Raw genomic sequence first — 71,356 nt, forward strand, 5'->3', positions numbered from 1 at the left:
GTTTACCAATAATGACACTAGGACTGTCGAAAGAAATCTTTCACGGAAAAGGGACCCCCACTAGTGCTTGAACAAATTCGGAAGGGAAAGATGAAGTGAACACATCAACCGATAGCGAAATGTCGAGCGCAAAAAAGGTAAGTAAGTTGCCTTTATTGGAAATTGTAGAAATCTGTGTTCCCGCATTGTAGATATCCTTTTCTTAGTAACTTGTAAACGGTAGGGCCAGCCTAGTAACTACAAACCCAGTGATTCGCTGTGTGAATTGCTCAGTGCTGAACTGTGGCCGTCTGATATGCTTGATAATGTGGGGAAGCCAAATGATTCCAGGCCCGTTCATTTGCAGGAAATATGTGTTGCTTCGAAGTCAGTCGATGAGCCAGTCTTGCATTCAACCTCACTCCTTCAAGGGGAGTGTGACGCTCTGAAATGTTTGATAATGTGGGGAAGCCTTGTCACCCCATACCTGGTGATTCGGGATGTGTGTTGCTTGGCAGTGAACGATGAGTCCTTCTTGCGTTCAACCTCACTCCTTCAAGGGAAGTGTGGGGCTCTGATATGCTTGATAATGCCGGGCAGCCGAGTGACTCCATGCCCGGTGATTCGGGTTGTGTGTTGCTTGGCAGTGAACGAGTCGATGAGTCAGTCTTGCATTCAACCTAACTCCTTCAAGGGAAGTGTGGGGCTCTGATATGCTTGACAATGTGGGGAAGCCTTGTCACTCCATACCTGGTGATTCGGGATGTGTGTTGCTTGGCAGTGAACGAGTCGATGAGTCAGTCTTGCATTCAACCTCACTCCTTCAAGGGAAGTGTGGGGCTCTGATATGCTTGATAATGTGTGGAAGCCTTGTCACTCCATACCTGGTGATTCGGGATGTGTGTTTCTTGGCAGTGTACGATGAGTCCGTCTTGCATTCAACCTCACTCTTTCAAGGGAAGTGTGGGGCTCTGATATGCTTGACAATGTGGGGAAGCCTTGTCACTCCATACCTGGTGATTCGGGATGTGTGTTGCTTGGCAGTGAACGAGTCGATGAGTCAGTCTTGCATTCAACCTCACTCCTTCAAGGGAAGTGTGGGGCTCTGATATGCTTGACAATGTGGGGAAGCCTTGTCACCCCATACCTGGTGATTAGGGATGTGTGTTGCTTGGCAGTGTACTATGAGTCCTTCTTCAGTTCAACCTCACTCCTTCAATGGAAGTGTGGGGCTCTGATATGCTTGATAATGAGGGGCAGCCAAGTGACTCCACGCCCGGTAATTCGGTGTGTGCGTTGCTTAGCAGTGAACGAGTCGATGAGTCAGTCTAGCATTCAACCTCACTCCTTCAAGGGAAGTGTGGGGCTCTGATATGCTTGATAATGTGGGGAAGCCTTGTCACTCCATACCTGGTGATTCAGGATGTGTGTTGCTTGGCAGTGTACGATGAGTCCTTCTTGCGTTAAACCCCACTCCTTCAAGGGAAGTGTGGGGCTGTGATATGCTTTATAATGCGAGACAGCCTTGTAACTCTATACCTGGTTATCCGGGATGTGCGTTGCTTGGCAGTGAACTGTGAGTCCGTCTTGAGTTCAACCTCACTCCTTCAAGGGAAGTGTGGGGCTCTGATATTTTTTTTTTTTTTTTTTTTTTTTTACGAGAAACCACGAACCTCGAGAACAGAATACTGCATGGTAGAGGTGGTTGCAGACGCAACTGTGGTGGTGAAAACTGGAGCATCTCCGCCGACCTGAGGTCTCGGCTTCAGCGACACTTCAGAGCACCAAAAACTGGGGAGGAGTAGGCACAGGGGGAGGGGAGGGGGGGGGTACATTTATATAGAGGAAGGAAAAACGGAAAGATGATACATGTGAGAGAGGAAGAAAAATAAAAAAATAGAAATAAAAAATAAATAAAATAATAAAAAAATAAAAAAATAAAAAGGTGGGAGCCAGGGTGCAAGCAGAGAGGGTGTTCAGGGAGTGTTCAGAGGGCATCTGTGGCTGAACGCCAGTCTCGGCTGCGGAGCGACTTGTAGGCGCCTTCCTTGAATGCCTGCATTCCCTTCTGCGTGGGAAGGTTGCGTAGCAGGGCAGATGGGAGACGATTCCAGTCTTGGATCGTGGCATGGGGGAATGATCGGAGAGCACTATTACGGGCTCCGGCGGGCAGTGTCGGTGCTAGTTGGTGCTGGTGCTGGTTCTTTTGCTGGTGGCGAGTGGAGCGCCGGTGCTGGTTTGCAACTGCCCTCGGTGGTGTCATGGTGGTCAGGATTGGGGGACCGTCGATCCAATGCAGCTTGTACAGGAATGTGAGTGCTGCGACTTGACGCCGAACAGTGAGGCTTGGGAGGTATGACCCTGGGCCGATGAGTTTTAGGGCTCGGTGCTGTACCCGGTCCAGCTGGTTCAGGGTAGACTGGGACGCACCCAACCATGAAAGCGGGCAGTATTCAAGTACTGGGCGGACGAAGCCGCGATACACTGCATACTTGGCCTTGCTGTCGAGAATGGGCAGGGCCTTCCTCATGAAGCCAAGACGTTGGTGACCACGGACTGCAACCTGTCGGATGTGGGAGCGAAAGGAGAGGCTCCGATCAAAGAGCACTCCGAGCAACTTCAGCTCCTCCACTTCCTCTATGGCCACCCCATTGAAAGTGGCTGGAGGAATCGGCCAGGGTTGACGGTGATGTGAAATTGTCAAGACTTGCGACTTTGTCGGCTCGAATGCGATCTTCCAGCTCTGGCCCCATTCAGCTAAGGCATCCACAGCATTCTGGAGCTGCGCTAGGCCAACTGGGAGAGCGGTCAGGGATGGGATGCACTGATAAAGCGTGGTGTCATCTGCATATATGGCGAGCTGGGTTGTGGCTGGGAGGTGGTCCTCCATGTCATTGACATATAGGAGGAACAGAGTGGGGCCCAGTATGCTCCCTTGCGGCACACCTGAGCTGATTCGGAATTTAGGTGAGGTTTGTCCACTCACAACGGCCTGGATTCGTCTATCCGCCAGGTAGCTGTGGAGCCACTTGAGGAGGTTCCCGGACACTCCGTAAGCCTTTGCCTTGTGAAGGACACCTGCGTGGGAGACTTTATCGAAGGCCCCCGCAATGTCGACGGCAACAATACGTACAGCACCGCCAGCAGCTGCTATCTTGCTCCATTGGTGGTGTAGTCCTGTTAGGAGATCAGCAGGTCCTAACCCTCGACGAAAACCGAACTGGTGGTTTGAGAGTATATTATTTCGTTCGAGAAAGTTGGTGAGAGCACGGTTAACAACTGCTTCCATTGTCTTGGAGATGAGCGACAGGAGGGAAATGGGCCGATAGTTCGATGGGGCTGACTTTGACCGTTTCTTATGGACTGGGACGACACTTGCCACTTTCCAAGACTGTGGTTGTGTCCCCGACGTCATGCACTGGCGGAAGAGCAAGCATAGTGGCACTGCAAGGTGCTCAGCGTTGGCTTTGAGGACTCTGCCCGGAACTGCATCAGGGCCTGACGCTTTCGAAGGATCAAGGGCCCTCAGCAATTTATGGACCTCAGCAGGGCGGAAGCGAATACTTAGGAGACGGCTTTGGGAGCGAGGCTGGACAAAGGGGAATTCAGATTCCTCATTGAAGTCCTGTGGGCCGAGGCTGCACTTATCGGCGAAGTACTGACCAAGGCACTTGGCCTTCTCCTGACTGGTTGTGTACTCAGTTCCATCAGCAGATCGGAGTGTTGGTATATCAGCGCTGCGGCCCTTGCCACCCGCACACTTGATAGTGGACCACCATTCCTTGTCCCGAAGGCTACCAGTGGTGAGTTTCTGCCGGAGCATGGTAATATGCCGTTCTCTGTTTCGCTGGATGGTACTGCGTGCAGAGGCTGCAGCTGTGCGGTAGTTTGCTTTCTTATCAGCACTGTCGGGATTTGAGCGCATCTGGTGCCACATCTGTCGCTTGGTGTTGACTGCAGCTGTACACTCCGGTGTCCACCAAGGTTCGTCGGAGGGGCGCGATGAGATAACTCTGTTGGGTATGAATTGTGCCATTCCTTCGAGGATCCTCTTGGTGATGTTGTCGCAGCTGAGATCCGGTTCAGGTCCGAGCATGCTCTCCCAGTCTGTTGTTCGGTAGAAGTGGGCAAGCCGCTCCCAGTCTGCGCGGTGGTATCGCCAGACTCTACGCGATGTCTTGGGCTCACGGGTGAGCTTCACAGGAAAGTCAACTTGGAGGACAGCATGATCAGAGAGTCCAATAGGCGGGTGTGCCTTAACAGTTGCTGGTGAAGGGAAATCAGACATCACCAGGTCCAGGGTGTTATCACCTCGGGTGGGTACGTCGACATGTTGACTCAGGCCATGGTAGCAGCAGATATCCTCTGCATACTCTCCAGCTCGGGTGGTCTTGTTGCTGCAGAGCCAGGCAGCGTTATGCACGTTGAAGTCGCCGGTCACAATGACATTTGATCCGTAGGTACGGGATGCCTCCAGCGTGTTGTCCAAGTATTCCAATAGCTGGAGATCTGTCTCCGAACAGGACCCGGGCCGATAGGCTGCACAGATAACAACTTTCTGTCCACTCTGCGTCGTGACACTCAGCCAGATGATCTCGTGATCATGGCACTGGATGTGATCAAGATGTTCATATCCTAGGCCAGCCTTCACCCAGACTGCTACTCCACCACCGTGTGCAGAGCGATCCTTGCGGATGGGGGTGTGATAGCCAGGCATGGCTGCTTCAGATTCGCTGCACTTCTCTGGCGTAAATTTTGTCTCTGTGACTACTGCTATATCTGGCTTCAGGGTCTGGAGGGTGTGGCGGAATTATGCAAGCTTGGACGATAGGCCAAAGGCATTCGTCACCAAGAGTCTGAACATCGTTGGTTGGCTACTGGGCATCGTGCATGCTAGACGATCCCTTGAGGGCACCAGACGATTCATCAGTGTGCTGGAACTCACCAAGTGTGGATTGCAGTCCTAAGGCATTTGTCAGCAGGAGCGTTAGGCTTGGGGGAATCATTTGGATTGCTGCTCAGTGCGTTCCTTAAATCGCCATGGCCTCGCGTACAGGGGCCTTGGCCAGAAATTCTCAGTTGTGACCAGGGTGAGGTCCTTAGCGTCCACAGTTAGGTGGGCAGACACTCTTCCTGCCTCCGTGGTGTGGAGGCTGCAAGTGTGCACCGTTGCCGTACCCCCTGCTGCAACTGCACGCTGGCGGGTGAAGCATTTCAGTCCCTCCTCAGTACAGCTTGAGCTTAAATTGCCTACATACAAAACTGCCCTCCTGGACCTGGGAGGCTCTCCTGACACCAGTTGCCAGCTGTCGTCGTCTAAGACCTCCAGGACTGGCTTGGAGCGATGTTTAGCGCTCCTGCTGTAGGGGCCCTCAATGCCAATGTCAATGATCTCAGAATTACTGTCTTCCTCACCGGACGCCTCAGGGTCACTGCCAGTGTCACCCACGCTACGGGGCTCACCCGTACTACTAGCAGTGCACGCGGCAGCCTGGCCTGTGCGGGTACGGGTACGATTTCTTGACGATTTCGTAGATCTACTCTTCATACGCTGGCTCTGCTGAGGAGCTTGAATATTTGGGAGAACACTTGCCTTGGCAATGGCGGCTTCCTTGAGGGAGACAACTTCCTGAGTCAGGCCTGACACTTGCCGCGACAGATCATTGATTCTTTTGTTGAGGCGATCCTCACGATCGGCCGACTCGGACGCTAAGTTCGCCAGGGTCTTGATAACCTCAATCACAGACGACTCGATACCCGGGAGGGAGCACAACAGTTTTGTCTCTACCTCTGAGAGCCCCTTGAGGGCGGCCTTTGTAGCTGGGGGCATGGCCGCCAGAGGTGGGCCAGCCCTACTACACGATACTAACTAACTAATACTGCTAGTGGTCCTCTTGGCCACGCCGACGGGCTGCCAGAGACTGAAAAACTGCGGAGCTCAAAAATTTGCTTCCACTTCAGAAAAAAAGATTAGATATGCTTGATAATGTGGGGCAGCCAAGTGACTCCATGCCCGGTGATCCGGGATGTGAGTTGCTTGGCAGTGAATGAGTCGATGAGTCAGTCTTGCATTCAACCTCACTCCTTCAAGGGAAGTGTGGGGCTCTGATATGCTTGACAATGTGGGGAAGCCTTGTCACTCCATACCTGGTGATTCGGGATGTGTGTTGCTTGGCAGTGAACGAGTCGATGAGTCAGTCTTGCATTCAACCTCACTCCTTCAAGGGAAGTGCGGGGCTCTGATATGCTTGACAATGTGGTGAAGCCTTGTCACCCCGTACCTGGTGATTCGAGATGTGTGTTGCTTGGCAGTGTACGATGACTCCTTCTTGCGTTCAACTCCACTCCTTCAAGGGTAGCGTGGGGCTCTGATATGCATGATAATGCCGGGCAGCCGAGTGACTTCATGCCCGCTGATTCGGGTTGTGTGTTGCTTGGCAGTGAACGAGTCGATGAGTCAGTCTAGCATTCAACCTCACTCCTTCCAGGAAAGTGTGGGGCTCTGATATGCTTCATAATGTGGGGAAGCATTGTCACTTCATAATGTGGGGAAGCCTTGTCACTCCATACCTGGTGATTCGGGATGTGTGTTGCTTGGCAGTGTACGATGAGTCCTTCTTGCGTTCAACCTCACTCCTTCAAGGGAAGTGTGGGGCTCTTATATGCTTGATAATGAGGGGCAGCCAAGTGACTCCACGCCCGGTAATTCGGTGTGTGCGTTGCTTAGCAGTGAACGAGTCGATGAGTCAGTCTAGCATTCAACCTCACTCCTTCAAGGGAAGTGTGGGGCTCTGATATGCTTGATAATGTGGGGAAGCCTTGTCACATCATACCTGGTGATTCAGGATGTGTGTTGCTTGGCAGTGTACGATGAGTCCTTCTTGCGTTCAACCCCACTCCTTCAAGGGAAGTGTGGGGCTGTGATATGCTTTATAATGCGAGACAGCCTTGTAACTCTATACCTGGTTATCCGGGATGTGTGTTGCTTGGCAGTGAACTGTGAGTCCGTCTTGAGTTCAACCTCACTCCTTCAAGGGAAGTGTGGGGCTCTGATATGCTTGATAATGTGGGGCAGCCAAGTGACTCCATGCCCGGTGATCCGGGATGTGAGTTGCTTGGCAGTGAATGAGTCGATGAGTCAGTCTTGCATTCAACCTCACTCCTTCAAGGGAAGTGTGGGGCTCTGATATGCTTGACAATGTGGGGAGGCCTTGTCACTCCATACCTGGTGATTCGGGATGTGTGTTGCTTGGCAGTGAACGAGTCGATGAGTCAGTCTTGCATTCAACCTCACTCCTTCAAGGGAAGTGTGGGGCTCTGATATGCTTGACAATGTGGGGAAGCCTTGTCACCCCGTACCTGGTGATTCGAGATGTGTGTTGCTTGGCAGTGTACGATGAGTCCTTCTTGCGTTCAACCTCACTCCTTCAAGGGAAGTGTGGGGCTCTGATATGCTTGATAATGCCGGGCAGCCGAGTGACTCCATGCCCGGTGATTCGGGTTGTGTGTTGCTTGGCAGTGAACGAGTCGATGAGTCAGTCTTGCATTCAACCTCACTCCTTCAAGGGAAGTGTGGGGCTCTGATATGCTTGATAATGTGGGGAAGCCTTGTCACTCCATACCTGGTGATTCGGGATGTTTGTTGCTTGGCAGTGTACGATGACTCCTTCTTGCGTTCAACCTCACTCCTTCAATGGAATTGTGGGGCTCTGATATGCTTGATAGTGCGGGGCAGCCAAGTGACTCCATGCCCGGTAATTCGGTGCGTGCGTTGCTTGGCAGTGAACGAGTCGATGAGTCAGTCTTGCATTCAACCTCACTCCTTCAAGGGAAGTGTGGGGCTCTGATATGCTTGATAATGTGGGGCAGCCAAGTGACTCCATGCCCGGTGATCCGGGATGTGAGTTGCTTGGCAGTGAATGAGTCGATGAGTCAGTCTTGCATTCAACCTCACTCCTTCAAGGGAAGTGTGGGGCTCTGATATGCTTGACAATGTGGGGAGGCCTTGTCACTCCATACCTGGTGATTCGGGATGTGTGTTGCTTGGCAGTGAACGAGTCGATGAGTCAGTCTTGCATTCAACCTCACTCCTTCAAGGGAAGTGTGGGGCTCTGATATGCTTGACAATGTGGGGAAGCCTTGTCACCCCGTACCTGGTGATTCGAGATGTGTGTTGCTTGGCAGTGTACGATGAGTCCTTCTTGCGTTCAACCTCACTCCTTCAAGGGAAGTGTGGGGCTCTGATATGCTTGATAATGCCGGGCAGCCGAGTGACTCCATGCCCGGTGATTCGGGTTGTGTGTTGCTTGGCAGTGAACGAGTCGATGAGTCAGTCTTGCATTCAACCTCACTCCTTCAAGGGAAGTGTGGGGCTCTGATATGCTTGATAATGTGGGGAAGCCTTGTCACTCCATACCTGGTGATTCGGGATGTTTGTTGCTTGGCAGTGTACGATGACTCCTTCTTGCGTTCAACCTCACTCCTTCAATGGAATTGTGGGGCTCTGATATGCTTGATAGTGCGGGGCAGCCAAGTGACTCCATGCCCGGTAATTCGGTGCGTGCGTTGCTTGGCAGTGAACGAGTCGATGAGCAGTCTTGCATTCAACCTCACTCCTTCAAGGGAAGTGTGGGGCTCTGATATGCTTGATAATGCGGGGCAGCTGAGTGCCTCCATGCCCGGTAATTCGGTGTGCGCTTTGCTTGGCAGTGAAAGAGTCGATGAGTCAGTCTTGCATTCAACCACAGTCCTTCAAGGGAAATGTGGACTCTGAATTGCTTGATTATGTGGGAAAGCCTTGTCACTCCAAACCTGGTGATTTAGGATGTGTGTTGCTTGGCAGTGTACGATGACTCCTTCCTGCGTTCAACCTCACTCCTTCAATGGAAGTGTGGGGCTCTGATATGCTTGATAATGCCGGGCAGCCGAGTGACTTCATGCCCGCTGATTCGGGTTGTGTGTTGCTTGGCAGTGAACGAGTCGATGAGTCAGTCTAGCATTCAACCTCACTCCTTCCAGGAAAGTGTGGGGCTCTGATATGCTTCATAATGTGGGGAAGCCTTGTCACTCCATACCTGGTGATTCGGGATGTGTGTTGCTTGGCAGTGTACGATGAGTCCTTCTTGCGTTCAACCTCACTCCTTCAAGGGAAGTGTGGGGCTCTTATATGCTTGATAATGAGGGGCAGCCAAGTGACTCCACGCCCGGTAATTCGGTGTGTGCGTTGCTTAGCAGTGAACGAGTCGATGAGTCAGTCTAGCATTCAACCTCACTCCTTCAAGGGAAGTGTGGGGCTCTGATATGCTTGATAATGTGGGGAAGCCTTGTCACTCCATACCTGGTGATTCAGGATGTGTGTTGCTTGGCAGTGTACGATGAGTCCTTCTTGCGTTCAACCCCACTCCTTCAAGGGAAGTGTGGGGCTGTGATATGCTTTATAATGCGAGACAGCCTTGTAACTCTATACCTGGTTATCCGGGATGTGTGTTGCTTGGCAGTGAACTGTGAGTCCGTCTTGAGTTCAACCTCACTCCTTCAAGGGAAGTGTGGGGCTCTGATATGCTTGATAATGTGGGGCAGCCAAGTGACTCCATGCACGGTGATCCGGGATGTGAGTTGCTTGGCAGTGAATGAGTCGATGAGTCAGTCTTGCATTCAACCTCACTCCTTCAAGGGAAGTGTGGGGCTCTGATATGCTTGACAATGTGGGGAAGCCTTGTCACTCCATACCTGGTGATTCGGGATGTGTGTTGCTTGGCAGTGAACGAGTCGATGAGTCAGTCTTGCATTCAACCTCACTCCTTCAAGGGAAGTGTGGGGCTCTGATATGCTTGACAATGTGGGGAAGCCTTGTCACCCCGTACCTGGTGATTCGAGATGTGTGTTGCTTGGCAGTGTACGATGAGTCCTTCTTGCGTTCAACCTCACTCCTTCAAGGGAAGTGTGGGGCTCTGATATGCTTGATAATGCCGGGCAGCCGAGTGACTCCATGCCCGGTGATTCGGGTTGTGTGTTGCTTGGCAGTGAACGAGTCGATGAGTCAGTCTTGCATTCAACCTCACTCCTTCAAGGGAAGTGTGGGGCTCTGATATGCTTGATAATGTGGGGAAGCCTTGTCACTCCATACCTGGTGATTCGGGATGTTTGTTGCTTGGCAGTGTACGATGACTCCTTCTTGCGTTCAACCTCACTCCTTCAATGGAAGTGTGGGGCTCTGATATGCTTGATAGTGCGGGGCAGCCAAGTGACTCCATGCCCGGTAATTCGGTGCGTGCGTTGCTTGGCAGTGAACGAGTCGATGAGTCAGTCTTGCATTCAACCTCACTCCTTCAAGGGAAGTGTGGGGCTCTGATATGCTTGATAATGCGGGGCAGCTAAGTGCCTCCATGCCCGGTAATTCGGTGTGTGCTTTGCTTGGCAGTGAAAGAGTCGATGAGTCAGTCTTGCATTCAACCACACTCCTTCAAGGGAAGTGTGGAGCTCTGAATTTCTTGATTATGTGGGAAAGCCTTGTCACTCCATACCTGGTGATTCGGGATGTGTGTTGCTTGGCAGTGTACGATGACTCCTTCCTGCGTTCAACCTCACTCCTTCAATGGAAGTGTGGGGCTCTGATATGCTTGATAATGCGGGACAGCCAAGTGACTCCATGCCCGGTAATTCGGTGTGTGCGTTGCTTGGCAGTGAACGAGTCGATGAGTCAGTCTTGCATTCAACCTCACTCCTTCAATGGAAGTGTGGGAATCTGATATGCTTGATAATGCGGGGCAGCCAAGTGACTCCATGCCCGGTAATTCGGTGTGTGCTTTGCTTGGCAGTGAACGAGTCGATGAGTCAGTCTTGCATTCAACCTCACTCCTTCAAGGGAAGTGTGGGGCTCTGATATGCTTGATAATGCGGGGCAGCCAAGTGACTCCATGCTTGGTCATTCGGTGTGTGCGTTGCTTGGCAGTGAACGAGTCGATGAGTCAGTCTTGCATTCAACCTCACTCCTTCAAGGGAAGTGTGTGGCTCTCATATGCTTGATGATGTGGGGAAGCCTTGTCAACCCATACCTGGTGATTCGGGATGTGTGTTGCTTGGCAGTGTACGATGACTCCTTCTTGCTTTGAACTCCACTCCTTCAAGGGAAATGTGGGGCTCTGATATGCTTGATAATGCCGGGCAGCCGAGTGACTCCATGCCCGCTTATTCGGGTTGTGTGTTGCTTGGCAGTGTGCGAGTCGATGAGTCAGTCTTGCATTCAACCACACTCCTTCAAGGGAAGTGTGGGGCTCTGATATGGTTGATAATGTGGGGAAGCCTTGTCACTCCATACCTGGTGATTCGGGATGTGTGTTGCTTGGCAGTGTATGATGAGTCCTTCTTGCGTTCAACCTCGCTCCTTCGATGGAAGTGTGGGGCTCTGATATGCTTGATAATGCTGGGAAGCCAAGTGACTCCATGCCCGTAAATTCGGTGTGTGCGTTGCTTGGCAGTGAATGAGTCGATAAGTCAGTCTTGCATACAACCTCACTCCTTCAAGGTAAGTGTGGGGCTCTCAAATGATTGATGATGTGGGGAAGCCTTGTCAACCCATACCTAGTGATTCGGGATGTGTGTTGCTTGGCAGTGTACGATGACTCCTTCTTGCGTTCAACCTCACTCCTTCAAGGGAAGTGTGGGGCTCTGATATGCTTGATAATGCCGGGCAGCCGAGTGACTCCATGCCCGGTGATTCGGGCTGTGTGTTGCATGGCAGTGAACGAGTCGATGAGTCAGTCTTGCATTCAACCGCACTCCTTCAAGGGAAGTGTGGGGCTCTGATATGCTTGACAATGTGGGGAAGCCTTGTCACTCCATACCTGGTGATTCGGGATGTGTGTTGCTTGGCAGTGAACGAGTCGATAAGTCAGTCTTGCATTCAACCTCACTCCTTCAAGGGAAGTGTGGGCCTCTGATATGCTTGACAATGTGGGGAAGCCGGGTCACCCCATACCTGGTGATTCGGGATGTGTGTTGCTTGGCAGTGTACGATGACTCCTTCTTGCGTTCAACCCCACTCCTTCAAGGGAAGTGTGGGGCTCTGATATGCTTGATAATGCTAGGCAGCCGAATGACTCCATGCCCACTGATCCGGGTTGTGTGTTGCTTGGCTGTGAACGAGTCGATGAGTCAGTCTAGCATTCAACCTCAGTCCTTCATGGGAAGTGTGGGGCTCTGATATGCTTGATAATGTGGGGAAGCCTTGTCACTTCATACCTTGTGATTCGGGATGTGTGTTGCTTGGCAGTGTACGATGAGTCCTTCTTGCGTTCAACCTCACTCCTTCAAGGGAAGTGTGGGGCTCTGATATGCTTGATAATGCGGGGCAGGCAAGTGACTCCATGCCCGGTAATTCGGTGCGTGCGTTGCTTGGCAGTGAACGAGTCGATGAGTCAGTCTTGCATTCAACCACACTCCTTCAAGGGAAGTGTGGGGCTCTGATATGCTTGATAATGTGGGGAAGCCTTGTCACTCCATACCTGGTGATTCGGGATGTGTGTTGCTTTGCAGTGTACGATGAGTCCTTCTTCAGTTCAACCTCACTCCTTCAATGGAAGTGTAGGGCTCTGATATGCTAGATAATGCGGGGCAGCCAAGTGACTCCATGCCCGGTAATTCGGTACGTGCGTTGCTTAGCAGTGAACGAGTCGATGAGTCAGTCTTGCATTCAACCTCACTCCTTCAAGGGAAGTGTGGGGCTCTGATATGCTTGATGATGTGGGGAAGCCTTTTCAACCCATACCTAGTGATTCGGGATGTGTGTTGCTTGGCAGTGTACGATGACTCCTTCTTGCGTTCAACCCCACTCCTTCAAGGGAAATGTGGGGCTCTGATATGCTTGATAATGCGGGGCAGCCAAGTGAATCCATGCCCGGTGATCCGGGTTGTGTGTTGCTTGGCAGTGAACGAGTCGATGAGTCAGTCTAGCATTCAACCTCACTCCTTCAAGGGAAGTGTGGGGCTCTGATATGCTTGATAATGTGGGGAAGCCTTGTCACTCCATACCTGGTGATTCGGGATGTGTGTTGCTTGGCAGTGTACGATGACTCCTTCTTGCGTTCAACCTCACTCCTTATATGGAAATGTGGGGCTCTGATATGCTTGACAATGTGCGGAAGCCTTGTCACCCCATACCTGGTGATTCGGGATGTGTGTTGCTTAGCAGTGTACGATGACTCCTTCTTGCGTTCAACTCCACTCCTTCAATGGAAGTGTGGGGCTCTGATATGCTTGAAAATGCCGGGCAGCCAAGTGACTCCATGCCCGCTGATCCGGGTTGTGTGTTGCTTGGCAGTGAACGAGTCGATGAGTCAGTCTAGCATTCAACCTCACTCCTTCAATGGAAGTGTGGGCTCTGATATGCTTGATAATGCGGGGCAGCCAAGTGACTCCATGCCCGGTAATTCGGTATGTGCGTTGCTTGGCAGTGAACGAGTCGATGAGTCAGTCTAGCATTCAAGCTCACTCCTTCAAGGGAAGTGTGGGGCTCTGATATGCTTGACAATGTGGGGAAGCCTTGTCACCCCATACCTGGTGATTCGGGATGTGTGTTGCTTGGCAGTGTACGATGACTCCTTCTTGCGTTCAACTCCACTCCTTCAAGGGAAGTGTGGGGCTCTGATATGCTTGATAATGCCGGGCAGCCGAGTGACTCCATACCCGCTGATCCGGGTTGTGTGTTGCTTGGCAGTGAACGAGTCGAAGAGTCAGTCTAGCATTCAACCTCACTCCTTCAAGGGAAGTGTGGGGCTCTGATATGCTTGATAATGTGGAAAACCTTGTCACTCCATACCTGGTGATTCGGGATGTGTGTTGCTTGGCAGTGTACGATGAGTCCTTCTTGCGTTGAACCTCACTCCTTCAATGGAAGTGTGGGGCTCTGATTTGCTTGACAATGTGCGGAAGCCTTTTCCCCCCTTACCTGGTGATTCGGGATGTGTGTTGCTTGGCAGTGTACGATGACTCCTTCTTGCGTTCAACTCCACTCCTTCAAGGGAAGTTGGGGCTCTGATATGCTTGAAAATGCCGGCAGCCAAGTGACTCCATGCCCGCTGATCCGGGTTGTGTGTTGCTTGGCAGTGAACGAGTCGATGAGTCAGTCTAGCATTCAACCTCACTCCTTCAAGGGAAGTGTGGGGCTCTTATATGCTTGATAATGCGGGGCAGCCAAGTGACTCCATGCCCGGTAATTCGGTGTGTGCGTTGCTTGGCAGTGAACGAGTCGATGAGTCAGTCTAGCATTCAACCTCACTCCATCAAGGGAAGTGTTGGGCTCTGATATGCTGGATAATGTGGGGAAGCCTTGTCACTCCATACCTCGTGATTCGGGATGTGTGTTGCTTGGCAGTGTACGATGAGTCCTTCTTGCGTTGAACCTCACTCTTTCAATGGAAGTGTGGGGCTCTGATTTGCTTGACAACGTGCGGAAGCCTTGTCCCCCCTTACCTGGTGATTCGGGATGTGTGTTGCTTGGCAGTGTACTATGACTCCTTCTTGCGTTCACCCTCACATCTTCAATGGAAGTGTGGGGCTCTGATATGCTTGACAATGTGGGGAGACCTTGTCACTCCATACCTGGTGATTCGGGATGTGTGTTGCTTGGCAGTGTACGATGAGTCCTTCTTGCGTTGAACCTCACTCCTTCAATGGAAGTGTGGGGCTCTGATTTGCTTGACAATGTGGGAAAGCCTTGTCACCCCATACCTGGTGATTCGGGTTGTGTGTTCCTTGGCAGTGTACGATGACTCCTTCTTGCGTTCAACTCCACTCCTTCAAGGGAAGTGTTGGGCTCTGATATGCTTGATAATGCCGGGCAGCCGAGTGACTCCATGCCCGCTGATCCGGGTTGTGTTGTGCTTGGCAGTGAACGAGTCGAAGAGTCAGTCTAGCATTCAACCTCACTCCTTCAAGGGAAGTGTGGGGCTCTGATATGCTTGATAATGTGGGGAAGCCTTGTCACTCCATACCTGGTGATTCGGGATGTGTGTTGCTTGGCAGTGTACGATGAGTCCTTCTTCAGTTCAACCTCACTCCTTCAATGGAAGTGTGGGGCTCTGATATGCTTGATAATGAGGGGCAGCCAAGTGACTCCATGCCCGGTAATTCGGTATGTGCGTTGCTTTGCGGTGAACGTGTCGATGAATCAGTCTTGCATTCAACCTCACTCCTTCAAGGAAAGTGTGGGGCTCTGATATGCTTGATGATGTGGGGAAGCCTTGTCAACCCATACCTGGTGATTCGGGATGTGTGTTGCTTGGCAGTGTACGATGACTCCTTCTTGCGTTCAACTACACTCCTTCAAGGGAAGTGTGGGGCTCTGATATGCTTGAAAATGCCGGGCAGCCAAGGGACTCCATGCCCGCTGATCCGGGTTGTGTGTTGCTTGGCAGTGAACGAGTCGATGAGTCAGTCTAGCATTCAACCTCACTCCTTCAATGGAAGTGTGGGGCTCTGATATGCTTGATAATGCGGGGCAGCCAAGTGACTCCATGCCCGGTAATTCGGTGTGTGCGTTGTTTGGCAGTGAACGAGTCGATGGGTCAGTCTAGCATTCAACCTCACTCCTTCAAGGGAAGTGTGGGGCTCTGATATGCTTGACAATGTGGGAAAGCCTTGTCACCCCATACCTGGTGATTCGGGATGTGTGTTGCTTGGCAGTGTACGATGACTCCTTCTTGCGTTCAACTCCACTCCTTCAAGGGAAGTGTGGGGCTCTGATATGCTTGATAATGCCGGGCAGCCGAGTGACTCCATGCCCGCTGATCCGGGTTGTGTTTTGCTTGGCAGTGAACGAGTCGAAGAGTCAATCTAGCATTCAACCTCACTCCTTCAAGGGAATTGTGGGGCTCTGATATGCTTGATAATGTGGCGAAGCCTTGTCACTCCATACCTGGTGATTCGGGATGTGTGTTGCTTGGCAGTGTACGATGAGTCCTTCTTGCGTTCAACCCCACTCCTTCAAGGGAAGTGTGGGGCTCTGATATGCTTGATAATGCGGGGCAGCCAAGTGACTCCATGCCCGGTGATCCGGGTTGTGTGTTGCTTGGCAATGAACGAGTCGATGAGTCAGTCTAGCATTCAACCTCACTCCTTCAAGGGAAGTGTGGGGCTCTGATATGTGTGTAGCTTGGCAGTGTACGATGACTCCTTCTTGCGTTCAACTCCACTCCTTCAAGGGAAGTGCGGGGCTCTGATATGCTTGATAATGCCGGGCAGCCGAGTGACTCCATGCCCGTTGATCCGGGTTGTGTTTTGCTTGGCAGTGAATGAGTCGATGAGTCAGTCTAGCATTCAACCTCACTCCTTCAATGGAAGTGTGGGCTCTGATATGCTTGATAATGCGGGGCAGCCAAGTGACTCCATGCCCGGTAATTCGGTATGTGCGTTGCTTGGCAGTGAACGAGTCGATGAGTCAGTCTAGCATTCAACCTCACTCCTTCAAGGGAAGTGTGGGGCTCTGATATGCTTGACAATGTGGGGAAGCCTCGTCACCCCATACCTGGTGATTCGGGATGTGTGTTGCTTGGCAGTGTACGATGACTTCTTCTTGCGTTCAACTCCACTCCTTCAAGGGAAGTGTGGGGCTCTGATATGCTTGCTGGTGATTCGGGATGTGTGTTGCTTGGCAGTGTACGATGAGTCCTTCTTGCGTTCAACCCCACTCCTTCAAGGGAAGTGTGGGGCTCTGATATGCTTGATAATGCGGGGCAGCCAAGTGACTCCATGCCCGGTGATCCGGGTTGTGTGTTGCTTGGCAATGAACGAGTCGATGAGTCAGTCTAGCATTCAACCTCACTCCTTCAAGGGAAGTGTGGGGCTCTGATATGTGTGTAGCTTGGCAGTGTACGATGACTCCTTCTTGCGTTCAACTCCACTCCTTCAAGGGAAGTGCGGGGCTCTGATATGCTTGATAATGCCGGGCAGCCGAGTGACTCCATGCCCGTTGATCCGGGTTGTGTTTTGCTTGGCAGTGAATGAGTCGATGAGTCAGTCTAGCATTCAACCTCACTCCTTCAATGGAAGTGTGGGCTCTGATATGCTTGATAATGCGGGGCAGCCAAGTGACTCCATGCCCGGTAATTCGGTATGTGCGTTGCTTGGCAGTGAACGAGTCGATGAGTCAGTCTAGCATTCAACCTCACTCCTTCAAGGGAAGTGTGGGGCTCTGATATGCTTGACAATGTGGGGAAGCCTTGTCACCCCATACCTGGTGATTCGGGATGTGTGTTGCTTGGCAGTGTACGATGACTCCTTCTTGCGTTCAACTCCACTCCTTCAAGGGAAGTGTGGGGCTCTGATATGCTTGATAATGCCGGGCAGCCGAGTGACTCCATGCCCGCTGATCCGGGTTGTGTTTTGCTTGGCAGTGAACGAGTCGAAGAGTCAGTCTAGCATTCAACCTCACTCCTTCAAGGGAATTGAGGGGCTCTGATATGCTTGATAATGTGGGGAAGCCTTGTCACTCCATACCTGGTGATTCGGGATGTGTGTTGCTTGGCAGTGTACGATGAGTCCTTCTTGCGTTCAACCCCACTCCTTCAAGGGAAGTGTGGGGCTCTGATATGCTTGATAATGCGGGGCAGCCAAGTGACTCCATGCCCGGTGATCCGGGTTGTGTGTTGCTTGGCAATGAACGAGTCGATGAGTCAGTCTAGCATTCAACCTCACTCCTTCAAGGGAAGTGTGGGGCTCTGATATGTGTGTAGCTTGGCAGTGTACGATGACTCCTTCTTGCGTTCAACCCCACTCCTTCAAGGGAAGTGCGGGGCTCTGATATGCTTGATAATGCCGGGCAGCCGAGTGACTCCATGCCCGTTGATCCGGGTTGTGTTTTGCTTGGCAGTGAATGAGTCGATGAGTCAGTCTAGCATTCAACCTCACTCCTTCAATGGAAGTGTGGGCTCTGATATGCTTGATATTGCGGGGCAGCCAAGTGACTCCATGCCCGGTAATTCGGTATGTGCGTTGCTTGGCAGTGAACGAGTCGATGAGTCAGTCTAGCATTCAACCTCACTCCTTCAAGGGAAGTGTGGGGCTCTGATATGCTTGACAATGTGGGGAAGCCTTGTCACCCCATACCTGGTGATTCGGGATTTGTGTTGCTTGGCAGTGTACGATGACTCCTTCTTGCGTTCAACTCCACTCCTTCAAAGGAAGTGTGGGGCTCTGATATGCTTGATAATGCCGGGCAGCCGAGTGACTCCATGCCCGCTGATCCGGGTTGTGTGTTGCTTGGCAGTGAACGAGTCGAAGAGTCAGTCTAGCATTCAACCTCACTCCTTCAAGGGAAGTGTGGGGCTCTGATATGCTTGATAATGTGGGGAAGCCTTGTCACTCCATACCTGGTGATTCGGGATGTGTGTTGCTTGGCAGTGTACGATGAGTCCTTCTTGCGTTGAACCTCACTCCTTCAATGGAAGTGTGGGGCTCTGATTTGCTTGACAATGTGCGGAAGCCTTTTCCCCCCTTATCTGGTGATTCGGGATGTGTGTTGCTTGGCAGTGTACGATGACTCCTTCTTGCGTTCAACTCCACTCCTTCAAGGGAAGTTGGGGCTCTGGTATGCTTGAAAATGCCGGGCAGCCAAGTGACTCCATGCCCGCTGATCCGGGATGTGTGTTGCTTGGCAGTGTACTATGACTCCTTCTTGCGTTCACCCTCACTCCTTCAATGGAAGTGTGGGGCTCTGATATGCTTGACAATGTGGGGAGACCTTGTCACCCCATACCTGGTGATTCGGGATGTGTGTTGCTTGGCAGTGTACGATGACTCCTTCTTGCGTTCAACTCCACTCCTTCAAGGGAAGTGTGGGGCTCTGATATGCTTGATAATGCTGGGCAGCCGAGTGACTCCATGCCCGCTGATCCGGGTTGTGTGTTGCTTGGCAGTGAACGAGTCGAAGAGTCAGTCTACCATTCAACCTCACTCCTTCAAGGGAAGTGTGGGGCTCTGATATGCTTGATAATGTGGGGAAGCCTTGTCACTCCATACCTGGTGATTCGGGATGTGTGTTGCTTGGCAGTGTACGATGAGTCCTTCTTCAGTTCCACCTCACTCCTTCAAGGGAAGTGTGGGGCTCTGATATGCTTGATAATGAGGGGCAGCCAAGTGACTCCATGCCCGGTAATTCGGTATGTGCGTTGCTTTGCGGTGAACGAGTCGATGAGTCAGTCTTGCATTCAACCTCACTCTTTCAAGGGAAGTGTGGGGCTCTGATATGCTTGATGATGTGGGGAAGCCTTGTCAACCCATACCTGGTGATTCGGGATGTGTGTTGCTTGGCAGTGTACGATGACTCCTTCTTGCGTTCAACTCCACTCCTTCAAGGGAAGTGTGGGGCTCTGATATGCTTGAAAATGCCGGGCAGCCAAGGGACTCCATGCCCGCTGATCCGGGTTGTGTGTTGCTTGGCAGTGAACGAGTCGATGAGTCAGTCTAGCATTCAACCTCACTCCTTCAATGGAAGTGTGGGGCTCTGATATGCTTGATAATGCGGGGCAGCCAAGTGACTCCATGCCCGGTAATTCGGTGTGTGCGTTGTTTGGCAGTGAACGAGTCGATGAGTCAGTCTAGCATTCAACCTTACTCCTTCAAGGGAAGTGTGGGGCTCTGATATGCTTGACAATGTGGGAAAGCCTTGTCACCCCATACCTGGTGATTCGGGATGTGTGTTGCTTGGCAGTGTACGATGACTCCTTCTTGCGTTCAACTCCACTCCTTCAAGGGAAGTGTTGGGCTCTGATATGCTTGATAATGCCGGGCAGCCGAGTGACTCCATGCCCGTTGATTTGGGTTGTGTTTTGCTTGGCAGTGAATGAGTCGAAGAGTCAGTCTAGCATTCAACCTCACTCCTTCCAGGGAAGTGTGGGGCTCTGATATGCTTGACAATGTGGGGAAGCCTTGTCACTCCATACCTGGTGATTCGGGATGTGTGTTGCTTGGCAGTGTACGATGAGTCCTTCTTGCGTTCAACCCCACTCCTTCAAGGGAAGTGTGGGGCTCTGATATACTTGATAATGCTGGGCAGCCGAGTGACTCCATGCCCGCTGATCCGGGTTGTGTGTTGCTTGGCAGTGAACGAGTCGAAGAGTCAGTCTAGCATTCAACCTCACTCCTTCAAAGGAAGTGTGGGGCTCTGATATGCTTGATAATGTGGGGAAGCCTTGTCACTCCATACCTGGTGATTCGGGATGTGTGTTGCTTGGCAGTGTACGATGAGTCCTTCTTGCGTTCAACCTCACTCCTTCAAGGGAAGTGTGGGACTCTGATATGCTTGATAATGCGGGGCAGCCAAGTGACTCCATGCCCGTTAATTCGGTGCGTGCGTTGCTTGGCAGTGAACGAGTCGATGAGTCAGTCTTGCATTCAACCACACTCCTTCAAGGGAAGTGTGGGGCTCTGATATGCTTGATAATGTGGGGAAGCCTTGCCACTCCATACCTGGTGATTCGGGATGTGTGTTGCTTGGCAGTGTACGATGAGTCCTTCTTCAGTTCAACCTCACTCCTTCAATGGAAGTGTGGGGCTCTGATATGCTTGATAATGAGGGGCAGCCAAGTGACTCCATGCCCGGTAATTCGGTATGTGCGTTGCTTTGCAGTGAACGTGTCGATGAGTCAGTCTTGCATTCAACCTCACTCCTTCAAGGGAAGTGTGGGGCTCTGATATGCTTGATGATGTGGGGAAGCCTTGTCAACCCACACCTGGTGATTCGGGATGTGTGTTGCTTGGCAGTGTACGATGACTCCTTCTTGCGTTCAACTCCACTCCTTCAAGGGAAGTGTGGGGCTCTGATATGCTTGAAAATGCCGGGCAGCCAAGGGACTCCATGCCCGCTGATCCGGGTTGTGTGTTGCTTGGCAGTGAACGAGTCGATGAGTCAGTCTAGCATTCAACCTCACTCCTTCAATGGAAGTGTGGGGCTCTGATATGCTTGATAATGCGGGGCAGCCAAGTGACTCCATGCCCGGTAATTCGGTGTGTGCGTTGTTTGGCAGTGAACGAGTCGATGAGTCAGTCTAGCATTCAACCTCACTCCTTCAAGGGAAGTGTGGGGCTCTGATATGCTTGACAATGTGGGAAAGCCTTGTCACCCCATACCTGGTGATTCGGGATGTGTGTTGCTTGGCAGTGTACGATGACTCCTTCTTGCGTTCAACTCCACTCCTTCAAGGGAAGTGTGGGGCTCTGATATGCTTGATAATGCCGGGCAGCCGAGTGACTCCATGCCCGCTGATCCGGGTTGTGTTTTGCTTGGCAGTGAACGAGTCGAAGAGTCAGTCTAGCATTCAACCTCACTCGTTCAAGGGAAGTGTGGGGCTCTGATATGCTTGATAATGTGGGGAAGCCTTGTCACTCCATACCTGGTGATTCGGGATGTGTGTTGCTTGGCAGTGTACGATGAGTCCTTCTTGCGTTCAACCCCACTCCTTCAAGGGAAGTGTGGGGCTCTGATATGCTTGATAATGCGGGGCAGCCAAGTGACTCCATGCCCGGTGATCCGGGTTGTGTGTTGCTTGGCAATGAACGAGTCGATGAGTCAGTCTAGCATTCAACCTCACTCCTTCAAGGGAAGTGTGGGGCTCTGATATGTGTGTAGCTTGGCAGTGTACGATGACTCCTTCTTGCGTTCAACTCCACTCCTTCAAGGGAAGTGCGGGGCTCTGATATGCTTGATAATGCCGGGCAGCCGAGTGACTCCATGCCCGTTGATCCGGGTTGTGTTTTGCTTGGCAGTGAATGAGTCGAAGAGTCAGTCTAGCATTCAACCTCACTCCTTCCAGGGAAGTGTGGGGCTCTGATATGCTTGACAATGTGGGGAAGCCTTGTCACTCCATACCTGGTGATTCGGGATGTGTGTTGCTTGGCAGTGTACGATGAGTCCTTCTTGCGTTCAACCCCACTCCTTCAAGGGAAGTGTGGGGCTCTGATATGCTTGATAATGCCGGGCAGCCAAGTGACTCCATGCCCGGTGATCCGGGTTGTGTGTTGCTTGGCAGTGAACGAGTCGATGAGTTAGTCTAGCATTCAACCTCACTCCTTCAAGGGAAGTGCGGGGCTCTGATATGCTTGATAATGTGGGGAAGCCTTGTCACTCCTGGTGATTCGGGATGTGTGTTGCTTGGCAGTGTACGACGAGTCCTTCTTGCGTTAAACCTCACTCCTTCAATGGAAGTGTGGGGCTCTGATTTGCTTGACAATGTGCGGAAGCCTTGTCCCCCCTTACCTGGTGATTCGGGATGTGTGTTGCTTGGCAGTGTACGATGACTCCTTCTTGCGTTCAACTCCACTCCTTCAAGGGAAGTGTGGGGCTCTGATATGCTTGAAAATGCCGGGCAGCCAAGTGACTCCATGCCCGCTGATCCGGGTTGTGTGTTGCTTGGCAGTGAACGAGTCGATGAGTCAGTCTAGCATTCAACCTCACTCCTTCAAGGGAAGTGTGGGGCTCTGATATGCTTGATAATGCGGGGCAGCCAAGTGACTCCATGCCCGGTAATTCGGTGTGTGCGTTGCTTGGCAGTGAACGAGTCGATGAGTCAGTCTAGCATTCAACCTCACTCCTTCAAGGGAAGTGTGGGGCTCTGATATGCTGGATAATGTGGGGAAGCCTTGTCACTCCATACCTGGTGATTCGGGGTGTGTGTTGCTTGGCAGTGTAATATGACTCCTTCTTGCGTTCACCCTCACTCCTTCAAGGGAAGTGTGGGGCTCTGATATGCTTGACAATGTGGGGAAGCCTTGTCACCCCATACCTGGTGATTCGGGATGTGTGTTGCTTGGCAGTGTACGATGACTCCTTCTTGCGTTCAACTCCACTCCTTCAAGGGAAGTGTGGGGCTCTGATATGCTTGATAATGCCGGGCAGCCGAGTGACTCCATGCCCGCTGATGCGGGTTGTGTGTTGCTTGGCAGTGAACGAGTCGAAGAGTCAGTCTAGCATTCAACCTCACTCTTTCAAGGGAAGTGTGGGGCTCTGATATGCTTGATAATGTGGGAAAGCCTTGTCACTCCATACCTGGTTATTCGGGATGTGTGTTGCTTGGCAGTGTACGATGAGTCTTTCTTGCGTTCAACGTCACTCCTTCAAGGGAAGTGTGGGGCTCTGATATGCTTGATAATGCGAGACAGCCGAGTGACTCCATGCCCGGTGATTCGGGTTGTGTGTTGCTTGGCATTGAACGAGTTGATCAGTCAGTCTTGCATTCAACCTCACTCCTTCAAGGGAAGTGTGGGGCTCTGATAGGCTTGATAATCTTCGGCAGCCAAATGGCTTCATGCTCAGTGACTCGGGATGTGTGTTGATAGGCAGTGACCAAGTCGATGAGTGAGTAATGCATTTAACCTCACTCCTTCAAGGGAAGTGTGAGGCCCTGATATGCTTGACAATGAGGGAAGCCTTGTAACTCCATACCTGGTGATTCAGGATGCGTGTTCCTTAGCAGTGAACGATGAGTCCTTCTTCCGTTCATCCTAACTCTTTCAAGGGAAGTGTGGGGCTCTGACTTGCTTGATAATGCGGGGCAGCCAAGTGACTTCATCCCCGTGATCCGGGTTGTGTGTTGCTTGGCTGTGAACGAGTCTATGAGTCAGTCTAACATCAAATATCTGGCGATACTTTGTCTAAATAGGCAAAACACTTAGGGTCCAGCAATTCGATTGTGGAGTCTGATCCTCTGTGTGCCTGTCTCTCCCTCTCTCTCTGTCTCTGTCCCTGTCTCTCTCTCCCTGTCTCTCCCTTTCTGTCTCTCTTTGTCTGTCTGTCTCTCTCTCTGTCCCCTCTCTCTCTCACTCTCTCTCTCTCTCTCTTTTACGGCGTCACCGAGGTCTGCTGCGGCGTGATCTTGATCTGCTACAGCGTCATGGAGGTCGGCTACAGCGTCATGGAGGTCGGCTACAGCGTCATGGAGGTCGGCTACAGCGTCATGGAGGTCGGCTACAGCGTCATGAAGGTCCGCTGCAGCGTCATGGAGGTCTGCTACAGCGTCATGAAGGTCTGCTGCAGCGTCATCGAGGTCTGCTACAGCTTCATGGAGGTCTGCTACAGTGTCAACAAAATCTGCTGCAGAAGCATCGAAGATGCCATCCACACGTGATGCTGGCTTCCGTTGCTCATCGGACTGGTAAGTTAGCTCGCAATATGTTTGCTTTAAAAATGTTTGAAATGCTTACAGGGCACTGGTAGCCTGTCACAACCGTTTACGCACGTGTACATCAAATATCTGCAACACAATATGTCTTAATAAGCAAACCACTTAGGGCCCAGCAATTCTAGTTTGGAGTCTGATCCTCTGTCTGCCTGATTCTCTCTCTCTCTCTCTCTCTCTCTCTCTCTCTCGCTTTCTCTCTCTTTCTCTCTCTCTCTCTCTCTCTCTCTCTCTCTCGCTCTGTCTCGCTGTCTCTTTCTCTCCCTCTTTCTCTCTCTCTGTGTCTCTCTCTGTCTCTCTCTCTGTCTCTCTCTCTGTCTCTCCCTCTGTCTCGCTGTCTCTCTCTTTCTCTCTCTCTCTGTCTCTCTCTCTCTGTCTCTCTCTCTCTCTCTCTCTCTCTCTCTCTCTCTCTCTCTCTCTCTCTCTCTCTCTCTCTCTCTCTCTCTCTCTCTCTGTGTCTCTCTCTGTCTCTCTCTCTCTCTCTCTCTCTCTCTCTCTGTCTCTCTCTCTCTGTCTCTCTCTCTCTCTCTCCCGCTCGCTCTCATTTTCGCTTTCTCTCTTCCTCTCTCTCTCTCTCTCTCTCTCTCTCTCTCTCTCTCTCTCTCTCTCTCTCTCTCTCTCTCTCTCTCTCTCTCTCTCTCTCTCTCTCTCTCTCTCTCTCTCTTACTCTTACTCTCTCTCTTACCCTCTCTCTCTCTCTCTCTCTCTCTCTCTCTCTCTCTCTCTCTCTCTCTCTCTCTCTCTCTCTCTCTCTCACACACACACACACACTTCGGTGATGTGGCTGGACCCCTCGTGGAAATCCCTTTTGTTTGGTGGTACTGGTAACGATTTGAAATTTCTTCTTCCGTCAACCCTTGACGTACTACCTTCTCCGACGAACCTTCACCGTTGGGGAAACACGGTAGTTGATCCGTACTGTAGTTTGTGCCATGCATGGGCCTGTACCACGCACCACATGCTTGGCACATGCCGCGTAGCACTGGACCAGGGACGTTACACCTGGAGGCACGACAACGTACTCTGGGTCATCGTCAGGAACATGCGTGAGGAGATTCGAATCCGCACTGCTGCAAACACCGTACAAACCGAAATTCTAATGAGCTTGACTTTATCTCGTTTTGAAATGCGGGAGAGAAGCCAGTTCGCGTTCAGCCAGACGAAAGTTGGTTACGACTGATCTGCTGTCAGCGGCCTCAGACTGGAAACATCTTGTCGACTCAGTGCAACGATTTCTTTCCCTAGCTGTGTTGCACTTACCACCCTAAGACCAGATATAGTTCTGTACTCTACGAGTCGTAGGATTGTATTCTGGATGGAGTTGACAGTTTGTGCTGAGGACAGATTCAGTGTTAGTAACCAGGACAGGCGGCATGCAGATCTGGCCGATCAATGCCGAGCAAATGGGTGGCAGGTTGTTTGTTTTTTGGTTGAGGTAGGTGTGCGTGCTTTCAATGAACTTCAATGTCCACAACAGTAGTTTTCAGCAACAAAAAAAAAACAGAAAAGAAAATGTGTATGAGCAGAGCTGTGAAGCCAAGACATCACTGATGGCATCAAGAAAAAATAAACAAAGACAAGAAGACGCAGCCGAAAAGGTGTGAAACACTTCTTGTCTACTCGCATTTTTTGAAATGCACTCTCTCCAGGACGGCGATTGGGAGGCCACAAGAATATGCTGAATTCACGCTGTTTATGTCTTCATTTTCAACTTCCTCCGCAGACGTGCATCAAACTGGACAGTGGACAAGTGCAACACACCATCGCTATTCCAACCACCGACTGTGATGCAGTGGGCATCGGCATTCAGCTGGGGATCGGACACAGAGCAGAGTTGCGGACATGCAAGCCCAGTGCACACATACTGCGTGGAGGAGACAAACTTCACTTTGGTTGCCCTTCATGGAGCGTTGGAAGAGTAAGTCGTAAGATGGCTTTGACGTGATCTTCTAGTCTTGTAGATGACATTCAGCTAGTACATATCCTGCTAAGTGTAGTTGTGATACTTCCAATGCTGTCAATAGTCAGTGTGTTTACTGCAGTTGCGCTCGGTGAAATCCGACATGAAATGTATATTTGGCGCCCCGTACCGATGAGGCCCTCGACCATGTTGACACAATGTTAAGCGCGATGCACATTATCGTTTCTGCGACGTGATGAGCGACGAGCAATGTGATCGACAGTCATTTTCTGCAAAACTTTGCATTGAAGGCTGTCGCAGCTCCGCCGGGGAAATGAGCCAAGTTCAACTTCTGCGACGAGCGATGCGCAACACTTTCTACACGGCAGGCGCACGTGACACATGTTTTGCGGCTCGCGTACGGTTTTGGACTGAGCGTGCCCTCCTGGATTTCGCTGGAATGTGCCGTGCATTGTGCATCGAAGATTCTTTGCACGATATGAAAAGGCTGTCACTCGACGCTCATCGCCTCGGAGAAGTGATATAGTGCATCGCGCTTTAGTTGTACAAGTACTGGTGTGCATGTCCAGCTGTACATTCATGCATATACTGTAATGCTGTGTGAGGCTTATCCTGTAAAACATGCAGGAAGTCGCAAAAGTTGCACTTTGGTCAACTACTGTGGCAATGGCCTTGCGACTGCATGTGACTGTACGCAATGAGCATTTCCTTTTCTCGAGTATCACATGTCACATGTCACTTCACAAAATATTCATAGTGATAGTGTCAATGGTGCTTCAAACGAGGTTCTCGAGAATAACGCGGCCATTTCATTCTGTGTGAGCCTGGCGAATGCCATACTAGTAATATGCTGTGGAAGTGCTGACATCACGCTGCTTGAACACTCATACTTACACAAAACACGAAAAAAGTGAAGTAGGTCCAGTTTGGATTTGTCGTAACTCAAAGTTTCATGCCACTGCAATCATCAGACAACTGATACTAAAAACCTAAGACTAGTCATTATGAATCAAATCATGCGTGATACTTAGCACTTAGATTGACATTACTCTACTCGATTCAACGAGTGAAGGCCAATATCATACAGATGTTATGGATGATGTGAGCGATAAGTAATGGGATCATGTTGGCACTGACATATGTCAAACTAGTCATGGTTGTGATGGGTAAATATAAATATTAGCACTGATGTATGCCAAAACCAGTCATGACTGTGCCAGGTACTGTCCTTGCGTGGCAGCTACGACTGGCTGCTACTTGATCGACTATGTCACTCTAGGTGTGAAGTTTTTTTATCTACTTCCTCCACGTCATTAAAATTGTTGCTTCCCAGAGCGATTTTTCGAATCTATTCTGTCCACTCGAAGGGCAAAGAAATCAGCTAGAAATTGAGGCAGAGTATTGTCGACGGACGGGCTTTAGTTTGCGGCCTGCGCATAAGACATGCTAGCCAGTTCAGACCGTAATACTGGTGATACTGGTGGTACTGGTGGTACTGGTGATACTGGTGATACTGGTGGTACTGGTGGGTGGAACTGTACATAATCAGTCCAGTATGGCCGCACTCTCCGAACAGGTGTTGATCTTCTGCATTCGATTGTATAGTATACCGTACTGCAGATGAGTAGTAACTCAATCTAAACTCCCACATCACACATGCTGTGATGTGGGAGCTGTGAGTCCCTGACACAGCAGCAGCAGCAGGGATGGTGATGGTGATTTATTCACTGTACTTTACGGTAGAACAGGGTTGCCGGGGTTGCCACGCTACAAGAACATGTCAAATTCTCATTTTGTAGTATAGCGTCAATCATATCCCAACCCTTCTGGGCAGACATTGTTCAGAAGGAGCTCAGATGGGGAAAATGTTCGTATAATAAGAGAGTGACATCGGGCTCATACAAGGACTATGTACATGTACATGCATGCCATACAGTTTCATCATCGAAAATGCATACCACCATACATTGACGACGGGCATTCTAGCAGCACACACTAACCTGGTATATCTACAGACTACACGACTGCACTGGTGAACTCAAGTACTGCATTGTGCATCTTTTTATTGCTTATATTTTCGAAACTTTGGAGGAACTGCCGTTCCGGGTAATCGGCCTTCCGGCTGCCATTCCGATACTTGATCTTGCGGATAGATGATGTGGGGATAATTTATGTTCCACTGTATTCGTGTGATATTTTTCTTTGCCTTCAGACGTGCATCGGACTGAACTGTTCACGCTATTGCTGCTGCAAACATCTACAGTGATGCAGTGGACATCAACGATCAACCTTTAATTTTGCATGTGTCTAAAAAAATATGTTTTCCAAGTGTGCCGCTTGTTGCCGCTTGTTGCCGCTATCTTGGTTGTTGTGTGTGGATCATGGCCGTCGTTATGTAATAGCAGTGGGCTTGTGCGTATGTGTGTGTGTGTGCTGAGGAGATGCTCCCCGCATGAAACTAACGGTTGCCAGCATGACTGCTTGTACACCACGGCCTTACAAGAAGCGCAACATGTATGCTTCCCCTATCGTCAACCACTCCGCAGTTTACAGCTTGTTAAATTATAATGCCGGGAGAGCTGCGTGATTGGATGTGACATTGTAGCTTGTAAGGTGCAGTGTACCTTGCTTCGGCGGCATTGTACTGTGCAGGGCCACGGGGGCCTTCCTGCCGCTTGGAATGTACACCCTATGCTACTGTCATATTCGTGTAGTCGTGCGGTACAATTCTATTGTTAGCAGTAAGGTGTGTCTGTGTGTGTGTGTGTGTGTGAGAGCGATGGGAGAAAGGAGATATTTGGATGTAACGGCATTCAGTGTCTGATTTGAATGCTGCTTGAAGTAGGGTTGTGATTGGGTACTAGGGTATCCATACTGGTATGGTTGCCTCCACGGAATTGCAGCCTTTAGCAGAGTGTGCTTGTGTGTGTGGGGGGGGGGGGCTATGCATCCCTGTAGAGTTGGAGAGTTGCTCAATGAAATCCTTTCCCTTGAGTCAAGTAGACGCTGCCCTATTCGCAGCCTGGTGATCACAGGTCTAGGGCAACATACTTTTTAAGTGACTCGTTTGTGGGATTTAACTACACGGTAAAGGAGGTAGGACTTCATCCCTCAGCAATCCTTCTTAGCGTGCTGGTGACCGAAGTCCCTACTCGTACTGAACTCTGATTGATTGATTGAATTTTAGAATTCTCCAAGCCGACAAAGAGAATTCTAATGCCGGGAGAGCTGGGTGATTGGATGTGCCATCGTAGCTTGTAAGGTGCAGTGTACCATGCTTCTGCGGCATTGTACTGTGCAGGGCCTCGGGGGCTTTCCTGCCGCTTGGAATGTACACCCTATGCTACTGTCATATTCGTGTAGTTGTGCGGTACAATTCTATTGTTAGCAGTCAGGTGTGTCTGTGGGTGTGTGCGTGTGAGTGAGAGCGATGGCAGAAATTAGATATTTGGGTATCTGGCTCGAGTGCTGTTTGAAATAGGGTTGTGATTGGGTACTAGGGTATGCGTCCCTGCTTCAGGCAGAGTGTTGCTCAAAACCATGCCAGCTAGAGACACTGAGACACCGAAAACAGTCCTTCCTACTTCCTCATACTGAACTCTGATTGACTGAATTTTAGAATTCTCTAAGCCGGCGGAGAGAATTCTGAAATGATTGGTCAACCGCCCTCAGCCAATCAGAGTTCAGCAAGTGTTTTCTTCTTGGCCTGCTGATGTCTGAACTCTTGTTGTTTCTGCATGAGGGAAGAATGGCTGAACTCTTGTTGTTTCTGCATGAGCAAGGAGAAACAAGCCCGGAGAAAAAATCTAAAATTCTGGCACTGCACTTCACACCTGAAATGACTGGCCAACCGCCCTCGGCCAATCAGAGAGCAGCAAGTGTTCTCACGAAGAAACAACAAGAGTTCAGCCATCAGCAGGCCAAGAAGCAAACACTTGCTGCCCTCTGATTGGTGGCTGAACTCTTGTTGTTTCTTCGTGAGGAAGGAGAAAAAGGCCTGGAGAAAAAAAATCTAAAATTCTGGCCATCCCAAACCCCGACCACCATCCCCTCCCGGAATGATTACTTTTATAGCCTATCCTGGCACTGCACTTCACACCTGAAATGACTGGCCAACCGCCCTCGGCCAATCAGAGAGCAGCAAGTGTTTGCTTCTTGGCCTGCTGATGGCTGAACTCTTGTTGTTTCTTCGTGAGGAAGGAGAAACAGGCCTGGAGAAAAAAATCTAAAACCCCGACCACCACCCCCTCCCGAATGATTACTTTTATAGCCTATCCTGGCACTGCACTTCACACCTGAAATGACTGGCCAACCGCCCTCGGCCAATCAGAGAGCAGCAAGTGTTTGCTTCTTGGCCTGCTGATTTTCTGCAGGCCTGTTTCTCCTTCCTCAAACTCTTGTTGTTTCTTCGTGAGGAAGGAGAAACAGGCCTGCAGAAAAAAATCTAAAATTCTGGCCATCCCAAACCCCGACCACCATCCCCTCCTGGAATGATTACTTTTATAGCCCATCCTGGCACTGCACTTCACACCTGAAATGACTGGCCAGCCGCCCTCGGCCAATCAGAGAGCAGCAAGTGTTTGCTTCTTGGCCTCACTTATCCATCTCACCGTGCTGGACATGGCAATCTTGGCTGAGGTATCAAAAAGTTGGAAACTCAAGTTTACAAGGTTTTGTCTAGACCAAGTAGGAGTTTTGCCCGTTGGCAACAGTAAATTCAAGTTTACAAGGTTTTGTCTAGACCGAGTAGGAGTTTTTCCCGTGAGCAACAGTAAATAACGTATACCAAGGTCATCACAAATCTCCATACATAAAGTCTACTACATTGGCACCAGCAATGCAATACAGTTTATAATCCGGTTGAGTGCGGGCCAGCGGATTTTGTCCCGAGACCAAAGCAGTCGAGTGTGCACATCCTTGACAGCCTGGCAGTATCTTATTCATAGGAGTGAAGTACAAGTTCCATTATAATCCAAAAGGCCACTCATCACAATACAATCAAGTGCTTGTCATATTTCGCTATACCAGACACTATGTATCTGCACAGTAACACAAGGCATATGTATACAGTCAACTTCGTGTATAACGATACTCGGCGGGGCATCAGAAAAGTGTCCTTATTCGCGAAGTGTCGTTATACCCGAAGTCCCATTATATGTATTACAGTTGGATGTGACTTTGCTCTGGGCATAGAAATTCTGTCGTTATTCGCGAATTGTCGTTATATCCGCAGTCGTTATTAGCGAAGTTGACTGTATTCTAAAACGCCAAGCAGTGTGCGGGCTAACAAGCACAAAAAAACCGTATGCATGTGCGTGCATGCGGAGTGTTCTTGTAATGTCCAGGTACCTTGTCCACTCTTCCTTACAGAAACATGTTCAGATGTAATTGAAGCTGGTCGAGATCCTGTTCATTTGGCTCCCGGTCTGCAGGGTTGTGGTTGGAAATTCTTTGCACAGCCTTTTGCTTGTATTCATCATTGCCCAACTTTCATCACCACAACTAGAGTGTCTCAGCTGGCCTCCTCCTGAGAAAAACGAGAGTAAAGAACAAGAAAAATACACCCGTGCATAAACACGCGCATGCACAAGTGCACACATTTATACACACACGCACGCACACACACATACATACACACACACACACACATACACACACACACATACACACACACATGATACACACATACATGTACACACACGTTTGTAATTGTAGTTGCTCACTTCCATAACTGGTCACATGGGTCTCCCCAGGAGAGAGAGGAGAGAGACGAAAAAGGAATCTTTGAAAGATGACTCAATTGGCTATTAAACCGCTTAACGACCGACACTAAGTGAATTCGTCAAACTCTTGGTGAACTTGACTTGGACTGGGTGGAAAATATCCCACTTCTGGGCTCGCCACACCTCAGTGTGTGGGTGGGGACAAGGTGCAGAAACAGGGTTGACGGCATTAGGGCATCCGTCCCGGGATTCACGGTGACGGTAATACTTAAGAGAGCATGTCTGAGAATACCAAAGTATGTGTGCAAGTGGATCTCTCCGATTTCGCTCAAAATTTGGTTTCTTTTGGGGTGTGGATCGATTGTGCAAAGCCCTTGACAAAGTTTCTGAAGGGAACCTTGAAATTTGCATACCCTCAAAATGGCCGAAATATCACATTATTTATGGGTCTAGAAACGAGTCATGCCACAGCGTACACGAACAAGCTATGAACAAAACTCCATCAAGCCAACATTGCCTCACCTTAGAAGAGTTCCTGGAGCAGTACCGCTTAGCCACGCCAGGATCCCAGAAGACGAGGTCCATCACCCCCTGACGCCACAAATGATCGTCTTGAAAATAGTCAATTTACAAGCGCTGGCAAAATAGCCACCTACATCCTCAATTGGCCAGAGCTATACACCGGCAGATAGTAGAACACCTCTTCTAGCGCTGAGGACATGTCCCCCATCTTCCTTTTGGGGTTTTCTTGAAATACACGTTTTTGAATTTTTCCACTCGACCAAGCTGAAATACGGCCAAAGTCATACCTGCGCAGGAAAGCTCGCCCCTCCGCGACGTCTCCTCAGCAATTTCTACTCCGACACTACTCCCAAGGCTGAAGAACAAAGTGTATTGTTGGCTCTGACAAGGAAAAGCAGCGGTGATCAATTGTCCCTCCAAACAACAAGCTTCTCCTTGCGCCACCAATATTTTTTGTGCGATTGTTGATGCAAAAGTGACTGAAGTCCTGAACGCAGTTTTTGAATTATTTTATTGCAAGATGCACGGTGAGAGCGCGTGCTTTGTGACGTCACTCTGTGACGTAGGATGACGCTTCCTGGATCACGACACGCGGCCATCAATCGCGAACGTGCCTGGAACGCTACTCGGAACAAACCATGATGGCAGAGGTAAGATGAGTTGCATTTCCTGCTTGATCTCCTGAGAACCCCCACCAACTGTCCTAGGAGTGTTGCAATGGCAGCAAGCCGTTGAAATATGCCCCCGACAGCCGTACAGCATGGAGAGTTATTCATCTTTCACACTTACCTCCTGCAATTCCGAACATAGTCCAACAGTAAAAGTCCCTTGTTTTCATGTCGATGCTCGACAAAAGCTGCTAGCTCGGTAGGTAGCTTTGTGTTGACTGGCACGCAAGCAGCACTGGCTGCACGGACTTGTTGCGTGAACTGCATGAGAGATTTCTTACGTCATAAAGAATGTGATTTCATCATCATTTCACTGGTCTTCGACCTACATGGTCAGGGAAAGTCCCAGTTCGTAGGCCTACAAGTACAAGGCTACAACACGGTCAGCGTGTTCTGGAACGAAGTAACAACACAAAATGTGATCACTTCCAGATAGGCCCCCGTGTAATATGCCGGCATTTTTTGGAGCATTTTCGGTACAATCCACGAACCCAGCACTTTGGGCTCGTGATGCAGCATTTTGGGGGAAACAGAGCACTTAGCCGTTGTGTATCAAGAAAAACTTCCCAAAGAAGAACGTCACTTCCGCATTCCGTGGGTAAGCTTCTTGTTGAGTAGTTTATGAATTGTTTACCATGGCAGACTCGAGCAAGTCTCATATTGAGTATTTTCTGACTCCCTGGTTTTGACGGCGTGTGCCGAGGGTGACAAAAAACGTGAGCATTTTCCGAGCATTTTCGGCAAGGTTTGGGAGCATTTTCGGCAAGGTTTACGAGAATTTCCCAAAAGCATTTTCGGCAAAGTTTCGGGCATATTACACCGGGGCCTACTTCCAGACCAACGGGCGTTCAAGGCGAGTAACAAGACTTATTGCACTTGACGAAGGTGACTCTGAAATCTCGTGAGCCGTGATCCACGCGACTTGGCATTCTTGCGTCACAAGGCACGTGATTTCACTGTGCCTCTTGTAGTAAAATAAATAATTAATTCACGAATTGCGCTCATGCCTTCAGTCACTTTTGCATCAACAGTCGCACAGATAATTATTGGTGGCGCAAGCTAGCAGAAGCTTGTCCGAGCCAAAAATACACTTTGTTCTGCGGCCTTGGGAGTAGTGTTGGAGTATAAATTGCTGAGGAGACGTCGCGGAGGGGCGAGCTTTCCTGCGCAGGTATGACTTTGGCCGCATTTCAGGATGGTGGAGTGGAAAAATTCAAAAAAGTTTATTTCAAGAAAACCCCAAAAGGAAGATGGGGGACATGTCCTCAGCGCTAGAAGAGGTGTTCTACTATCTGCCGGTGTATAGTTCTGGCCAATTGAGGACGTAGCTGGCTGTTTTGCCAGCGCTTGTAAATTGGCTATTTTCAAGACGATCATTTGTGGCGTCAGGGGTGATGGACCTCGTCTTCTGGGATCCTGGCGTGGCTAAGCGGTACTGCTCCAGGAACTCTTCTAATGTGAGGCAATGTTGGCTTGATGGAGTTTTCTTCGTAACTTGTTCGTATACTCTGTGTCGTGACTCCTATCTAGACCCATAAATAATGTGATATTTCGGCCATTTTGAGGGTATGCAAATTTCAAGGTTCCCTTCAGAGACTTTTTCAAGGGCTTTGCACAATCGATCCACACCCCAAAGGGAACCTACCTGCACATTTTGAGCGAAATCGGAGAGATCCACTTGCACACATACTTTGGTATTCTCAGACATGCTCACTTACTTACTTACACATCCACACACACACACAAACACCATGCACCATGTACCATGTATACGCCCGTCGCAAGAGAAGCACCCAAATCTGCAAATGCACTGGATGTGCACCCACAGATGTTCTCTTATAGCAACGATAGCGAACAAGACACACACACACACACACACACACACACACACACACACACACACACACAAACACACAAACACACACACACACACACACACACACAAACACACAAACACACACACACACACACACACACATCGCACATGGCAATGAGCTACATATATCTTCCTATTACAGAAGAGTCGCGCGTCCAAGAACGTTGTTTCCAAGGGGTTGGTCCGGGCGTTCTTATTTTGTTAGGCAATCTGGCTGCGTTCTTATACCACGTTCTAGGAAACAATTCGTACTGGATCATATCTACCCGAAAAGGCGCCGGAAAACCAACACCGCAATTCTTATCTTTAGGCTGTGGCGTTCTCAGCATTTCATGCAGGACGTTCTTGGGCTCGACGTTCTTCGTCGCGCGACTCTACTGTACTCTACTGTACTAAAATTACCTAATGCCCAAATCGATGCGATCACTCACATCACAGGCGGGTCATGTTATAGAGAGGTACGTTGAAAGTGACACGTGGGCACAAATGGGCAAAAAGCGACAATTTCTCACCTTTCTGCCCGTTCCAAGCTGACCGACATACCATCGCCACCCTGACCTTGTTGTATAGCTGGACAAAGGGAAGTGTAACAAAGAAAAATGCCACATTTCAATAAACAACTCGTTCATGGCTGCTGAATACTGAAAAGAACCAATCTCCCAGTTTTGGGCCTTTTTGCCCGTGATTCTTCACTTTTCGACTAAACTATTCACAGCAGTGCCAAATTTTAGGCGGCACCGACTGAAGGTGCCAGCAGCCTACAAGAAAACCAAAAATCAAATCAATGCGATCACTCACATCACAGCCGGGTCATGTTATAGAGAGCTACGTTGAAAGTGACACGTGGGCACAAATGGTCAAAAAGCGACAATTTCTACATTTCTGCCCGTTCGAAGCTCAAGAACTGACAATCGCCACCCTGATCTTATTGTAAACCTGAACATAGGGAAGTGCACCAAGAAAAAATGCCACATTTCAATAAACAACTCGCCCAGGGCTGCTGAAACTGAAATCAAACTCTCGAAGTTTTGGGCCTTTTGCCCGTGATTCTTCACTTTGCGACTAAACTATTCGCAGCAGTGCCAAATTTTCGGCGCCACTCAATGCGGGTCTCAGCGCTTACAAGCCAACCAAAAATCAAATCAATGCGACCACTCACATCACAACTGGGTCATGTTATAGAGAGGTACGTTGAAAGTGACACGGGGGCACAAATAGGCAAAAAGCGACAATTTCTCACCTTTCTGCCCATTCGAAGCTCAAGAACTGACCATCGCCACCCTCATCTTGTTGTTTAGCTGGACATAGGGAAGTGAACCAAGAAAAAATTCCACATTTCAATAAACACTTCGCCCAGGGCTTCTCAAAGGGGAAATCAAATTATCTCGAAGTTTTGGGCCTTTTTGCCCGTGATTCTTCACTTTGGCACTAAACTATTCACAGCAGTGCCAAATTTTCGGCGCCACCCAATGCGGGTGCCAGCGGCCTACAAGCAAACCAAAAATCAAATCAATGCGATCACTCACATTACAGCCGGGTCATGTTATAGAGAGGTACGTTGAAAGTGACACGTGGGCACAAATGGTCAAAAAGCCACAATTTCTCACCTTTCTGCCCGTTTGAAGTTCAAGAACTGACTATCGCCACCCTGATCTTGTTGTGTAGGTGGACATGGGGAACTGCACCAAGAAAAAATTCCACATTTCTATAAACACTTCGCCCAGGGCTGCTCAAAGCTGAAATCAAACTATCTCGAAGTTTTGGGCCTTTTTGCCCGTGATTGAAAGTGACACGTGGGCACAAATGGGCAAAAAGCGACAATTTCTCACCTTTCTGCCCGTTCGAAGCTCAAGAACTAACCATCGCCACCCTAATCTTGTTGTTTAGCTGGACATAGGGAAGTGCACCAAGAAAAAATTCCACATTTCAATAAACAACTCGCCGAGGGGTACTCAAAGCTGATATCAAACTATCTCGAAGTTTTGGGCCTTTTTGCTCGTGATTCTTCACTTTCAGATTTTTATTTTTGGCGTGCTGGGCCAAGCACAAGGAAGCCATCTGCAAAAAAACTGCAGAAAATGGTTGTTGTTTGATCCTTTGGTGTAATCTTTGTTTCTAGTCGAAGCTAGTTGCTGTTTGGAGCAGAAACGCTGAAATTGACTATTTTCTGCATGTACTCATACATGTACCCATGTACTCAGGCATGCAGTCTCACTCGTATTTTAGCTCTTTTTCTGGAATGGATGCTGCTCTGCGCCCCTTGGTGAACATTTCCTGCGCTCGTGGAGCAGTTGAAAAGGACCACTGGTATGTCTGGTTCCTGGCTTGAAAGTGGAGAGTCGACTTTTGTGCCTTGAAAAAGGAGTAGAGAGCGATAAAGGTACGTCTGTGGCTTATTTTTGAGAGCTCCTCGTACATTTTTGATCGTGATAAAAATTCTGAGACCAAAGTCTGATGGCCGTACAGTTTTCTTGTGGATTTTTTAGTTGTTTCATCTCGTATCTATGTCAGTATCGTGATGGTGAAGTGGAGAGGGTGATTTTCTTCCTCTAGGCTTCGTTCGGCCGACTTTGCTTCGTCCTCGTTGAAAAGTGATCCTGAAAAAAAGGTCGATTCGCAAAATTATGTTGATTTTCAATGAACGTGATGACATGCGATTGCTGGCTATGGTGACTAAACTATTCACAGCAGTGCCAAATTTTCGCCGTCACTGAATCTGGGTGGCAGCGGCCTACAAGCAAACCAAAAATCAAATCAATGCGACCACTCATATCACAGCTGGGTCATGTTATAGAGAGGTATGTTGAAAGTGACACGTGGGCACAAATGGGCAAAAAGCGACAATTTCTCACCTTTCTGCCCGTTCGAAGCTCAAGAACTGACCATCCCCACCCTCATCTGGTTGTTTAGCTGGACAAAGGGAAGTGCACCAGGAAAAAATTCCACATTTCAATAAACACTTCGCCCAGGGCTGCTCAAAGCTGAAATGAAAGTATCTCGACGTTTTGGGCCTTTTTGCCCGTGATTCTTCACTTTGCCACTAAACTATTCCCAGCAGTGCCAACATTTCAGCGTAACTGAATGCGGGTGCCAGCGGCCTACAAGCAAACCAAAAATCAAATCAATGCGACCACTCAAATCACAGCTAGGTCATGTTATAGAGAGGTATGTTGAAAGTGACACTTGGCCACAAATGTGCAAAAAGCGACAATTTCTCACCTTTATGCCCGTTCGAAGCTCAAGAACTGACCATCGCCACCCTCATCTTGTTGTTTAGCTGGACATAGGGAAGTGCACCAAGAAAAATTCCACATTTCAATAAACACTTTGCCCAGGGCTGCTCAAAGCTGAAATAGAACTATCTCGAAGTTTTGGGCCTTTTTGCCCGTGATTCTTCACTTTGCGACTAAACTATTCCCAGCAGTGCCAAAATTTCAGCGTTACTGAATGCGGGTGCCAGCGGCCTACAAGCAAACCAAAAATCAAATCAATGCGAACACTCAAATCACAGCTGGGTCATGTTATAGAGAGATATGTTGAAAGTGACACGTGGGCACAAATGGGCAAAAAGCGACAATTTCTCACCTTTCTGCCCGTTCAAAGCTCAAGAACTGACCATCGCCACCCTCATCTTGTTGTTTAGCTGGACATAGGGAAGTGCACCAAGAAAATTTCCACATTTCAATAAACACTTCGCCCAGGGCTGCTCAAAGCTGAAATAAAACTATCTCGAAGTTTTGGGCCTTTTTGCCGGTGATTCTTCACTTCTCAACTAAACTATTCCCAGTAGTGCCAAAATTTCAGCGTTACTGAATGCGGGTGCCAGCGGCCTACAAGCAAACCAGAAATAAAATCAATGCGACCACTCATATCACAGCTGGGTCATGTTATAGAGAGGTATGTTGAAAGTGACACGTGGGCACAAATGTGCAAAAAGCGACAATTTCTCACCTTTATGCCCGTTCGAAGCTCAAGAACTGACCATCGCCACCCTCAGCTTGTTGTTTAGCTGGACATAGGGAAGTGCACCAAGAAAAAATTCCACATTTCAATAAACACTTCGCCCAGGGCTACTCAAAGCTGAAATATAACTATCTCCAAGTTTTGGGTCTTTTGCCCGTGATTCTTCACTTTGCGACTAAACTATTCACAGCACTGCCAAAATTTCGGCGCCAGTGAATGCGGGAGCCAGCGGCCTACAAGCAAACCAAAAATCAAATCAATGCGACCACTGACATCACAGCTGGGTCATGGTATAGAGAGGTATGTTGAAAGTGACACGTGGGCACAAATGTGCAAAAAGCGACAATTTCTCACCTTTCTGCCCGTTCGAAGTTCAAGAACTGACCATCGCCACCCTCATCTGGTTGTTTAGCTGGACATAGGGAAGTGCACCAAGAAAAAATTCCATATTTCAATAAACACTTCGCCCAGGGCTGCTCAAAGCTGAAATCAAGCTACCTCGAAGTTTCGGCCTTTTTGCCCGTGATTCTTCACTTTGCGACTAAACTATTCACAACTGTGCCAAATTTCCGGCGTTACTGAATGCGGGTGCCAGCGGCCTACAAGCAAACCAAAAATCATATCAATGCGACCACTCAAATCACAGCTAGGTCATGTTATAGAGAGGTATGTTGAAAGTGACACGTGGGCACAAATGGGCAAAAAGGGACAATTTCTCACCTTTCTGCCCGTTCCAAGCTCAAAAACTGACCATCGCCACCCTCTTCTTGTTGTTTAGCTGGACATAGGGAAGTGCACCAAGAAAAAATTCCACATTTCAATAAACACTTCGCCCAGGGCTGCTCAAAGCTGAAATCAAGCTACCTCGAAGTTTTGGGCCTTTTTGCACGTGATTCGTCACTTTGCGACTAAACTATTCACAACAGTGCCAAATTTCCAGCATTACTGAATGCGGGTGCCAGCGGCCTACAAGCAAACTGAAAATCAAATCAATGCGACCACTCACATCACAGCTGGGTCATGTTATAGAGAGGTATGTTGAAAGTGACACGTGGGCACAAATGGGCAAAAAGTGACAATTTCTCACCTTTATGCCCGTTCCAAGCTCAAGAACTGACCATCGCCACCCTCATCTTGTTGTTTAGCTGGACATAGGGAATTGCACCAAGAAAAAATTCCACATTTCAATAAAACTTCGCCCAGGGCTGCTCAAAGCTGAAAAAAAACTATCTCGAAGTTTTGGGCCTTTTTGCCCGTGATTCTTCACTTTGCGACTAAACTATTCCCAGCAGTGCCAAACTTTCAGCGTTACTGAATGCGGGTGCCAGCGGCCTACAAGCAAACCAAAAATCATATCAATGCGACCACTCACATCACAGCTGGGTCATGTTATAGAGAGGTATGTTGAAAGTGACACGTGGGAACAAATGGGCAAAAAGCGACAATTTCTCACCTTTTTGCCCGTTCGAAGCTCAAGAACTGACCATCGCCACCCTCATCTTGTTGTTTAGCTGGACATAGGGAAGTGCACCAAGAAAAATTCCACATTTCAATAAACACTTCGCCCAGGGCTGCTCAAAGCTGAAATAAAACTATCTCGAAGTTTTGGGCCTTTTTGCCCGTGATTCTTCACTTTGCGACTAAACTAATCAAAGCAGTGCCAAAATTTCGGCGTTACTGAATGCGGGTGCCAGCGGCCTACAAGCAAACCAAAAATAAAATCAATGCGACCACTCACATCACAGCTGGGTCATGTTATAGAGAGGTATGTTGAAAGTGACACGTGGGCACAAATAGGCAAAAAGCGACAATTTCTCACCTTTCTGCTTGTTCGAAGCTCAAGAACTGACCATCGCCACCCTCATCTTGTTGTTTAGCTGGACATAGGGAAGTGCACCAAGAAAAATTCCACATCTCAATAAACACTTCGCCCAGGGCTGCTCAAAGCTGAAATAAAACTATCTCGACGTTTTGGGCCTTTTTGCCCGTGATTCTTCACTTTGCGACTAAACTATTCAAAGCAGTGCCAAAATTTCGGCGTTACTGAATGCGGGTGCCAGCGGCCTACAAGCAAACGAAAAATCAAATCAATGCGACCACTCACATCACAGCGGGGTCATGTTATAGAGAGGTATGTTGAAAGTGACACGTGGGCACAAATGGGCAAAAAGCGACAATTTCTCACCTTTTTGCTCGTTTGAAGTTCAAGAACTGACCATCGCCACCCTCATCTTGATTTTTAGCTGGACATAGGGAAGTGCACCAAGAAAAATTTCCACATTTCAATAAACACTTCGCCCAGGGCTGGTCAAAGCTGAAATAAAACTATCTCGACGTATTGGGCCTTTTTGCCCGTGATTCTTCACTTTGCGACTAAACTATTCACAACAGTGCAAAATTTCCGGCATTACTGAATGCAGGTGCCAGAGGCCTACAAGCAAACCAAAAATCAAATCAATGGGCCACTGACATCACAGCTGGGTCATGTTATAGAGAGGTATGTTGAAAGTGACACGTGGGCACAAATGGGCAAAAAGCGACAATTTCTCACCTTTATGCCCGTTCGAAGCTCAAGAACTGTGCATCGCCACCCTCATCTTGTTGTTTAGCTGGACGTAGGGAATTGCACCAAGAAAAAATTCCACATTTCAATAAACACTTCGCCCAGGGCTGCTCAAAGCTGAAATAAAACTATCTCGAAGTTTTGGGCCTTTTTGCCCGTGATTCTTCACTTTGCGACTAAACTATTCCCAGCAGTGCCAAACTTTCGGCGTTACTGAATGCGGGTGCCAGCAGCCTACAAGCAAACCAAAAATCATAGCAATGCGGCCACTCACATCACAGCTGGGTCATTTATAGAGAGGTATGTTGAAAGTGACACGTGGGCACAAATGGGCAAAAAGCGACAATTTCTCACCTTTATGCCCGTTCGAAGCTCAAGAACTGACCATCGCCACCCTCCACTTGTTGTTTAGCTGGACATAGGGAAGTGCACCAAGAAAAAATTCCACATTTAAATAAACACTTCGCCCAGGGCTGCTCAAAGCTGAAATAAAACTATCTCGAAGTTTTGGGCCTTTTGCCCGTGATTCTTCACTTTGCGACTAAACTAATCAAAGCAGTGCCAAAATTTCGGCGTTACTGAATGCGGGTGCCAGCGGCCTACAAGCAAACCAAAAATCAAATCAATGCGACCACTCACATCACAGCTGGGTCATGTTATAGAGAGGTATGTTGAAAGTGACACGTGGGCACAAATGGCAAAAAGCGACAATTTCTCACCTTTCTGCTTGTTCCAAGCTCAAGAACTGACCATCGCCACCCTCATTCTTTTGTTTAGCTGGACATAGGGAAGTGCACCAAGAAAAATTCCACATCTGAATAAACACTTCGCCCAGGGCTGCTCAAAGCTGAAATAAAACTATCTCGACGTTTTGGGCCTTTTTGCCCGTAATTCTTCACTTTGCGACTAAACTATTCAAAGCAGTGCCAAAATTACGGCGTTACTGAATGCGGGTACCAGCGGCCTACAAGCAAACCAAAAATCAAATCAATGCGACCACTCACATCACAGCTGGGTCATGTTATAGAGAGGTATGTTGAAAGTGACACGTGGGCACAAATGGGCAAAAAGCGACAATTTCTCACCTTTTTGCTCGTTTGAAGCTCAAGAACTGACCATCGCCACCCTCATCTTGTTGTTTAGCTGTACATAGGGAAGTGCACCAAGAAAAAATTCCACATTTCAATAAACACTTCGCCCAGGGCTGGTCAAAGCTGAAATAAAACTATCTCGACGTATTGGGCCTTTTTGCCCGTGATTCTTCACTTTGCGACTAAACTATTCACAACAGTGCCAAATTTCCGGCATTACTGAATGCAGGTGCCAGAGGCCTACAAGCAAACCAAAAATCAAATCAATTCGACCACTGACATCACAGCTGGGTCATGTTATAGAGAGGTATGTTGAAAGTGACACGTGGGCACAAATGGGCAAAAAGCGACAATTTCTCACCTTTATGCCCGTTCGAAGCTCAAGAACTGACCATCGCCACCCTCATCTTGTTGTTTAGCTTGACATAGGGAATTGCACCAAGAAAAAATTCCACATTTCAATAAACACTTCGCCCAGGGCTGCTCAAAGCTGAAATAAAACTATCTCGAAGTTTTGGGCCTTTTTGCCCGTGATTCTTCACTTTGCGACTAAACTATTCCCAGCAGTGCCAAACTTTCGGCGTTACTGAATGCGGGTGCCAGCAGCCTACAAGCAAACCAAAAATCATAGCAATGCGACCACTCACATCACAGCTGGGTCATTTATAGAGAGGTATGTTGAAAGTGACACGTGGGCACAAATGGGCAAAAAGCGACAATTTCTCACCTTTATGCCCGTTCGAAGCTCAAGAACTGACCATCGCCACCCTCCACTTGTTGTTTAGCTGGACATAGGGAAGTGCACCAAGAAAAAATTCCACATTTAAATAAACACTTCGCCCAGGGCTGCTCAAAGCTGAAATAAAACTATCTCGAAGTTTTGGGCCTTTTGCCCGTGATTCTTCACTTTGCGACTAAACTAATCAAAGCAGTGCCAAAATTTCAGCGTTACTGAATGCGGGTGCCAGCGGCCTACAAGCAAACCAAAAATCAAATCAATGCGACCACTCACATCACAGCTGGGTCATGTTATAGAGAGGTATGTTGAAAGTGACACGTGGGCACAAATGGGCAAAAAGCGACAATTTCTCACCTTTTTGCTCGTTTGAAGCTCAAGAACTGACCATCGCCACCCTCATCTTGTTGTTTAGCTGGACATAGGGAAGTGCACCAAGAAAAAATTCCACATTTCAATAAACACTTCGCCCAGGGCTGGTCAAAGCTGAAATAAAACTATCTCGACGTATTGGGCCTTTTTGCCCGTGATTCTTCACTTTGCGACTAAACTATTCACAACAGTGCCAAATTTCCGGCATTACTGAATGCAGGTGCCAGAGGCCTACAAGCAAACCAAAAATCAAATCAATTCGACCACTGACATCACAGCTGGGTCATGTTATAGAGAGGTATGTTGAAAGTGACACGTGGGCACAAATGGGCAAAAAGCGACAATTTCTCACCTTTTTGCCCGTTCGAAGCTCAAGAACTGACCATCGCCACCCTCATCTTGTTGTTTAGCTGGACATAGGGAATTGCACCAAGAAAAAATTCCACATTTCAATAAACACTTCGCCCAGGGCTGCTCAAAGCTGAAATAAAACTATCTCGAAGTTTTGGGCCTTTTTGCCCGTGATTCTTCACTTTGCGACTAAACTATTCCCAGCAGTGCCAAACTTTCGGCGTTACTGAATGCGGGTGCCAGCAGCCTACAAGCAAACCAAAAATCATAGCAATGCGACCACTCACATCACAGCTGGGTCATGTTATAGAGAGGTATGTTGAAAGTGACACGTGGGCACAAATGGGCAAAAAGCGACAATTTCTCACCTTTATGCCCGTTCGAAGCTCAAGAACTGACCATCGCCACCCTCATCTTGTTGTTTAGCTGGACATAGGGAAGTGCACCAAGAAAAAATTCCACATTTCAATAAACACTTCGCCCAGGGCTGCTCAAAGCTGAAATAAAACTATCTCGAAGTTTTGGGCCTTTTTGCCCGTGATTCTTCATTTTGCGACTAAACTAATCAAAGCAGTGCCAAAATTTCGGCGTTACTGAATGCGGGTGCCAGCGGCCTACAAGCAAACCAAAAATAAAATCAATGCGACCACTCACATCACAGCTGGGTCATGTTATAGAGAGGTATGTTGAAAGTGACACGTGGGCACAAATGGCAAAAAGCGACAATTTCTCACCTTTCTGCTTGTTCGAAGCTCAAGAACTGACCATCGCCACCCTCATCTTGTTGTTTAGCTGGACATAGGGAAGTGCACCAAGAAAAATTCCACATCTCAATAAACACTTCGCCCAGGGCTGCTCAAAGCTGAAATAAAACTATCTCGACGTTTTGGGCCTTTTTGCCCGTGATTCTTCACTTTGCGACTAAACTATTCAAAGCAGTGCCAAAATTTCGGCGTTACTGAATGCGGGTGCCAGCGGCCTACAAGCAAACCAAAAATCAAATCAATGCGACCACTCACATCACAGCTGGGTCATGTTATAGAGAGGTATGTTGAAAGTGACACGTGGGCACAAATGGGCAAAAAGCGACAATTTCTCACCTTTTTGCTCGTTTGAAGCTCAAGAACTGACCATCGCCACCCTCATCTTGTTGTTTAGCTGGACATAGGGAAGTGCACCAAGAAAAAATTCCACATTTCAATAAACACTTCGCCCAGGGCTGGTCAAAGCTGAAATAAAACTATCTCGACGTATTGGGCCTTTTTGCCCGTGATTCTTCACTTTGCGACTAAACTATTCACAACAGTGCCAAATTTCCGGCATTACTGAATGCAGGTGCCAGAGGCCTACAAGCAAACCGAAAATAAAATCAATGCGACCACTGACATCACAGCTGGGTCATGTTATAGAGAGGTATGTTGAAAGTGACACGTGGGCACAAATGGGCAAAAACCGACAATTTCTCACCTTTATGCCCGTTCGAAGCTCAAGAACTGACCATCGCCACCCTCATCTTGTTGTTTAGCTGGACATAGGGAATTGCACCAAGAAAAAATTCCACATTTCAATAAACACTTCGCCCAGGGCTGCTCAAAGCTGAAATAAAACTATCTCGAAGTTTTGGGCCTTTTTGCCCGTGATTCTTCACTTTGCGACTAAACTAATCAAAGCAGTGCCAAAATTTCGGCGTTACTGAATGCGGGTGCCAGCAGCCTACAAGCAAACCAAAAATCAAATCAATGCGACCACTCACATCACAGCTGGGTCATGTTATAGAGAGGTATGTTGAAAGTGACACGTGGGCACAAATGGGCAAAAAGCGACAATTTCTCACCTTTTTGCTCGTTTGAAGCTCAAGAACTGACCATCGCCACCCTCATCTTGTTGTTTAGCTGGACATAGGGAAGTGCACCAAGAAAAAATTCCACATTTCAATAAACACTTCCCCCAGGGCTGGTCAAAGCTGAAATAAAACTATCTCGACGTATTGGGCCTTTTTGCCCGTGATTCTTCACTTTGCGACTAAACTATTCACAACAGTGCCAAATTTCCGGCATTACTGAATGCAGGTGCCAGAGGCCTACAAGCAAACCGAAAATCAAATCAATGCGACCACTGACATCACAGCTGGGTCATGTTATAGAGAGGTATGTTGAAAGTGACACGTGGGCACAAATGGGCAAAAAGCGACAGTTTCTCACCTTTATGCCCGTTCTAAGCTCAAGAACTGACCATCGCCACCCTCATCTTGTTGTTTAGCTGGACATAGGGAATTGCACCAAGAAAAAATTCCACATGAGCCCCAGCCAGCAGAAACCTGAACATGTGTAATTTTTCAAAAATTATTTTTTCGCTCGAAATTGATTCTACACTATTAAAGGGGAAGTTAAGGCAAAAATCAAAATTTCACCAGTTGTAGTCTTCGGGGTGCTGAGTCGAATGGTCTTGGTCCGAAAAAGCTGAGACGCTCCCTTCCTACTTGAATCCCAATCGAACTCGCGCACTTCCACCGAAACTGGGTGACTGCGCCCTACGAGATGGGGATTTGTATGCAAAATCTCACTAAAAGCGCCATTTCGCTCTTATAAAAGCACGGATGACCGCGATTGGCCCATATGTTGTAGTCTTTTGGACGCTGAGTCGACTGGTTTTGGTCCGAAAAGGCTGCGATGTAGCGTTCCTCCTTTATTCCCAATCGAACATGGTTGAAGAAGTGGTCACGTGCTCCTGGGTGCCAAAATCACCTGGTCACCACGCCAGCAGGCGACAACTTTCACACCAAGGTTCAACTCGAGTGACAGGACTGCACCCAAAAAAGGTCAAAACAGGCTGTAAGTTGTACCCTGCAGGCACGGTGACCAGATGACTGGTGTACGCAGGAGCACGTGACCGCTTGTTCAACCATGTTCGATTGGGAATAAAGGCGGAACGCTGCATCGCAGCCTTTTCGGACCAAAACCAGTCGACTCAGCGTCCAAAAGACTACAACATATGGGCCAATCGCGGTCATCCGTGCTTTTATAAGAACGAAATGGCGCTTTTAGTGACATTTTGCATACAAATCCCCATCTCGTAGGGCGCAGTCACCCAGTTTCGGTGGAAGTGCGCGAGTTCGATTGGGATTCAAGTAGGAAGGGAGCGTCTCAGCTTTCTCGGACCAAGACCATTCGACTCAGCACCCCGAAGACTACAACTGGTGAAATTTTAATTTTTGCCTTAACTTCCCCTTTAATCATTCAAGTTATCAAGTTTGGTGACAATCTGATGAGCGAAAGCATGGAAAATAGAGTTTGAAGTCACACAGGTCAAGATTCGGTACAGTTGGCGCAGCATCCATGCCCAGTAACTCCATGCAAGTTGATCCTACAGTTTCTGATTGTGATGTGGAACAGGTACATGTAAGTAAATAGAATGCAAGTCAGGCTTGCCCTCTTGGTGCTGCAGGCATGAGTAGTTCAGAAGTGTGACGATATTCCGTATACACCACTACCTTCTTTACAACACCAGAGTGCAAAACGATGATTGGTGGCTGGCCTTCCAAATTGTGTTCAGGGACCTCTGTGCTGGCAGCTTGAGCGTTGTCCCAAAGCTTGCCATACTGATAGATGTACTGACCAATACCACTGACATCCACTCCCTTGCACACTTTCACTCAGACCATGATTTCAGCATAATTGTATTTCAATGATATGAGCGAATATTCGCGTTTTGTAGCACGTGAAGATGTTGCCCCAAAGCGTTCAGCCGGTTTGACTTTTTAGGGATCGCCTTTCTCAGCACAGGCAGCAGCCAGCTTGGCGTCGTCTGGCAAGGTAGAGTACTGATAATACTACGCTCTGTTTTGCGCCGTGAGAAGCCCTCCATCAGTGTCTGGAACATCATTGTTGTCGATGTAGAAATACGGATCGCTCAGCGGGTCGACATTCAGCTTCTCCCCGCAGTCGCTATTACTCCAGCACTGACTATCGTCGCCATCAGTATCCAGTGTCGATTTTATGAGGGCTCTTCATTGCTATGCATATGAGACTTGCCACTGCTGGACAAACTCAGCGAGGTCGCCACCAAAGAAATAATTCCGATCGCGACCTAACTTTCAGCACCGCTTCGTACAGGGAGTCTCATGCTGACAACTCTGGACCTAAGTCCTTGTCGCGACACCTGTCGCCATCGCTGTGTCTAAACTCAACCTCCGTGTGACGAGCTCTCACCTAGCGCTAAAATCAATTGACCAGAGACATTTGAAGACACTTGAAACTCCTTTGACAACAAAGACACCCACTCGATCGAAAAAGAATCTTCAAAAGCCAGCTCACTGCGCGTCCCAAACTTTGACGTCACATTTTGATGATTGATATCAAGTACACAAGTGCTGGTTTTCGCTGGCCGGGGCTCACATTTCAATAAACACTTCGCCCAGGGCTGCTCAAAGCTGAAATAAAACTATCTCGAAGTTTTGGGCCTTTTTGCCCGTGATTCTTCACTTTGCGACTAAACTATTCCCAGCAGTGCCAAACTTTCGGGGTTACTGAATGCGGGTGCCAGCAGCCTACAAGCAAACCAAAAATCATATCAATGCGACCACTCACATCACAGCTGGGTCATTTATAGAGAGGTATGTTGAAAGTGACACGTGGGCACAAATGGGCAAAAAGCGACAATTTCTGACCTTTATGCCCGTTCGAAGCTCAAGAACTGACCATCGCCACCCTCATCTTGTTGTTTAGCTGGACATAGGGAAGTGCACCAAGAAAAAATTCCACATTTCAATAAACACTTCGCCCAGGGCTGCTCAAAGCTGAAATAAAACTATCTCGAAGTTTTGGGCCTTTTTGCCCGTGACTCTTCGCTTTGCGACTAAACTATTCAAAGCAGTGCCAAAATTTCGGCGTCACTAAATGCGGGTGCCAGCGGCCTACAAGCAAACCAAAAATAAAATCAATGTGACCACTCACATCACAGCTGGGTCATGTTATAGAGAGGTATGTTGAAAGTGACACGTGGGCACAAATGGGCAAAAAGCGACAATTTCTCACCTTTATGCCCGTTCTAAGCTCAAGAACTGACCATCGCCACCCTCATCTTGTTGTTTAGCTGGACATAGGGAAGTGCACCAAGAAAAAATTCCACATTTCAATAAACACTTCGCCCAGGGCTGGTCAAAGCTGAAATAAAACTATCTCGACGTATTGGGCCTTTTTGCCCGTGATTCTTCACTTTGCGACTAAACTATTCACAACAGTGCCAAATTTCCGGCATTACTGAATGCAGGTGCCAGAGGCCTACAAGCAAACCGAAAATCAAATCAATGCGACCACTCACATCACAGCTGGGTCATGTTATAGAGAGGTATGTTGAAAGTGACATGTGGGCACAAATGGGCAAAAACTGACAATTTCTCACCTTTATGCCCGTTCGAAGCTCAAGAACTGACCATCGCCACCCTCATCTTGTTGTTTAGCTGGACATAGGGAATTGCACCAAGAAAAAATTCCACATTTCAATAAACACTTCGTCCAGGGCTGCTCAAAGCTGAAATAAAACTATCTCGAAGTTTTGGGCCTTTTTGCCCGTGATTCTTCACTTTGTGACTAAACTATTCCCAGCAGTGCCAAACTTTCACCGTTACTGAATGCGGGTGCCAGCAGCCTACAAGCAAACCAAAAATCATATCAATGCGACCACTCACATCACAGCTGGGTCATTTATAGAGAGGTATGTTGAAAGTGACACGTGGGCACAAATGGGCAAAAAGCGACAATTTCTCACCTTTATGCCCGTTCGAAGCTCAAGAACTGACCATCGCCACCCTCATCTTGTTGTTTAGGCCCCGGTCACACATGCACTTTTTTTGGCGGTTCCGCCAAAGCGTAACTTACGCTTCCGCCGTTGCCTCGGCAACGGCGGAGGCGTAAGTTACGCTTTGGCGGAAAGTTTGGATTTCGCTACGCCAAAAAAATGCGAGCGGAGCCTCCGCTTTCGCGGATCCACTTTGGCGGAACCTGCATGGTGATGGCTTTGGAGTTTGGTGTGCTACTTCTGCACTGAGTTCTGGTGTTGTTTGGTTGCTGTTTGGTTTTCAGTTTTCATATTGTTCTTCTTTGCCAATGAACTATACGTTCTGGAGATCTCGCAAACAATACTGCATCGTTATGAGTGGATAATTGGTGAAGGAATCCGTCTCCCAACTCATTGGCCCCGATCGCGGACGATCTCCAACTCTCTCCTTCTCTCTCCAAGCAATACGTCCACCAGAGTATGCAACACTAGGACTGCAACTAGGGAGTAGTAGAGTAGTCTGCCACACCCTCACTGCAACTGCAGGCATCCACGCAGTCGCCGGGTCGATGATGGATCATGGAGGAGGCAACGACTGCTATAAAACTATTTGAATTTGATATTGATGTAAACTAACCTAAATAAATATTCAAATACACCCGTGCTGGGCCGCAGTGAATGTGCCCCAAATCCACGAATGTACTTGACAGGAAACATTCGGCAGCCTGTCAGCGATCCACGATAGCTCTACTTGTACAAGCGAACGTCGCTTCAACTCGGACAAGAAGGAGGCAACGACACCCTGCTATACAACTATTTGAATTTGATATTGATGTAAACCAAACTAGTAATATTCAAATACACCTGTACTGGGCGCAGTGAATGCGCCCCAAATCCACGAGTGTACTTGACAGGAGACATTCAGCAGCCTGTCAGCGATCCACGATAGCTCCACTTGTACAAGCGAAGGTCGCTTCAATTCGGACAAGAACATCTAAAATTTCATAGGACGTGCTGCATTTGCATTCTCTCCGCCAAAGCGGACCGTTGAGGAGCACAGTAGTCTACATGTATGTGTGACCGCTGCATCGTGTGTTCGCCAAAGCGGCTGCGGTAGTTCCGCTTTCCGCCTCCGCAAAAGCGGTGCAAGCTTTTCATGTGTGACCGCGGCCTAAGCTGGACATAGGGAAGTGCACCAAGAAAAAATTCCACATTTCAATAAACACTTCGCCCAGGGCTGCTCAAAGCTGAAATAAAACTATCTCGACGTTTTGGGCCTTTTTGCCCGTGATTCTTCACTTTGCGATTAAACTATTCCCAGCAGTGCCAAAATTTCGACGTTACTGAATGCGGGTGCCAGCGGCCTACAAGCAAACCAAAAATCAAATCAATGCGACAACTCACATCACAGCTGGGTCATGTTATAGAGAGGTATGTTGAAAGTGACACGTGGGCACAAATGGGCAAAAAGCGACAATTTCTCACCTTTTTGTTCGTTTGAAGCTCAAGAACTGACCATCGCCACCCTCATCTTGTTGTTTAGCTGGACATAGGAAAGTGCACCAAGAAAAAATTCCACATTTCAATAAACACTTCGCCCAGGGCTGCTCAAAGCTGAAATAAAACTATCTCGAAGTTTTGGGCCTTTTTGCCCGTGATTCTTCACTTGGCGACTAAACTATTCAAAGCAGTGCCAAAACTTCGGCGTTACTGAATGCGGGTGCCAGCGGCCTACAAGCAAACCAAAAAAAAAAGTCAATGCGACCACTCACATCACAGCTGGGTCATGTTATAGAGAGGTATGTTGAAAGTGACACGTGGGCACAAATGGGCAAAAAGCGACAATTTCTCACCTTTCTGCTTGTTCGAAGCTCAAGAACTGACCATCGCCACCCTCATCTTGTTGTTTAGCTGGACATAGGGAAGTGCACCAAGAAAAATTCCACATTTCAATAAACACTTCGCCCAGGGCTGCTCAAAGCTGAAATAAAACTATCTCGACGTTTTGGGCCTTTTTGCCCGTGATTCTTCACTTTGCGACTAAACTATTCAAAGCAGTGCCAAAATTTCGGCGTTACTGAATGCGGGTGCCAGCGGCCTACAAGCAAACCAAAAATCAAATCAATGCGACCACTCACATCACAGCTGGGTCATGTTATAGAGAGGTATGTTGAAAGTGACACGTGGGCACAAATGGGCAAAAAGCGACAATTTCTCACCTTTTTGCTCGTTTGAAGCTCAAGAACTGACCATCGCCACCCTAATCTTGTTGTTTAGCTGGACATAGGGAAGTGCACCAAGAAAAAATTCCACATTTCAATAAACACTTCGCCCAGGGCTGCTCAAAGCTGAAATAAAATTATCTCGAAGTTTTGGGCCTTTTTGCCCGTGATTCTTCACTTTGCGACTAAACTATTCCCAGCAGTGCCAAACTTTCGGCGTTACTGAATGCGGGTGCCAGCAGCCTACAAGCAAACCAAAAATCATATCAATGCGACCACTCACATCACAGCTGGGTCATTTATAGAGAGGTATGTTGAAAGTGACACGTGGGCACAAATGGGCAAAAAGTGACAATTTCTCACCTTTATGCCCGTTCGAAGCTCAAGAACTGACCATCGCCACCCTCATCTTGTTGTTAAGCTGGACATAGGGAAGTGCACCAAGAAAAAATTCCACATTTCAATAAACACTTCGCCCAGGGCTGCTCAAAGCTGAAATAAAACTATCTCGAAGTTTTGGGCCTTTTTGCCCGTGATTCTTCACCTGGCGACTAAACTATTCAAAGCAGTGCCAAAATTTCGGCGTCACTAAATGCGGGTGCCAGCGGCCTACAAGCAAACCAAAAATAAAATCAATGTGACCACTCACATCACAGCTGGGTCATGTTATAGAGAGGTATGTTGAAAGTGACACGTGGGCACAAATGGGCAAAAAGCGACAATTTCTCACCTTTATGCCCGTTCTAAGCTCAAGAACTGACCATCGCCACCCTCATCTTGTTGTTTAGCTAGACATAGGGAAGTGCACCAAGAAAAAATTCCACATTTCAATAAACAATTCGCCCAGGGCTGCTCAAAGCTGAAATAAAACTATCTCGAAGTTTTGGGCCTTTTTGCCCGTGATTCTTCACTTGGCGACTAAACTATTCAAAGCAGTGCCAAAACTTCGGCGTTACTGAATGCGGGTGCCAGCGGCCTACAAGCAAACCAAAAATAAAATCAATGCGACCACTCACATCACAGCTGGGTCATGTTATAGAGAGGTATGTTGAAAGTGACACGTGGGCACAAATGGGCAAAAAGCGACAATTTCTCACCTTTTTGCTCGTTTGAAGCTCAAGAACTGACCATCGCCACCCTCATCTTGTTGTTTAGCTGGACATAGGGAAGTGCACCAAGAAAAAATTCCACATTTCAATAAACACTTCGCCCAGGGCTGCTCAAAGCTGAAATAAAACTATCTCGAAGTTTTGGGCCTTTTTGCCCGTGATTCTTCACCTGGCGACTAAACTATTCAAAGCAGTGCCAAAATTTCGGCGTCACTAAATGCGGGTGCCAGCGGCCTACAAGCAAACCAAAAATAAAATCAATGTGACCACTCACATCACAGCTGGGTCATGTTATAGAGAGGTATGTTGAAAGTGACACGTGGGCACAAATGGGCAAAAAGCGACAATTTCTCACCTTTATGCCCGTTCTAAGCTCAAGAACTGACCATCGCCACCCTCATCTTGTTGTTTAGCTAGACATAGGGAAGTGCACCAAGAAAAAATTCCACATTTCAATAAACAATTCGCCCAGGGCTGCTCAAAGCTGAAATAAAACTATCTCGAAGTTTTGGGCCTTTTTGCCCGTGATTCTTCACTTGGCGACTAAACTATTCAAAGCAGTGCCAAAACTTCGGCGTTACTGAATGCGGGTGCCAGCGGCCTACAAGCAAACCAAAAATAAAATCAATGCGACCACTCACATCACAGCTGGGTCATGTTATAGAGAGGTATGTTGAAAGTGACACGTGGGCACAAATGGGCAAAAAGCGACAATTTCTCACCTTTTTGCTCGTTTGAAGCTCAAGAACTGACCATCGCCACCCTCATCTTGTTGTTTAGCTGGACATAGGGAAGTGCACCAAGAAAAAATTCCACATTTCAATAAACACTTCGCCCAGGGCTGGTCAAAGCTGAAATAAAACTATCTCGAAGTTTTGGGCCTTTTTGCCCGTGATTCTTACCTTTCCGACTAAACTGTTCAAAGCAGTGCCAAAATTTTGGCGTCACTAAATGCGGGTGCCAGCGGCCTACAAGCAAACCAAAATCAAATCAATGCGACCACTCACATCACAGCTGGGTCATGTTATAGAGAGGTATGTTGAAAGTGACACGTGGGCACAAATGGGCAAAAAGCGACAATTTCTCACCTTTCTGCCCGTTCAAAGCTCAAGAACTGACCATCGCCACCCTCATCTTATTGTTTAGTTGGACATAGGGAAGTGCACCAAGAAAAATTCCACATTTCAATAAACACTTCGCCCAGGGCTGCTCAAAGCTGAAATAAAACTATCTCGACGTTTTGGGCCTTTTTGCCCGTGATTCTTCACTTTGCGACTAAACTATTCACAACAGTGCCAAATTACCGGCACTACTGAATGCAGGTGCCAGCGGCCTACAAGCAAACCGAAAATCAAATCAATGCGACCACTGACATCACAGCTGGGTCATGTTATAGAGAGGTATGTTGAAAGTGACACGTGGGCACAAATGGGCAAAAACCGACAATTTCTCACCTTTATGCCCGTTCGAAGCTCAAGAACTGACCATCGCCACCCTCATCTTGTTGTTTAGCTGGACATAGGGAATTGCACCAAGAAAAAATTCCACATTTCAATAAACACTTCGCCCAGGGCTGCTCAAAGCTGAAATAAAACCATCTCGAAGTTTTGGGCCTTTTTGCCCGTGATTCTTCACTTTGCGACTAAACTATTCCCAGCAGTGCCAAACTTTCGGCGTTACTGAATGCGGGTGCCAGCAGCCTACAAGCAAACCAAAAATCATATCAATGCGACCACTCACATCACAGCTGGGTCATTTATAGAGAGGTATGTTGAAAGTGACACGTGGGCACAAATGGCCAAAAAGCGACAATTTCTCACCTTTATGCCCGTTCTAATCTCAAGAACTGACCATCGCCACCCTCATCTTGTTGTGTAGCTGGACATAGGGAAGTGCACCAAGAAAAAATTCCACATTTCAATAAACACTTCGCCCAGGGCTGCTCAAAGCTTAAATAAAACTATCTCCAAGTTTTGGGCCTTTTTGCCCGTGATTCTTCACTTGGCGACTAAACTATTCAAAGCAGTGCCAAAATTTCGGCGTTACTGAATGCGAGTCCCAGCGGCCTACAAGCAAACCAAAAATAAAATCAATGCGACCACTCACATCACAGCTGGGTCATGTTATAGAGAGGTATGTTGAAAGTGACACGTGGGCACAAATGGGCAAAAAGCGACAATTTCTCACCTTTCTGCTTGTTCGAAGCTCAAGAACTGACCATCGCCACCCTCATCTTGTTGTTTAGCTGGACATAGGGAAGTGCACCAAGAAAAAATCCACATCTCAATAAACACTTCGCCCAGGGCTGCTCAAAGCTGAAATAAAACTATCTCGACGTTTTGGGCCTTTTTGCCCGTGATTCTTCACTTTGCGACTTAACTATTCCCAGCAGTGCCAAAATTTCGGCGTTACTGAATGCGGGTGCCAGCGGCCTACAAGCAAACCAAAAATCAAATCAATGCGACCACTCACATCACAGCTGGGTCATGTTATAGAGAGGTATGTTGAAAGTGACACGTGGGCACAAATGGGCAAAAAGCGACAATTTCTCACCTTTATGCCCGTTCTAAGCTCAAGAACTGACCATCGCCACCCTCATCTTGTTGTTTAGCTGGACATAGGGAAGTGCACCAAGAAAAAATTCCACATTTCAATAAACACTTCGCCCAGGGCTGCTCAAAGCTGAAATAAAACTATCTCGACGTTTTGGGCCTTTTTGCCCGTGATTCTTCACTTTGCGACTAAACTATTCCCAGCAGTGCCAACATTTCGGCGTTTCTCAATGCGGGTGCAAGCGGCCTACAAGCAAACCAAAAATCAAATCAATGCGACCACTCACATCACAGCTGGGTCATGTTATAGAGAGGTATGTTGAAAGTGACACGTGGCCACAAATGGGCAAAAAGCGACAATTTCTCACCTTTATGCCCGTTCGAAGATCAAGAACTGACCATCGCCACCCTCACCTTGTTGTTTAGCTGGACATAGGGAAGTGCACCAAGAAAAAATTCCACATTTCAATAAACACTTCGCCCAGGGCTGCTCAAAGCTGATATAAAATTATCTCGAAGTTTTGGGCCGTTTTGCCCGTGATTCTTCACTTTGAGACTAAACTATTCACAGCAGCGCCAAAATTTCAACGTCACTGAATGCGAGTGCCAGGGGCCTACAAGTAAACCAAAAATCAAATCAATGCGACCACTCACATCACAGCTGGGTCATGTTATAGAGAGGTATGTTGAAAGTGACACGTGGGCACAAATGGGCAAAAAGCGACAATTTCTCACCTTTCTGCCCGTTCGAAGCTCAAGAACTGACCATCGCCACCCTCATCTTGTTGTTTAGCTGGACATAGGGAACTGCACCAAGAAAAGATTCCACATTTCAATAAACACTTCGCCCAGGGCTGGTCAAAGCTGAAATAAAACTATCTCGAAGTTTTGGGCCTTTTTGCCCGTGATTCTTCACTTTGCGACTAAACTATTCCTAGCAGTACCAAAATTTTGGCGTTACTGAATGCGGGTGCCAGCGGCCCACAAGCAAACCAAAAATCAAATCAATGGGACCACTCACATCACAGCTGGGTCATGTTATAGAGAGGTATGTTGAAAGTGACACGTGGGCACAAATGGGCAAAAAGCGACAATTTCTCAACTTTCTGCCCGTTCGAAGCTCAAGAACTGACCATCAACACCCTCATCTTGTTGTTAAGCTGGACATAGGGAAGTGCACCCAGAAAAAATTCCACATTTCAATAAACACTTCGCCCAGGGCTGCTCAAAGCTGAAATAAAACTATCTCGACGTTTTGGGCCTTTTTGCCCGTGATTCTTCACTTTGCGACTAAACTATTCAAAGCAGTGCCAAAATTTCGGCGTTACTGAATGCGGGTACCAGCGGCCTACAAGCAAACCAAAAATAAAATCAATGCGACCACTCACATCACAGCTGGGTCATGTTATAGGGAGGTATGTTGAAAGTGACACGTGGGCACAAATGGGCAAAAAGCGACAATTTCTCACCTTTCTGCTTGTTCGAAGCTCAAGAACTGACCATCGCCACCCTCATCTTGTTGTTTAGCTGGACATAGGGAAGTGCACCAAGAAAAAATCCACATCTCAATAAACACTTCGCCCAGGGCTGCTCAAAGCTGAAACAAAACTATCTCGACGTTTTGGGCCTTTTTGCCCGTGATTCTTCCCTTTGCGACTTAACTATTCCCAGCAGTGCCAAAATTTCGGCGTTACTGAATGCGGGTGCCAGCGGCCTACAAGCAAACCAAAAATCAAATCAATGCGACCACTCACATCACAGCTGGGTCATGTTATAGAGAGGTATGTTGAAAGTGACACGTGGGCACAAATGGGCAAAAAGCGACAATTTCTCACCTTTATGCCCGTTCTAAGCTCAAGAACTGACCATCGCCACCCTCATCTTGTTGTTTAGCTGGACATAGGGAAGTGCACCAAGGAAAAATTCCACATTTCAATAAACACTTCGCCCAGGGCTGCTCAAAGCTGAAATAAAACTATCTCGACGTTTTGGGCCTTTTTGCCCGTGATTCTTCACTTTGCGACTAAACTATTCCCAGCAGTGCCAAAATTTCGGCGTTACTGAATGCGGGTGCCAGCGGCCTACAAGCAAACCAAAAATCAAATCAATGCGACCACTCACATCACAGCTGGGTCATGTTATAGAGAGGTATGTTGAAAGTGACACGTGGCCACAAATGGGCAAAAAGCGACAATTTCTCACCTTTATGCCCGTTCGAAGCTCAAGAACTGACCATCGCCACCCTCACCTTGTTGTTTAGCTGGACATAGGGAAGTGCACCAAGAAAAATTCCACATTCAATAAACACTTCGCCCAGGGCTGCTCAAAGCTGATATAAAATTATCTCGAAGTTTTGGGCCGTTTTGCCCGTGATTCTTCACTTTGAGACTAAACTATTCACAGCAGCGCCAAAATTTCAACGTCACTGAATGCGAGTGCCAGGGGCCTACAAGTAAACCAAAAATCAAATCAATGCGACCACTCACATCACAGCTGGGTCATGTTATAGAGAGGTATGTTGAAAGTGACACGTGGGCACAAATGGGCAAAAAGCGACAATTTCTCACCTTTCTGCCCGTTCGAAGCTCAAGAACTGACCATCGCCACCCTCATCTTGTTGTTTAGCTGGACATAGGGAAGTGCACCAAGAAAAATTCCACATTTCAATAATCACTTCGCCCAGGGCTGCTCAAAGCTGAAATAAAACTATCTCGAAGTTTTGGGCCTTTTTGCCCGTGATTCTTCACTTTGCGACTAAACTATTCCCAGCAGTACCAAAATTTTGGCGTTACTGAATGCGGGTGCCAGCGGCCCACAAGCAAACGAAAAATCAAATCAATGGGACCACTCACATCACAGCTGGGTCATGTTATAGAGAGGTATGTTGAAAGTGACACGTGGGCACAAATGGGCAAAAAGCGACAATTTCTCATCTTTCTGCCCGTTCGAAGCTCAAGAACTGACCATCAACACCCTCATCTTGTTGTTAAGCTGGACATAGGGAAGTGCACCAAGAAAAAATTCCACATTTCAATAAACACTTCGCCCAGGGCTGCTCAAAGCTGAAATAAAACTATCTCGACGTTTTGGGCCTTTTTGCCCGTGATTCTTCACTTTGCGACTAAACTATTCACAGCAGTGCCAACATTTAGGCGTTACTGAATGCGGGTGCCAGCGGCCTACAAGCAAACCAAAAATCGAATCAATACGACCACTCACATCACAGCTGGGTCATGTTATAGAGAGGTATGTTGAAAGTGACACGTGGGCACAAATGGGCAAAAAGCGACAATTTCTCACCTTTCTGCCCGTTCGAAGCTCAAGAACTGACCATCGCCACCCTCATGTTGTTGTTTAGCTGGACATAGGGAAGCGCACCAAGAAAAAAATCCACATTTCAATAAACACTTCGCCCAGGCTGCTCAAAGCTGAAATAAAACTATCTCCAAGTTTTGGGCCTTTTTGCCCGTGATTCTTCACTTTGTGACTAAACTATTCCCAGCAGTGCCAACATTTAGGCGTTACTGAATGCGGGTGCCAGCGGCCTACAAGCAAACCAAAAATCAAATCAATGCGACCACTCACATCACAGCTGGGTCATGTTATAGAGAGGTATGTTGAAAGTGACACGTGGGCACAAAAGGGCAAAAAGCGACAATTTCTCACCTTTATGCCCGTTCGAAGCTCAAGAACTGACCATCGCCACCCTCATCTTGTTGTTTAGCTGGACATAGGGAAGTGCACCAAGAAAACAAGCAAACCAAAAATCATATCAATGCGACCACTCACATCACAGCTGGGTCATGTTATAGAGAGGTATGTTGAAAGTGACACGTTGGCACAAATGGGCAAAAAGCGACAATTTCTCACCTTTCTGCTTGTTCGAAGCTCAAGAACTGACCATCGCCACCCTCATCTTGTTGTTTAGCTGGACATAGGGAAGTGCACCAAGAAAAAATTCCACATTTCAATAAACACTTTGCCCAGGGCTGCTCAAAGCTGAAATAAAACTATCTCGAAGTTTTGGGCCTTTTTGCCCGTGATTCTTCACTTTGCGACTAAACTATTCCCAGCAGTGCCAACATTTCGGGGTTACTGAATGCGGGTGCCAGCGGCCTAAAAGCGAACCAAAAATTATATCAATGCGATTACTCACATCACAGCTGGGTCATGGTATAGAGAGGTATGTTGAAAGTTACACGTGGGCACAAATGTGCAAAAAGCCACAATTTCTCACCTTTCTGCCCGTTCCAAGCTCAAGAACTGACCATCGCCACCCTCATCTTGTTGTTTAGCTGGACATAGGGAAGTGCACGAAGAAAAAATTCCACATTTCAATAAACACGCCCAGGGCTGCTCAAAGCTGAAATAAAACTATCTCTAAGTTTTGGGCCTTTTTGCCCGTGATTCTTCACTTTGCGACTAAACTATTCACAGCAGTACCAAAATTTTGGCGTTACTGAATGCGGGTGCCAGCGGCCTACAAGCAAACCAAACATCAAATCAATGCGACCACTCAGATCACAGCTGGGTCATGTTATAGAGAGGTATGTTGAAAGTGACACGTGGGCACAAATGGGCAAAAAGCGACAATTTCTCACCTTTATGCCAGTTCGAAGCTCAAGAACTGACCATCAACACCCTCATCTTGTTGTTTAGCTGGACATAGGGAAGTGCAGCAAGAAAAAATTCCACATTTCAATAAACACTTCGCCCAGGGCTGCTCAAAGGTGAAATAAAACTATCTCCAAGTTTTGGGCCTTTTTGCCCGTGATTCTTCACTTTGCGACTAAACTATTCCCAGCAGTGCCAACATTTAGGCGTTACTGAATGCGGGTGCCAGCGGCCTACAAGCAAACCAAAAATCGAATCAATACGACCACTCACATCACAGCTGGGTCATGTTATAGAGAGGTATGTTGAAAGTGACACGTGGGCACAAATGGGCAAAAAGCGACAATTTCTCACCTTACTGCCCGTTCGAAGCTCAAGAACTGACCATCGCCACCCTCATCTTGTTGTTTAGCTGGACATAGGGAAGTGCACCAAGAAAACAAGCAAACCAAAAATCATATCAATGCGACCACTCACATCACAGCTGGGTCATGTTATAGAGAGGTATGTTGAAAGTGACACGTTGGCACAAATGGGCAAAAAGCGACAATTTCTCACCTTTCTGCTTGTTCGAAGCTCAAGAACTGACCATCGCCACCCTCATCTTGTTGTTTAGCTGGACATAGGGAAGTGCACCAAGAAAAAATTCCACATTTCAATAAACACTTTGCCCAGGGCTGCTCAAAGCTGAAATAAAACTATCTCGAAGTTTTGGGCCTTTTTGCCCGTGATTCTTCACTTTGCGACTAAACTATTCCCAGCAGTGCCAACATTTCGGGGTTACTGAATGCGGGTGCCAGCGGCCTAAAAGCGAACCAAAAATTATATCAATGCGATTACTCACATCACAGCTGGGTCATGGTATAGAGAGGTATGTTGAAAGTTACACGTGGGCACAAATGTGCAAAAAGCCACAATTTCTCACCTTTCTGCCCGTTCCAAGCTCAAGAACTGACCATCGCCACCCTCATCTTGTTGTTTAGCTGGACATAGGGAAGTGCACGAAGAAAAAATTCCACATTTCAATAAACACGCCCAGGGCTGCTCAAAGCTGAAATAAAACTATCTCTAAGTTTTGGGCCTTTTTGCCCGTGATTCTTCACTTTGCGACTAAACTATTCACAGCAGTACCAAAATTTTGGCGTTACTGAATGCGGGTGCCAGCGGCCTACAAGCAAACCAAACATCAAATCAATGCGACCACTCAGATCACAGCTGGGTCATGTTATAGAGAGGTATGTTGAAAGTGACACGTGGGCACAAATGGGCAAAAAGCGACAATTTCTCACCTTTATGCCAGTTCGAAGCTCAAGAACTGACCATCAACACCCTCATCTTGTTGTTTAGCTGGACATAGGGAAGTGCAGCAAGAAAAAATTCCACATTTCAATAAACACTTCGCCCAGGGCTGCTCAAAGGTGAAATAAAACTATCTCCAAGTTTTGGGCCTTTTTGCCCGTGATTCTTCACTTTGTGACTAAACTATTCCCAGCAGTGCCAACATTTAGGCGTTACTGAATGCGGGTGCCAGCGGCCTACAAGCAAACCAAAAATCGAATCAATACGACCACTCACATCACAGCTGGGTCATGTTATAGAGAGGTATGTTGAAAGTGACACGTGGGCACAAATGGGCAAAAAGCGACAATTTCTCACCTTACTGCCCGTTCGAAGCTCAAGAACTGACCATGGCCACCCTCATGTTGTTGTTTAGCTGGACATAGGGAAGTGCACCAAGAAAAATTCCACATTTCAATAAACACTTCGCCCAGGCTGCTCAAAGCTGAAATAAAACTATCTCCAAGTTTTGGGCCTTTTTGCCCGTGATTCTTCACTTTGCGACTAAACTATTCCCAGCAGTGCCAAAATTTCGGCGTTACTGAATGCGGGTGCCAGCGGCCTACAAGCAAACCAAAAATCAAATCAATGCGACCACTCACATCACAGCTGGGTCATGTTATAGAGAGGTATGTTGAAAGTGATACGTGGCCACAAATGGGCAAAAAGCGACAATTTCTCACCTTTATGCCCGTTCGAAGCTCAAGAACTGACCATCGCCACCCTCATCTTGTTGTTTAGCTGGACATAGGGAAGTGCAACAAGAAAAAATTCCACATTTCAATAAACACTTCGCCCAGGGCTGCTCAAAGCTGAAATAAAACTATCTCGAAGTTTTGGGCCTTTTTGCCCGTGATTCTTCACTTTGCGACTAAACTATTCCCAGCAGTGCCAAAATTTCGGCGTCACCGAATGCGGGTGCCAGCGGCCTACAAGCAAACCAAAAATCAAATCAATGCGACCACTCACATCACAGCTGGGTCATGTTATAGAGAGGTATGTTGAAAGTGACACGTGGGCACAAATGGGCAAATAGCGACAATTTCTCACCTTTCTGCCCGTTCCAAGCTCAAGAACTGACCATCGCCACCCTCACCTTGTTGTTTAGCTGGACATAGGGAAGTGCACCAAGAAAAAATTCCACATTTCAATAAACACTTCGCCCAGGGCTGCTCAAAGCTGATATAAAACTATCTCGTAGTTTTGGGCCGTTTTGCCCGTGATTCTTCACTTTGAGACTAAACTATTCACAGCAGCGCCAAAATTTCAACGTCACTGAATGCGAGTGCCAGGGGCCTACAAGTAAACCAAAAATCAAATCAATGCGACCACTCACATCACAGCTGGGTCATGTTATAGAGAGGTATGTTGAAAGTGACACGTGGGCACAAATGGGCAAAAAGCGACATTTTCTCAACTTTCTGCCCGTTCCAAGCTCAAGAACTGACCATCAACACCCTCATCTTGTTGTTAAGCTGGACATAGGGAAGTGCACCAAGAAAAAATTCCACATTTCAATAAACACTTCGCCCAGGGCTGCTCAAAGCTGAAATAAAACTATTTCCAAGTTTTGGGCCTTTTTGCCCGTGATTCTTCACTTTGCGACTAAACTATTCACAGCAGTGCCAACATTTAGGCGTTACTGAATGCGGGTGGCAGCGGCCTACAAGCAAACCAAAAATCGAATCAATACGACCACTCACATCACAGCTGGGTCATGTTATAGAGAGGTATGTTGAAAGTGACACGTGGGCACAAATGGGCAAAAAGCGACAATTTCTCACCTCTCTGCCCGTTCGAAGCTCAAGAACTAAACTATTCACAGCAGTGCCAAATTTTCGGCATTACTGAATGCGGGGGCCCGCGGCCTAAAAGCAAACCAAAAATCAAATCAATGCGATCACTCACATCACAGCTGGTTCATGTTATTGAGAGGTACGTTGAAAGTGTAACGTGGGCACAATTGGGCAAAATGCGACAATTTCTAACCTTTTTGCCCATTCGAAGCTCAAGAACTGACCATCGCCACCCTGATCTTGGTGTTTAGCTGGACATAGGGAAGTGAACCAAGAAAAAACTCCACATTTCAATAAATAACTCGTCCAGGGCTTTCTTCAAGCTGAAATATAACTATCTCGAAGTTTTGGGCCTTTTTGCCCGTGATTCTTCTCTTTTGTGACTAAACTATTCACAGCAGTGCCCTGGTACTGCTCTTTTCTCTCCGAAACAACACTTGCAAGGCAGATATGAAAGAAAGAAAAAGTCATCAGTCACACCACCGGGACTCGAACCAGGGACCTTGCTATTCGCGAGCAATGCTCTAACCAACTGAGCTACAGTATGACTCTTATCCACAGTGATGGTAAATCTATCCTTCTTCGATCAATCCATATCTGGCTTGCATCATACTGGCAACTCACACCAATCAAGAGGGCCCTCGACCATTCGCTTGATACTATGGGGAGCGCATCAAACTATGTCCACTGCGAGCAAATAAAATTTCCTAAAACTTTGAAATTCTCCGTGAAGTCCAAATTAGAAATTGCAATTTGTATTTGCTCACAGTGGACATAGTTTCATGCGCTCCCCATGATACCAAGCGAATGGCCGAGGGCCCTCTTGATTGGTGTGAGTTGCCAGTATGCCGGATCGATTGATCGAAGAAGGATAGATTTACCATCACTGTGGATAAGAGTCATACTGTAGCTCAGTTGGTTAGAGCATTGCTCGCGAATAGCAAGGTCCCTGGTTCGAGTGCCGGTGGTGTGACTGATGATTTTTTTCTTTCTTTCATATCTGGCTTGCAAGTGTTGAGTTTCGGAGAGAAAAGAGCAGTACGTGACATGTGGCCTCTAATTTCCTAAAACTTTGAAATTCTCCGTGAAGTCCAAATTCGAAATTGCTACAGCAGAAGCCATAGCAACTTGTGCTGGGGTTGCACCATTCAACAGCTTGCAAGGCTGAAGAATTGACCACCACTATCCAGCCTGGTCTACACCACACAGCTATGAAGTGGTTTTTTCTGGCTAGTGAATCCCTACTTTTTTGGTCTTTTCATTTATTTTCCGCACACACATCACATCACATACTCCGGCATGCACTGGCTGTTGGTAACCACCCAAGAGAATAAAAGAAAGGTCAGGAAGAGTCTGAGAAGGAAAAGAAAGACGTCTGTGCAGTGTCTGCTATAGGATTGTAGGACAGCCGGGTACACGTGTACCTGGCGCAACCATTTCAACCGGGTCGGAGCCGGGTACACATGTACCTGGCGCTGTCTCACCAGCCGAGTCACATGCTTTAACCGGTTGGTTGGTTTATTTTAATTCGGACAATAAACGGGAACTAGTCCCAATGATATAAAGGCGAATGGATAAGCCGCATTTAGAAAAGAGAGGACAGGAATTAGAAAATTACGAAAGAAGAAGTATCTGACACATAAAAGCCATGTAATCAGTCCTTTCAAAGTTCGACAGTACCAACCGGGTCACAGGTGACCCGGTACTATATTTTCAACCGGGTCCAAGCGCCGCCCAACCGGGTGGATTACCCGGCTCACCCGGCGCTGGAGCAGACACTGCTGTGACCATAGTCGTCGGGAATCGAACCCGCAGCCTATCGATTGGAAATCGCTTCACATACCACTGCACCATATGGCACACACACACACACACACACACAAACACACACACACACACACACACACACAAACACACACACACACACTCACACTCACAACACATGAATGCATGCACACAAACATGTACGCGCACACGCGCACACGCACATACACACACGCACATACACACACGCACGCACACGCACACACACACACACACACGTCAGACCTCAGACCTGCCCAACGCGGAAGCGATGATAGCGAACAGCTATGTTAGACATAGCAACTTGTGCTGGGATTGCACCATTCAACAGCTTGCAAGGCTGATTAATTGACCGCCACACACACACACACACACACACACATACACACACACACACACACACCACACACACACACACACACCACACACACACACACACACACACACACACACACACACATACACACACGTATAAACTACAACACGCAGCAACTTGCGGTACGGGGGAGTGCTGGCCAGCGGTGTAAGAGGCTACGGAGAGGGAGATTCAGGGTCGGCAGGGTGGACACTGCCGGAGAAGAATCCACGAGAGACTTGTCAACTGCCGGAGCAGGATCTTGCCAGAGCCAAGAGAGTCTAAGACTTGTCGACTGCCGGAGCAGGATCTTGGCGGAGCCAAGAGAGTCTAGAAATGTCAGAGGGACGACGACCCATGGCCCTGAGTAGCCGGAAATAAGCGTTCCCAACTCCCTCCTTTTATTCACTTTTTCAAAGTAAATTAGTGATGAGAAATGGGAGGTGGGAGGGTGAAACACAACGAGCAGACAAGAATAATACAGTACGGATCGAAATCTATAGCAACGCGAGCTCTAGCAAGTCACGTAGAGCAAACGTCGAGCGAACGTCGCATGACGCCCACGTTGAGCACCACATATAAATGCCATGGTGAATGCAACGTCGCACGTCGCCAAAACATTGAATGTCACGTTCAATGACACGTAGAGTGTCATGTCACCTAGAGTACCCAGGCGCGTGCATGCACAATGTTGTTTGGCCGACATGGTCACCGTGATGTGCAGTGCACGCGACCGTAGACAGTAGCAAAGCATGAGTATACAGCAACAGCACTATCAAACATAGCAGCATAGTTTCAGTGGTAGCACGAAGCTGCGTGCACGTATTAATCTGTATTATCACCATAATGCTACGCACATACACACACACATCCACGCGCGCCCACGCATCTGCAGACCCAAATTTGCATTGTGGCTTACCTCTGGTCTAGAAGGACTCTATCTGCGAGAGGAGATGTTCTCTGGGAAGGCACTGATTGAAGTTTGTCAGCTAGACTATGAGATGAGCCAACCGTACACCAAGTCTAAAGAGCAGCAGCAAATGTATAACACAGAAACACACACACATACACACACACACACATACACACACACATACACACACACACATACACACACACATACACACACACACATACACACACACATACACACACACACATACACACACATACACACACACATACACATACATCCACACAAACCATTGACCATTTGACGCCCATCGCCGGAGGCGATAATAGCGATGGTACGGCAGAAGCCATAGCAACTTGTGCTGGGATTGCATCATTCAACAGCTTGCAAGCCTGAAGAATTGACCGCCACTATCCAGCCTGGTCTACACTACACAGCTATGAAGTGGCTTTTTCTGGCCAGTTAATCCCTACTATTTGGTATTTCATTTTTTTCCGCACACACACACACAACATACTCCGGCATGCACTGGCTGTTGGTAACCACCCAGGAGAATGAAAGAAAAGTCAAGAGGAGTCTGAGAAAGAGAAGAAAGATGTCTGTGACCATAGTCGTCGGGAATCGAACCCGCAGCCTATCGATTAGAAATCGCTGCACATACCACTGCACCATATGGCACACACACACACACACACACACACACACACATAACACCCACGCTGAGTGCCACATATAAATGCCATGGTGAATGCCACGTCGCACGTCGCCAACACATTGAATGTCACGTTCAATGACACGTAGAGTGTCACGTCACCTAGAGTACTACGCGTGCATGCACAATGATGTTTGGCCGACATGGTCACTGTGATATGCAGTGCACGCGACCGTAGACAGAAGCAAAGCATGAGCATACAGCAACAGCACTATCAAACATAGCAGCATAGCTTGAGCGGTAGCACAAAGCTGCATGCCCCATTCATCTCCATTATCACCATATTGCTACACACACACCATGTACACACCTTGAACCTTGAACGTGCCCATTGCCGATGGCAAGATAGCGAAGGGACTATCTGCTAGCTTTACAGTACGGAGCGTGGCGCTTGAGATTCCGGGACGACGGCAGACCTTCCCACATGCGCAGCGGAAGCCAGAGTCAGGATCAGGGGGAGCACGGGCGGGAGGACGACGATGAGCAACCTGCCTCCAGGCAGAGCGACCCTGGGCAGCATCAAACCAGCAGTCAGAAGGCACAGGAGGGCTGATGGAGCGGAGATCATCCATAATGACGTCACACCACCGCTTGCGTGGACCATGGTGAGGGTGCATTGCAGGGAGCTCCCCAAACAAAACTCGCTTCGGCATACGGTCGTCGTTCATCCGGCCAACATGGCCAAGCCAACGCAGTCGATATTCCCGGATGATGTCCGCGACGTCACAGTCAATGCCGAGGGCTCTGGCCATGGTAATGGAGGTGACGCGGTTGTCCCACTGGTCCCGCCTGGAGGTGCCAACGATGATGTGAACACACTGGTGATGAAAGGCGTTGAGAGAGCGCAGGTCCGGTGGCTTCGGCATCCATGTCTCTGTTCCGTACAGGAGGGTCGTCAGCACAAGGGCGATGTACACGCGGTGCCGACAGCGGAGAGATAACGACCGATTCTCAAACGCCGGGACACGGAGACTGCCGAACACGCGCGAAGCCAACATCATGCGAAGACTGCCCGTCCCGATGGATGACACTGCCAAGGTACGTAAAACTGTCAACAGCCTCGATTGTGCTCACACCAAGAGACAGCGGCTCATTCATGGGCGAGTTGACAGTACACACACACACACACACACACACACACACACACACACACACACACACACACACACACATACACACATACACACACAAATGCACACACACACAAATGCACACACACACAAATGCACACACATACACACACACACACACACACACACACACACACACACACACACACACACACACACATGCACACCAATCTTGACGACATCAGTACTCGTAGTAGGACTAACAGCAGCCATCATGATGAAAGAAAGTTACCAGTACTACCAGTGGTGACAGTAGCAACAGCAACAGCAGTCAGGGCAGCAGCAGTCAGGGCAGCAGCAGTCAGGGCAGCAGCATTCAGGGCAGCAGCAGCCAGGGCAGCAGCAGTCAGGGCAGCAGCAGTCAGGGCAGCAGCAGTCAGGGCAGCAGCAGTCAGGGCAGCAGCAGTCAGGGCAGCAGCAGTCAGGGCAGCAGCAGTCAGGGGAGCAGCAGTCAGGGCAGCAGCAGTCAGGGCAGCAGCAGTCAGGGCAGCAGCAGTCAGGGCAGCAGCAGTCAGGGCAGCAGCAGTCAGGGCAGCAGCAGTCAGGGCAGCAGCAGTCAGGGCAGCAGCAGTCAGGGCAGCAGCATTCAGGGCAGCAGCAGTCAGGGCAGCAGCAGTCAGGGCAGCAGCAGTCAGGGCAGCAGCAGTCAGGGCAGCAGCAGTCAGGGCAGCAGCAGTCAGGGCAGCAGCAGTCAGGGCAGCAGCAGTCAGGGCAGCAGCAGTCAGGGCAGCAGCATTCAGGGCAGCAGCATTCAGGGCAGCAGCAGTCAGGGCAGCAGCAGTCAGGGCAGCAGCAGTCAGGGCAGCAGCAGTCAGGGCAGCAGCAGTCAGGGCAGCAGCAGTCAGGGCAGCAGCAGTCAGGGCAGCAGCAGTCAGAGCAACAGCAGTCAGGGCAACAGCAGTCAGGGCAGCAGCAGTCAGGGCACCAGCAGTCAGGGCAGCAGCAGTCAGGGCAGCAGCAGTCAGGGCAGCAGCAGTCAGGGCAGCAGCAGTCAGGGCAGCAGCAGTCAGGGCAGCAGCAGTCAGGGCAGCAGCAGTCAGGGCAGCAGCAGTCAGGGCAGCAGCAGTCAGGGCAGCAGCAGTCAGGGCAGCAGCAGTCAGGGCAGCAGCAGTCAGGGCAGCAGCAGTCAGGGCAGCAGCAGTCAGGGCAGCAGCAGTCAGGGCAGCAGCAGTCAGGGCAGCAGCAGTCAGGGCAGCAGCAGTCAGGGCAGCAGCAGTCAGGGCAGCAGCAGTCAGGGCAGCAGCAGTCAGGGCAGCAGCAGTCAGGGCAGCAGCAGTCAGGGCAGCAGCAGTCAGGGCAGCAGCAGTCAGGGCAGCAGCAGTCAGGGCAGCAGCAGTCAGGGCAGCAGCAGTCAGGGCAGCAGCAGTCAGGGCAGCAGCAGTCAGGGCAGCAGCAGTCAGGGCAGCAGCAGTCAGGGCAGCAGCAGTCAGGGCAGCAGCAGTCAGGGCAGCAGCAGTCAGGGCAGCAGCAGTCAGGGCAGCAGCAGTCAGGGCAGCAGCAGTCAGGGCAGCAGCAGTCAGGGCAGCAGCAGTCAGGGCAGCAGCAGTCAGGGCAGCAGCAGTCAGGGCAGCAGCAGTCAGGGCAGCAGCAGTCAGGGCAGCAGCAGTCAGGGCAGCAGCAGTCAGGGCAGCAGCAGTCAGGGCAGCAGCAGTCAGGGCAGCAGCAGTCAGGGCAGCAGCAGTCAGGGCAGCAGCAGTCAGGGCAGCAGCAGTCAGGGCAGCAGCAGTCAGGGCAGCAGCAGTCAGGGCAGCAGCAGTCAGGGCAGCAGCAGTCAGGGCAGCAGCAGTCAGGGCAGCAGCAGTCAGGGCAGCAGCAGTCAGGGCAGCAGCAGTCAGGGCAGCAGCAGTCAGGGCAGCAGCAGTCAGGGCAGCAGCAGTCAGGGCAGCAGCAGTCAGGGCAGCAGCAGTCAGGGCAGCAGCAGTCAGGGCAGCAGCAGTCAGGGCAGCAGCAGTCAGGGCAGCAGCAGTCAGGGCAGCAGCAGTCAGGGCAGCAGCAGTCAGGGCAGCAGCAGTCAGGGCAGCAGCAGTCAGGGCAGCAGCAGTCAGGGCAGCAGCAGTCAGGGCAGCAGCAGTCAGGGCAGCAGCAGTCAGGGCAGCAGCAGTCAGGGCAGCAGCAGTCAGGGCAGCAGCAGTCAGGGCAGCAGCAGTCAGGGCAGCAGCAGTCAGGGCAGCAGCAGTCAGGGCAGCAGCAGTCAGGGCAGCAGCAGTCAGGGCAGCAGCAGTCAGGGCAGCAGCAGTCAGGGCAGCAGCAGTCAGGGCAGCAGCAGTCAGGGCAGCAGCAGTCAGGGCAGCAGCAGTCAGGGCAGCAGCAGTCAGGGCAGCAGCAGTCAGGGCAGCAGCAGTCAGGGCAGCAGCAGTCAGGGCAGCAGCAGTCAGGGCAGCAGCAGTCAGGGCAGCAGCAGTCAGGGCAGCAGCAGTCAGGGCAGCAGCAGTCAGGGCAGCAGCAGTCAGGGCAGCAGCAGTCAGGGCAGCAGCAGTCAGGGCAGCAGCAGTCAGGGCAGCAGCAGTCAGGGCAGCAGCAGTCAGGGCAGCAGCAGTCAGGGCAGCAGCAGTCAGGGCAGCAGCAGTCAGGGCAGCAGCAGTCAGGGCAGCAGCAGTCAGGGCAGCAGCAGTCAGGGCAGCAGCAGTCAGGGCAGCAGCAGTCAGGGCAGCAGCAGTCAGGGCAGCAGCAGTCAGGGCAGCAGCAGTCAGGGCAGCAGCAGTCAGGGCAGCAGCAGTCAGGGCAGCAGCAGTCAGGGCAGCAGCAGTCAGGGCAGCAGCAGTCAGGGCAGCAGCAGTCAGGGCAGCAGCAGTCAGGGCAGCAGCAGTCAGGGCAGCAGCAGTCAGGGCAGCAGCAGTCAGGGCAGCAGCAGTCAGGGCAGCAGCAGTCAGGGCAGCAGCAGTCAGGGCAGCAGCAGTCAGGGCAGCAGCAGTCAGGGCAGCAGCAGTCAGGGCAGCAGCAGTCAGGGCAGCAGCAGTCAGGGCAGCAGCAGTCAGGGCAGCAGCAGTCAGGGCAGCAGCAGTCAGGGCAGCAGCAGTCAGGGCAGCAGCAGTCAGGGCAGCAGCAGTCAGGGCAGCAGCAGTCAGGGCAGCAGCAGTCAGGGCAGCAGCAGTCAGGGCAGCAGCA

General features: G+C 48.9%; 5 long non-coding RNA genes across 8 annotated transcripts; 1 reads left to right on the top strand and 4 right to left on the bottom strand.

Annotated features, from left to right (window-relative positions):
• The first annotated feature begins 22,885 nt into the window (after positions 1-22,885).
• Positions 22,886-28,772, top strand: LOC135827706 (uncharacterized). Its single transcript, XR_010555523.1, has 3 exons — positions 22,886-24,122; positions 25,870-26,064; positions 28,280-28,772. It is a non-coding gene; the product is annotated as an uncharacterized LOC135827706 (long non-coding RNA).
• Positions 28,773-30,981: 2,209 nt separating this feature from the next.
• LOC135827383 (uncharacterized) lies at positions 30,982-45,082 on the bottom strand. 4 transcript variants are annotated; one of them, XR_010555423.1, is made up of 10 exons: positions 45,033-45,082; positions 44,667-44,724; positions 43,201-43,258; positions 42,835-42,892; positions 37,709-37,766; positions 36,686-36,743; positions 36,464-36,535; positions 36,097-36,154; positions 35,369-35,426; positions 30,982-31,594 (listed from the first exon to the last, which is right to left on the bottom strand). It is a non-coding gene; the product is annotated as an uncharacterized LOC135827383 (long non-coding RNA). The 4 variants fall into 4 exon arrangements; XR_010555420.1 differs by lacking the exon at positions 43,201-43,258 and adding an exon at positions 43,567-43,624; XR_010555421.1 differs by lacking the exon at positions 43,201-43,258.
• Positions 38,449-42,530, bottom strand: LOC135827384 (uncharacterized). The gene is made up of 12 exons (XR_010555424.1): positions 42,468-42,530; positions 42,102-42,159; positions 41,737-41,794; positions 41,371-41,428; positions 41,005-41,062; positions 40,639-40,696; positions 40,273-40,330; positions 39,907-39,964; positions 39,540-39,597; positions 39,174-39,231; positions 38,808-38,865; positions 38,449-38,499 (listed from the first exon to the last, which is right to left on the bottom strand). It is a non-coding gene; the product is annotated as an uncharacterized LOC135827384 (long non-coding RNA).
• Positions 45,083-45,766: 684 nt separating the features above from the next.
• LOC135827386 (uncharacterized) lies at positions 45,767-51,972 on the bottom strand. Its single transcript, XR_010555426.1, has 3 exons — positions 51,927-51,972; positions 51,561-51,618; positions 45,767-45,824 (listed from the first exon to the last, which is right to left on the bottom strand). It is a non-coding gene; the product is annotated as an uncharacterized LOC135827386 (long non-coding RNA).
• A 320-nt stretch (positions 51,973-52,292) lies between these two features.
• LOC135827385 (uncharacterized) lies at positions 52,293-60,244 on the bottom strand. The gene is made up of 12 exons (XR_010555425.1): positions 60,192-60,244; positions 59,828-59,885; positions 59,461-59,518; positions 57,426-57,483; positions 57,060-57,117; positions 55,592-55,649; positions 55,226-55,283; positions 53,761-53,818; positions 53,394-53,451; positions 53,027-53,084; positions 52,660-52,717; positions 52,293-52,350 (listed from the first exon to the last, which is right to left on the bottom strand). It is a non-coding gene; the product is annotated as an uncharacterized LOC135827385 (long non-coding RNA).
• Positions 60,245-71,356: the final 11,112 nt, after the last annotated feature.

The sequence above is a fragment of the Sycon ciliatum genome, chromosome 11 (assembly GCF_964019385.1).
Source record: "Sycon ciliatum chromosome 11, ocSycCili1.1, whole genome shotgun sequence".
NCBI classification, from domain to species: domain Eukaryota; kingdom Metazoa; phylum Porifera; class Calcarea; order Leucosolenida; family Sycettidae; genus Sycon; species Sycon ciliatum.